We start from the raw sequence: 72,089 nt of genomic DNA on the forward strand, positions 1-72,089 counted from the left end.
AAGGACTGTGGGCTGGAGTGGCGTGGCACGTAAGACAGGACATAATCCTCCAGATGTTCAGGAACCCGCTGGCTCCGTCGGGGACGGGGACTATGCTGCTCTTGTTCCTCTTCGTAACCTCTGGAAGTTGCCATGAGTGCCTTAGTTGGGATCCGGCTCGAAGGACCACACATCTTCAATATCAGGAGGTGTATATGTGCTGGGGTCCATCTGAAACCACTCCAATTCTCTGTCAGAAGGATGATTAGGCAAGGATGAGAGGTTACTGAAATCCAGACTTTATTAAAACTTCACATGAACAGGGATATTTGTATTGGTGTGGTCTCTGTACAAAGGAACACAAAGGAATAGAGAAATTAAAACTCGTACATGCAAGTCCAATACTAGCAACCAGATGGCGTCTAGACCGTAACCAATTTGCTTTTCTGCCGAAGGCTGAATCGGCAAGGATCGCGTTACAAGAATTTTCTAGGACTAGTGCAGTCGCCATATTGGACAATTGTAATCGCTAGCTACAGAAGTTGCAGTTAGAATCTATACATTGGAACAAAAGTATAAAGCACCACAAACATGTTTACATACATGGATATTTGCACACAGATGTTACGGGGGAGGAATACACATTATATACAATACATTTTCAGATGTATTGTCAGAAGTTCTAACAGGCTAGTAACCACCATGCTACTCGCAGAGTTTGTATATTATCCACCAAACATATATATTTAACGGCATATAATATAAATGGGTTAACTGAACACAGAAATAATGATGAGACCTATACAAACATCACAAATGGAACTTTGCAAGGTTAACATACTACGTATTGCTGGTCTATGTATTGCCACATAGCTAACTTCCTCTTAATCCCTTTATTAGGATACAACTCGTAACAAGACACCTCTGTCACAATATACAACACAGAAATACAAAGTAGAATGAAGTTCTCTTACTTTGTATCTATGCGCACAAAAGTTGGCACAGAAGATGAACCAACAGCATAAATTGGCGTGCGAATCAGGACTTGGCAGCGGTGCAACTAAACTCTGAGGGATTCGTGATGACACAGCACACGTCATTGCCCCGACAGTTTTAATAAATCGGTCTGCCTACAGGGAGTTTTGCACAGCTTTGAAAAACACATAGCACATTTTTTCACTAGGGTTGTCAAAATAATGTGTTAATTTCGATGAATTAATTATAGAAAAAATAACGTGTCAAAAAATTAACACAGATTAATCTATGATGCCCCTTGACCCCATACGTCACTGTGCATTTGAGCATTTGTCATACCCAACTGCAGGCTAGCTAGGTTCTTCTATATCATACACGGAAACGTATCCACATTTGTGCTGTCGGTAAGTGCAAATTCAGTCCGCATTGGTGTAATCAACGATTGCATCAGAACATCTGTAAAGTGGAGTGATACATGTATAGTTAAAAGTCCCAGCGCTGTTATACTGAATATCAGCACTCATGGAATGCCTCTTGTCCAATCAAATTACTTGGTCAGAACTAACTGTTGTATAAAGCACAAATTGAACATAAAATTCTTCTCACAGCAAATGTTGATACATACGATTAATATAGACTAATTAATCACAAAGCATGTAATTAATTAGATTAATTTTTAACCGCTTGACAGCCCTAGTTTTCACTCTTTATCTTTGTAGCCATGTGTTTCCATCTACCACGTGGAAATAGCATAGTACTGTTGCTGTGATATCAACATTGAATAGATACGGGTGGCGTTTTTTCCCCCGGGAGCATTTGACATGGCCTCAGAAACCTGGAGGTGTGCTCCCGCATCAGGTATGACTAAAGGGAAAAAAACATACGGGAAGAAACCGTAAATTAGTTCAAATTATTACTTTTTTCTTTTTTTACTTATTTTATTGATGATTTTTACTTGCCATTGACTTTGAAGACCATGACACATGATCATAAACAGATAACATCATAAAGATAGCTCCATTTACCATCATTATGTCCAATTAGACTAGATGTTTCTCTTTACTGTTATTTACTCAACTGTATGGCAAAGAAGTCTGCTGCAGCAATTAGATGTGAACAAGTTGGTTATCTATGTTATGCACCTTGTGTTTGCTCTGACTTTGCATGTTCTGCACGGATGCAAAATGGTTTTTTGGCAGCCACCATGACCCCTCAGATCCTAGCTTCCCCATTTGGTCTGGAAAAATAGTACTGAATACATCATAATGACAAAGTGATCCAAATGTTTTCACTTGCTCAATGAACATAAACTGTCATTTGTGACATTAGCGTTTTTTGAAACCAGTGGTGAGAGGCTGGCGACTTGTCAGTTCTTTGTCCAAACAGAACTTTCAGAACCTTTAGCTCTGTGCTAAGGTGCTTTCTCACAGAGTCTCAGACATTCAGTTATTGCACATCCTCTGTTTCCCAACACTGGGGTCACTTCATCAGCATACACTACGACTTTAACAGGTAATGCTTCTGGGATCCCAGGAGCTACTACTGCAGGGGTTCCAGCACAAGGGAGCACAGGAAGCCAGAGAAGGCATACCACTGTCTGTTCCCCCATGTGATGAGGAAGGAGCAGAGAGAGTATTATTAAGCTTGCTAACATTTTGCCACATCATCTTGCATTCTGGTATGTGCTTACTTCTAAAAGGTGTGTGTGAATGGTTGTGTATGGGGGGGGGGGGGGGGGTTGCTGTCATGTAATAGGTATCTTTATAATTTTGTGCAAATGATGACTGACTCCATTGCTTGCTGAGAACACTGTTATACTCAGTATGTCTTCAATTCTACGTCACACGTCAGGTCATTAAAATACTTTTGCATGTTTTGGCATCATATTCCACACGAGGAGCACACCTAAGCCCTCATTTAATTCAGTCATAGGTTTTAGTGCCATGGTTCCAATGCTTATCCTCTATCTCCCTTTTCTCATCAGTTGTGGTCAAAAAAGGCAAAATGACTGAGTATTCTTCAAGCTTGATATTCAAAATTTGTAAATGTAAATCACAGATTTACCATAAGCTTGTTTATTTATGAAAAAGGATGAAGATGAAGGTTTCCATTAAATACAACACTGCAATGTAACTGGACTGAATGTCATAGACTGGACAAAAAAGGTCTCAAAAGCAATTAATTTGTTGCTAAACACTTCTTGCAGTGGGATATAGTTCCACCCCTTGTGCATTGTTGGTCCAGGAAGGGTTGAGCTATGAGAGAGGAGTTTTACATTTTAAGGTGGTCATTGGATAACACCCCATCAGACATTTGTGAGGAGTGAAACCACTTAGGATTATAACCTAGCCATTACATTGATTGCCATACACTAGTTAGGGTGCTCTTTCCTGGTCTACTTGTCTCCTTTCATCCTTGTCTTGTTTCATCCAATGTAAAAAGGACAGATCTGTGTTGTACTACATACCCTCTAGCAATCCTAGAAAATATTCTTACTTTTGAAGCACCAGCAATAATATAAATCAAGATAAATATGTACAGCGATTTAAATAGCTGTATTTATAGTCTAAGGATCTACCAATTGCAAAAACAATAAAAATTAAAAAAATGGAATAATATGGAGACTGAGAAAATAAGCTCTTGACAGATATAGAAGTGCAAAGGGAGATTTGACTTTGTCTGTTCTTGGCTTCAGTTCACAATTTCTCCTAAGAGGACTGGAGTTACTTGTTGTTTTTGCTCACATTTTTGTGATACATTAGAGCACCATAAATGGGACCTTAGACTTGCTCTCTAAATTAGCAGTGGCTTAATTTACCACAGTCATTAACATGCATATACAGTAACAATCAAATGTTTGGACACCTTATTAAGACAACGGGAAACATGCAAGCTTTAATTTTAAATAAAGTTTAAATAAATAAATACACTTAAAATATTTTGGGATATTTTGAAGATATCTATCTAAATATAAGATGGTTTTGATTTGTCTGTAGCACATTTTTGGTCACTGCATAATTCCATTTGTGTTATTTCATGGTTTTGATGTCTTTACTATTACTCTAAAATGTGGAAAATAGTAAAAAATAAAGAAAAAAATATGTCCAAACTTTTGACTGGCACTGCATGTGTATCTAACCAGAACTTGGTTAGATACACATGCACAGGTTTTTTGGTAGTTGTACATGGCAAGGACAGAACAACAGAATGACCTATATAAGACTAATACATAAATGCTTATTATAGCCAATCAAGTACACTGCTTGGAATTTATTTTCTAATTGTGCAATATTGTGTGCCTATAAAATAGTTTAGTAGTAGTTTTTTACTATGTAAATGCATTGTGAAATGTATAAATTCAGTGCAATCATCCGTTCACTGCTACAGAGAAGACTGATAGATCTTAAGTTAGAAAATACCTTGGGGAAAATACCTAGTGGCAATATATTACATACAATTTTGGTTTCCTTGTAGAGTCAAACAAATGGGTATTGTTCATCTATGCTCAGAATAACTCAAATGATCAACATCTGAATGAAGCCAGCATTGGTCAGTTAGTTGTGATAAAAAGGAGAGGGGGTGTGACAGAATGTGTGTATAAATCTCACACTCAGTTAACAGCTCATTAACTCAGTGAAACACTGCAGAGAGAAACTCATCATGAGAATTCTTCTCCTTCTCCCCTTGCTGGGGTTGGCTGGTAAGCCTTACTATATATATATAATATTTTGATATCTGAAATATCTGTGAAATAACTGTGAAATATAATGTATCTATTCTCTCCATTGAATATTTTCCTGAGATTAGCCCCAGCAGAATGTAGTAGTCTGGTTAAAGGTTTGTTAAAGCATTTAGTTAGCTGTTATATTTATGATAATGGGCATCATTGTTTTCAAGAGTCTTCCTCTTACTTTAAATGTAAAAAGCCAAAGAAATGGACACAGTTCATGTTCAGTTCAAAACAAAGATAGTATTGACATAAATGTGCATTTTATCCATGATACATGCATATATTTACAGTGACAGACAAATACATAACAAGCTATTCTACCTCAATTTACATTTATATTCAGTAATTTAACAGATGTTGTTATCAAGAGTGAGTTACAAAAAGCACGTTCACTGGGTTAGACATGTAGCCGTCTTGATACTAAATCATGAGTACCATAATTTACCGTAATTTAGCACCCCTGTCAGAAACATTGCCAAAACAAGTGCTGTCATAACGCACACAAATATCAACTACAATCAGCATTTTCTATTGCCACACTTGTACTACCACAAGCTTCACATGGCACAAACTTTTGTCCACCAAGCTTATTTCCATGGCAAAAGGCATATACAACCATCCAGCTCAGGTTTCACGTGACCACCTGAGAAACATGAGTATATATCAGTGCTTCGGAGGGGGGAAGGAGTTAGAGTCTGCAGATCTGAGATACAGTCTGAATAGGCAGGTCTCCAGTCTGGACTGGAAAATGACTAGACAGCCAGGGCAGAGGAGGGGAGTATTTTGGCAGAAATGTAGGGCTCAATATATAGTGCTGCTGTTGTTGCTGCTCAGCACATTAGAACCAGGGTTTTGCATTTTATCTGAGCTATGACAGATACAAGTAGCCAATGTCCCTACAGGAGAGATGTGACACGAAAGTATTTCAGCTGATTTAAAGTAGTTGAGCTGCCTGGGATGCTGACACAGTCACATTGTCAGTAGTGAAGGACTGGTCATTCAGTGGTGAGGACTTGTATAAAGCTCTCTGTATAAAAGGAAAAGAGGAGATGACCAAGGACACATCCCTGGGGGACTCCTGTGGAATGGTTTTTTAGACTGACCTTTTAGATTGAACCATGCCATATTACCTGGTAGGAATATTCAGAGATGTAAGATGGAAACCATTTGTGGGCAGTGCCTGAAATGGCCAATTCAACCAGAGTTGTCAAGAGGACCTGATATTCAACTGTGCTAAAGGCAGCATTATAACATCAGACTACTTAGAGGCAGATAGAGCAGAGATCAGTGTGTCGAATAAGGAGAGAAGACCACTGTCAGTTGAATGATGATCTTTGACACCAGATTTATCAAGATTACATCGGTCAGCATTTCCCAAACCTCTCCTGGAGGACCCCTTTGTCCTGCATGTTTTAGGTCTCTCTCTGCACCAACACAGCTGATTCAAATGATCAACTCGTTATGAACTCCTGAAGCTGCTTAATAACAAAATGATCATTTAAATCAGCTGTGTTGGAGCAGGGAGAGACCTAAAACATGCAGGACAAGGGGTTAAGGAAATTAGTTAGCTGGGTGGATACAACACATTCAAGAGTATTTGAGAGAAATGGGAGGAGAGAAACAATTCTAGACTAATGAAGGGTATATGAGTGGTTTCTTTATTAGTGGATTAATGAGGCTCTTAATCTCTGCTCCCAGAGACTACATATTCGCCCAGCAGTAGTTGCAGTTTCCACTTGATTTCCAGAGAAAGTTTGAGAGCGAGTCCACCCACCACTGGCTGGGTGAGAGGTGTATAATGCCCATGCTCAGGTGGGCATCATAGGTTCTCCCTATGAAGCAGAATGTGAAGATATGGACAGATAGATAACTATGAAGGGTAATCGATGAATAGACTCTTTATGGTCAGTTTGGTAAAATGAAGGCTTTAAATTAGTACATATATGAAAAATGTGATGTTGTGACAGGCATGCATAACAAAATAAGAACAGAACAGATTTTCCTGTGAAAGTTTAGTGTTCAGGTAAGGTTTTACAAAATTCTCTTTCTGTGTCAGTCTGGTCTATTGGAGCCACCCCAGGGGAACGTTACAAAAGGATTGCAAATGGGTGCCTATCCAATGAAGCAGGCTACCAGGTTTTTGTCACTAATAGTCAACAGTCTTCCAGATGTGGAGGCTCCCTGATCTCTTCCAAGTGGGTCCTCACTGCTAAACACTGCAATAAAGCGTAAGTACTGTTGTGTGGACACTGTTGTGATGCAGATGAAAAGATTTATAGTAAACCCAAAACAATGGTTTAAGTCAAAGTAAAATGAAGCAAAAGCCGTCATGTTGAAAGAAAACCATGTTGCTTTAGTGTAATGGAGTAACAGATATGGTACAATGATATTTTTACTGCAACATCAATCATAAGTTATATTATTAAAGACATATGTTTACAATATGATGTTGCATCAGTGACCCAAACCCAGCTGTTCAGGGTCTGGTTTATAACTCTACATGTGATCTGGACCCTTGATGAAGTTGATTTATATTGTCGCCTTTTTATTAAGAACTGTTCATATGATTGAAGTGGCAGGTACAGTATATCATCCAGCCAAGTTACAGACTAGCAAAGTGCCATAACTATACAGCACCATTTCCAGTAGAAATAACCTCTATGAGTCCTTACAATTATCTTTGTTCTGTAGAACCTCATTTAAAAATCCTGAATTTGGATTCACCTTCAAAAAGCCCAAAGCTGGAACTTTCTACTTCCTCTTGTACTTAATCTTCCTGCATATTAACTGCAACTCCAGCACTCTCAGTAATACAACTCCTCATTAGTCTGTCTTGTCTGACATCCTACATTTTAGATTTAATCTAAAGTAATGCACAGACATTAAAATAGACTACCTTCTTACAATAAAACAATACTTGTACTCAATACTTGTATTTACTTTTTTAATACTTCTTAAAATAAAACATAATTTGCATTAAAATTACTAACATGTAATTCATCCTAGTATCTGTGTGGCTAATGTTATTGCCACCACCCATATTATATACAACCATAAGATAACGTTGAACTACAACAGTTTCACGGCTCACAGATAAAGTGTATCATCACTGCATGTATGCATGTGCACATATATTTTCATTTTTTCATACTGAAAATGTCATTGTTCTGGAGAGGTTCATTGGAATAGCAAATCAGCTTGAGTAGGAAGCACTGTTCTACAGTGTGGAAGAAGGTTATTTTCTTAGGCAAAATAAGTGGTACCTTTTTCAATAAAAACATAATTATTTTCATTAATTGCTATCATTGTTGAACCAAATTGTGTTTTTGAAGAATGTGACATTACATTGCATTTACGTATGAGTCAATATATATGTTTATTGAAGTCCACAATAAAGAAATTCTAGTGATTAAATTAAGAGTAACATGATGTGAGTGTTATTATAACTGAATAAGTAGTCAGATCAATGTTATGTAAATCAAAATACAACATGTATATTTAATTCTCTGCTAAACCACTAGAAAAATCATGTAGGTTTCATAAATTGCAAAGCTTTGTAAAAATGTATGCATTGGTGTGTTTGTGCGTTCGCCTTTTCCAGTGATCTTACTGTGTACTTGGGCATCCGTGATCTTACCAAGCTGAATAAACTACATGCACGTACTGGTGATGCACATCCACACCCTGAACATGACATCATGCTCATCAAGCTGCATAAGGAAGCTCCCCGTATGGCCCCAACTGTCAGTCTCCCTAATAACTGCAAAGACAAAAGGCCCCCAAAAGACATTGAAAAAGAACAACTTCTTGTTGCTGGATGGGGACTTGACGGTAAGAAAACTACAGACATACATATTGCAATGTTATTGAGCAGTACTAACCTTGTATGTCTATCTTTTCCTCAGAAAAGGGAACTAAACCTGACATATTGCGATGTGTGAGAATTGAAAGGACTGCTTCATGTCCAGTGGAGGAAACATTTTGTGCTGGAACAGAACACACAGGAACTAGTCCTGTAAGTACTGACACTTTACACTGTTAAGAAAAGTTTAGCCCACTCAAGAACATAGTTGATGTTATGTGCAATAATAAAGGCAGGTTGTAGATCAGCATAAATAATTAGCTAAGTTGCTAGGTTGCTACGTTGTTATTTACACCAGTTGAAAAAACAAGTTTAACATTCAATTACTAATTTGTCTCAATATATCTGCTTACCTACCCCAGATGCTAGGCAGATGGTTACACAACTATAACTAGGTAAGCTAGCTATATTTATATAAACTGTTATAATATAATATAAAAGGAAATCACTGAGTGATTTCCTTGCTATATGCTGCCAAGGATTTACAATGCAGCAGACCCTACCGCATATAACATTTGCTACAAATCACTCCCTCTGGTGCAAAAATTAGGTCTATCCATTGGAGCTTTGGTGGTATTTAAAATATATTAGTTTTACAATGTTGGAGTAACATACTGTAGATCACCCAGGACATGGCCAATGTTAGCAAGCTAGCTAGCTCCACTGTGTAGTGGTTTCCACTAAAAAGCAACTATTTGCCCTTTCTATTTTGTTCTCCTCAGGGATTACCTATATCCTTTGAGGGAATAATGACATCTTATAAATGTAACATTACCAATGAAATACCTTTTTAAAATATGTAGCCATTTCACTGTGACAATATTCACAGTGAAATTTGAGTTTTAAGCGTAAAATCCAGTAAACCCCAATGTCATATTCAAACATGAAATACAATTTCAAACATTAAATTCCTCCCCCTAAGACGCTGAAATTCACATTCAGTCATTTTAATCTACAGGTTCAAACCAATTCATTTACAATTCAATTGTCTAATGCCATGGATCCAACTTTGTAGGTGGATGGTGAAATTTAATGATGGGGGAGTTCTTTGTGTAGCAGATGAGACTACTGTCTATAATTTCAAGTGAAAAAAGTAGAGTATACGTAACAGATAGGTATAAACATACAGATTGTGTTTTATGTTTTATATATTGTTTGTCTTGTTAAATGTGCTTTATCTACTGCCGAGATCTGCAGTAGGCAAGATTATGAAGCTGTTAACTGAATGTGACAGAAAATACTGACATTTCTTAAAATGATGACAGCATGAAAATTCTGCTTTCTGTTTCTCTCAAAGGGTGACTCTGGAGGAGGTCTTGTGTTTGAAAAGAAGAACATGGTGTATGGAGTGACACGTAGTGGCTGTCAGATTGGCTGTACCTCCTTCATGAATGTGTGTTACTTCCTGCAGTGGATCAAAGAGGAGATGAAAAAATAGCAACAGGAAATAAAAAGATCGGAGATCACCTTTAAAAACAAACCCAGCCTCAGGCTCTTCTATTCTCAATTTGAAGAATCATACTTGTGTTTGGTCAGCATGCATGTCTGTAATTTGCTCTCTGCCCCATTGCAGTTTTTTTAGAAATCAAAATGGGTGAAAGAAAGAGAGATTTTTTTCAGTTTAACAGATCAAGCGTTAAAATAAGTATATTTGGGAAAAAATGCAAAAGGACCACAGTTGAACTGTTTGCAAATAAGCTGGCCAATGCCTCTCACATGCCAAAAAAAAAAAAAACAGAAGGAAAATCTTACACAACTCCAAATAATCTATTTTAAAACACTCAACACAGAAACCAACCTCAAGCATACAGCCAGACATACTGCTGAGTCTCCCACATTCTAACAATGAACAAACAGTAACGATTAACATGAGCGGTTTTCTTTTTTTTTTTTTTGGTGGGGGTGGGGGGGGGGGTGGATGACAGAATACAGTGCAATTGTTCCAGACAATGTGGGGGGGGGGGGCAGATCTAAAGCCTGACATATTGCTCAATGTATACCCATTTGATTATCTATTGGGTATGCATCATGCTACAAAATGTAAATATAAAAAGTCTGAAAGTAGACAATGGACAATGGTGAGTCTTTTGGGCTCCAAAAGGAGGGAGCTTCACCTGCTGGCTATGGGTGAATGAATAGGCGAGTAATTCAATTGCCTTGTTAATAGGGAAATACTTGGGAAATATAATGATCCAGGGTCACCTTTAAGAGCAAACCATAAACTAATATCAACCTCCTTTGTTCTGACTTAAGTATTTACTTACATTTTTCACCATGCTTATTGTTAAGTGGTATCTAAAATCATTGTATTCTACACCACAGGTTTGGGGGGAGTATACTTCAATAATCTTTTGTTTTGCAGATCTTTTTGTCCAGGAAGACATGCAGAGCATTTGTAGACACAAGATAACCATTTTCCCTACTAAAATATTGATAGCAACGCTACTGTAGAAAAATAGCTTCAACACACAAAATACAAGCATCCAGCTGCAACCTTCTCTGTCTTGGGGTTACAAACAGTCACAAAATAGCCAGGCAGCTAGTTCTGAGCCAACCAACTAGTAAGTCAGTGTAAAGGAATGGACGAGAGGGCGCCACTGAGGGCTCCTGGGTCAGGCCAAAAACTCAGAGTGCGAGTGAATAAGATGGACAAAAAGTAATTTTTATTTTTGGCTTAATGTTAAAACTAATCAATAGGAGTCCACATTCAAAGTTCAAATAACACAAAACATCTCTGAACGCAAGTAAACTACAAAACAAAGTACAAAATCTGCTGGGTCTCTTTTTTAAATAAATAAAAAAAAAAAAAACAGAGAACAATATTACAGCAGCAGTACTCACAGTCCAACATCCAACACCCAACACTAGACTCCCTCCATGAGACTTGACAGACAGATATATCCCAGGTGACCAGCACCATTCACATAAAGGGGGGGGAACATAAAACAATCAATCAACACAAACAACAACATGACAAATCCTGATGCAGCATCATAACACCCTACAACATTTAAACAGCAGATTTTAGCAAAAGTACAATTCAACCAAATGACACATGAGGATTAAAACGGAGGCGGCTTGATCAGGGCCGTCTCTGTCACCCCTCATGGCCACAAGCAAGGTAAACTGGGCCAATCGTGGCCGGAACGAAATAAACACTACGCTGTTTCCCCACGGCACTCCTTTGCCACCGGAGAGACACTTGCCAACACCGAGGAGCAGCATTCAACACGGTATGACTATGCTACGTTGTTCCTTTTTTTAATGCACTCAAGTTTGCGCGCCTACTTAAGCACAATAAAGATGTTTTAAAGCATAATCACAAGCTTGTCTAGCGTTTTCATTCACCATTATAAAACGTCGATTTCGTGGGCGACAACATTAAGTCCGTCAATAGCGGCATCGCATTGACTCAAGCTTGATGGCTCTTATCGGCATCTGTCAGCGTGTGTGTGTTTGCGAGTGTCGCGGAGTTCACACAAAGGCAACTCGTGCCCAAGGAAGGCAGTGGACATGTGCGGTCTCTCCATGACCGTCACAGTCAGACTAGTGGGTAGATTGCTAGCTGTTTTCTTAGCTAACATACTTTTGATGAGTTTCATATGAGGGTTCAGGGAAATGAACTTTATCCCATACAATTACAAGTTGCTACCAGCGTGTGGGAAGAAATTTAGGAGATGACTTTTTAATCACAAAATGGTGACTAGGGCACACTTCACTTTGTCAACCTTATTTAACAAACAACCTTATTAAACCTTATTTAACAACCTATTTAACATGGAAGCAGGCTTTTCCATGATTTACGCCATCAGGAGACACCAGTGCAAAGGGAATTGTGGGAACACACACAGTGTATAGGGAGATGTTCAGAACAGTTCAAAACTGTTTTTATTTGGCATTTACATTTACATTTATTCATTTAGCAGACGCTTTTATCCAAAGCGATGTACAAAAGTGCATATAGTGGGCAAACAGACACAGGCACAAGGGCAAGATGTGTACAGGTCATACAATGCAGATAGTGCTGAAGCTGAGCACAAGGTCGGTGTAGCGAGCCAGAGCTAATCTGATCTAAGGTTACCTATATCAAATACAGTCACTGGGACAATATAGTACCGCTATACTACCTAGGCAAAAACGTGTTACAAATACAAGGTAAGAGATAGAGCGACAAGTACAAGCCAAGAATCTTAGATTTACAAGGTCAAAATGACAAGGGTGTCAGTCCAGGTAGAGTCTGAAGAGGTGTGTCTTCAGCCCATATCTGAAGGGTTGTAATGAAGGAGTTGTTCTCAGTGGGGTGGGGAGTTCATTCCACCATTGGGGGGCGATGATGGAAAAGTGACGTTGTGAGGAGAGTGGGCCTTTCGTTCTGATGGTGGGAGGAGCGAGGCGTCCGGATGTAGCAGAACAAAGTTGTCGAGCGGGTGTGTAGGGTTGGATGAGGTCCTGGAGGAAGGTCGGGGCAGTCTTTTTTGCAGCAGAAAAGGCCAGGTTTGGCTGGGATGAACAGCAGATTGGTCTTGTCCAGGTTAAGCTTGAGGTGGTTGGAGGCCATCCATCTGGGGATGTTGGCCAGGCAGGCAGAGATCTTTTCGTTGACCTGGGGGCTGGAGGGAGGAAAAGAGAAGATTAGTTGAGTGTCATCATTTTCCATATCATTAGCAAGTTGTGAAGATTTTTGGCATCTAATCTATTATCATAATCCAGAATCATTTGTGACAGTTGTACACCTTTTGGGTAATTTGCAAGCCAAAAATAAACACTATTAATGAAGACAAGAACAAAAAAATAAAAAAAACACTATTACAGAAGATGAAAGAATGGTAGATACAAAATAAAAATACAACAGTACCAGGCACAAATACCTCACATGCTGCAGTGACAATGTAACACCAGATGGGGGTAGTATCTGGCTGTGAAGTACTGTAGGTTTCTAATAAGACCATAAACAGTGTCTTGTTGGATTACTTTATGTAATATGGGTTTAATAAATAATGCCTTAGTATCATCAAGCAAAGGGAAGTGTTCAACTATATAATACATTCTTTTCTAAATAATCTTTTAAAATAACATTAGATCTGTATTGGCTGTCCCACAAGTAATGAGGAACATTTTGAAAACACAGCAGCCTAGATCTTAGATGATGGTATTGCTTACAGTATTTGGAAATAAATTAAAATCCAAAAGAAACATCATGAAAGGTACACTTTGTCTTATACCCAGCATTCATTCTGATGTTGTACGATTAAGGCCGTACTCAGTTGATATTCCTGTGAAACATTCAGCAAAGCTTTGAGATGAGGAGAGACAGGAATTCAGAACCAAAAAGGACACAGGGTTCTACAGTATTAAACAGTAGAAACCTTTTATAGATGTTACCTAGTAGATGCTAGCCAAGCTGCTTTCTCTGAGGTATTTATTGTTTTTATGCTAATGTTTTGCAGCAGTATCCAAAAATTTTACTATTCATGAGTGATTCATTAATATGGTGCCAAGTGTAGGTCTGCACACCACATATTCACCATCCCACACCAATTTAAAGTTATTCAAAGAGAGTTACACACTCACCATGGCCTCACATGGCTTAGCTGCATACCTTTCTCAGCCTGTATCTCCAAGTATACCACATTCACATTGGTCCATATGGGCTGAAATGAGACCAGTCAATATACAAGTTCACAGTTCTTTTTCCTATTGATATTTAGTTCAATATTGTATTGGGGATTTAGGAAATTTGATCATTTTTGTGGAATTGTCTAATTATTTTTGTCACCTGTAAGTCATACAGCATTTGAGAAAACATAGTAAATACCAGTTTCAGTTTTGGAGCTGGAAAATGAATATATAGGATTAATGAAAATGAAATGGTATCTCTCAAAATTAATTTAAGGAATGGGTATGAAGTGTGTGCTTCAGTTGAAATACACTTTGCATTTATGGTTAGCAGAAGAAGGGAATGTGATTTTATCAGGTAGCTGAATAAAGCCAGCATTGACGGTTGTGATAAGGGGTGGGAGAGGGTGTGTCTTCAACAGCTCAGACACTCAGTGACACACTTCCAGAGACAAAGTCATCATAAGAATTCTTCTCCTTCTACCCTTTGTGGGGTTAGCAGGTAAGCCTTTCTACATACAGTATTCTCCTAATTAACAAATGTGCTGTTTAATAATGATACTTGTATTAGTACTTGTGTGTATAGTAATGCTGTTAAGTATACAGTGTGTCTTCCTTCTCTGTTTTAATATTTTCCTGAGGTAAAGCCCGATAGGACGTGTTTAGTATGAGGGTATAGATTGTCATGTATCAAATTCTGAAGGCTATTTGAACTCAACCCTGGTGTTCAGAGTTCCTGCCCATGAAGTAGAGCTACCTAAAAGTGGCTGTTGTCTCACTGTTTTTCCACTGATTTGTGAAATTATGCCTCTACTGTTTGATTTATGCTACGGGGATTGTGGCATTTCGAATTGCAAATTTTTTAATTCAGGTTTTTATTCATCCTTGAACAATCCCTGTAAATATTGTTACCAGCCTGGTGTAAGAGATTATACTACTTATTTTTTTCTGGTTGTGTGCAAGGCGAGTTGATAGTTTTCATATTAATGTAACTCAACAAATGTTATTGTACTGAGTATTGTGCTTGAAAGCATAGTATACATCCATGTCATTCTTACTGAAATGTTGGAAGTATGCTACTGTATAGGTCACTACTCATGGATGACCAAACTAGGTTTATTCTTGATATTAAACTCCCTATAAACTATAAACATCCCACTTTCCTTTCTGCATCAGCTATTCACAGTATCTGCCTCCCCCTTTTTTACTCTGTTAGTAGTAAACAGGAGGGTCAACAGTCACAACCCATGGACAGGTGTGATCCCTTCATCAGACTCCAAGTCAAATAAATGTACCACTATAATCACATCAAATGCAATTGTCACACTTAGATTGTATGAATATTTGTATCAATTGAATCTTATTTATCGTGTGACACAACCATGTTAGGCACTGTGCATTGTAAAAATATTTAATTTAAGGAGAAGCTAACGAAGGAATGTTAAAAATAAGTTAAATGCTCGCAAGGTGTAATGGTTAACATAGCAATAAATAAATTATAAAAAAAATAAAATATAAACATATTATGAGCAGTCCACTCTTCTGTCTTTTGGCTCTGATTTTTATGTCTACAAGTTATATGAATTCCATTGGGAGTTCTCTTATTTTGTACACACTGAAAATATGCAGCAATGTTTATGTTCATTTTCCAGTGTTCTGCAGTGTCAGCGCTCAGAAAACAAAAGACAAAGTACAGTAAGGTACTTCAAATGAAAACCAGAGCATCATGGGCAAATGTTTAAGGCATAACTCTACCCTGTTCTTGGTGACACTGTTAGCAACTGACCATGAGCTATGTCTTATACCTAACAGGAAACCAGACTAAATCGTTCAATATTGGGTTTATTATTATATATGTGATGAGTGCCTTGTCTATGGCCCTTGATAAAATTAGCTGATGACATTACAGTTTTGAATTGAATGTCTCATCGAAACCTGCACTCTCCAAGTAGAGTGTGTGCTCGCACATTGGTGCTTTTTAAGCATGAGTAAGTCAAGCACAAATTGTGCCCTCAGCACAGAACAATAAAAAGAGAAATGGTAAAAGCTCAGTAATTTACTCTCATCACAAAAACCAAAATATGCAAAAAAAGTAGAAAAGCAAGGTTGGAGAGATATTGTGAGAGTGTTCAGTATAAATAAGTATGTTGTAAAGCATTGTGTTCATGAAAACTCAAGTGACCATTCTCAATTATCCATCTCCCATTATTCCACTGTCTGGTCAATAGGCACCTCCCCTTTGGAAATTAATAAAAGGATCATTGGAGGAAGGGCCTGCACACAAATTGAAGCCCAACACCAGGTTTGATGATGACACCTTCATATGTGGATGCTCCCTGCTCTCTCCCAAGAGGGTCCTCACTGCTGCACACTGCAATTCTCCGTGAGTACTGTTATGTGGACAGTGATGCTGGTGTGAATGCTGCTATGAATCCTAAACATACAGGTGTGTGAGAATCAGTCAAAATTGTCATAATGATATTAAGCACCACATCAAAGAGTTACAAAATGACAAAACAATAATGCTATCAGGCCTTTATTACTAATATCAGGAAACCAAAACCCACCGATCACCAGTGAACACTTTTGTGCTAGATAGGCAGAAAAGAAGACAGGATGCGTATCTACTGACAGTACCCACCTTGTGCGATTCATTTGAGCAAGCACTCCATATACAAAATTTATTATACATTAAAGTTCATTTCTGTGACAGCAAAAATCATACGTTTGTGTCAAACTTGTAAGAATGCTTAACATGGTCAACTAGATGTGTTACTCCAAGTTGCAGGGACTGACAGACTTGCACCTTAAAAGTACAGCTGTCTCTTTCTCTCACAGGGAGACTCTGGAGGAGGGCTGGTGTTTAACACCATTGCACAGAGAGAGGTGTACGGCGTTGTTCAGTCTGCCTGTGGCCCTTACACACTGAGCATATTCACAAGTGTGTGCCACCACTTGGCCTGGATTAAAGCAGTGACACACCTTCCATAAAAAGACCAATAAATGGATTACAGATCACCAGTAAAACTGAACAGAGAGTCAGTCTCGTCTGCTCTTCCTCATTCTACTCAGCATGTGAGTGAGCATCAGTGTGAAGACATGTCTGAAACTGTACAGGCAAAGATGGACCAAAAAGCGAGACAAAATTAGTAGGATTTTTCATGTCTAACAATGTTTTGTTGACAAGAGATAACAGTGAAAATCCTCTGTGTATCAACACTTCAACCTGGTAGGATGCAGCCGGATGTGAAAAAATAATAACGTTTGATTGTAAAAATGATTTTAAAAAAAGTCTGGCAGTTCTGCCTGTACCACCTAATTCAATAAGAACATACTAATGTACTAACTGCAGAAATCTCTAAATACAGTTTTGCCAACCTCCAGTGCATAAAAGCCTTAGAGCAGTGTTTCAGAAGGAGGAGTGATCTCTTTTCTATCAATAATGTTCATTTAATTATAATAATGGGCCAATATATAGTTTATATTTATTATTAAATTTGGTGCAGACAGATGAAGAAAACCCTTGAGGGTATGAGAAAAGTGCCAATAATGTGAACTTCTGAATATTGTTCCCTGAAGTATCCTCTTTCCCAAACTTATTAACTTCACTTACAATGGCACTTATGATTTGCGTGCAAACTCTGTGGCCATAGATAAAGTTAACAAATGGGCTGTGGGACTGAATCGGATATTAGATATCTCCCCACCCACCCCCTGCTGTCTGAGTTAATAGGAATGGAAATGTGTTGTCAATGGCAGAGCGGCCTGGAGCCTTGGTAATTGATAGAGGGATATCTCTACTGCATTAAGACAACGGCCAAAATGTGTTCGCTGTTCATTATGACTCCTGCTTGGTCTTGTGAAAGGCAGACTAATGGAGGCCTTGGATCTATGGAAATAGAGTAATGTAATTAATCTTATCTGCTGTAGCTGGGCCCTCGTTTTTATGAATGGCTCAAAATTCCATCTTTCCATTAGATCAGCTTGAACCCTGACACAGCTCAAATGGGCTGGTGTGAAGATCAGTTCCTTGGTCGATTTTGGCATGGGTCTTTGGGTTAGCTTTGGTTTTTTAGGGCTTTCAGGTATGCTGAATTATAAATGAGTAGAGATCTTACACTGCACATTATGGGTTAACATGGGAGAACATTAAGCATTCATTGTATGTACATTAATACTTTCAGAATTGCGGTCATTAAAGAGTACCAATTAATTTGAAAGCATTCATACTGTATAGAATTGGTACATTGTGCAATATCAAAAGACAAGATATAATTGGAATCGGGACTGCCAAGGGCCCTGTCAATCATCCCTGAAATGGGTTTGAATAGATAGACAAGCATACAGGCAGACAGACAGACAGATACATAGATAGAAAGATAGATAGATAGATAGATAGATAGATACTGTAGATAGATAGATAAGATAGATAACCAAAACAACTAAGCCACAGCATAGCTACTTGTACACTTCTTGCAATGGCAGTTGGAAGGCAAAGGTAAATCGCAGCGCTGTGGTACAGTCAGACAGGTGATCAATGCAGTGCTGCTCCTCCAAGGGATGGATCTGTTGGATCTGTTGGCACGGCATGCGCTGCAATGCGGCCCCAGTCTCAGATTAGGGATTCCTTAATTCAGAACATATACCGTAGCCAACCACACCTGACATGGCCAATGCAGTTTAATGAATTTCAGTGTGTTAGCTGAGGCACTGCTGCTGTACCCTTGGGCAAGGCACTTAACCCAGAATTGCCTCAGTAAATACCCAGCTGTATAAATGAATGTAAAAACTGTAACCTATGTGAGTCGCTCTGGATAAGAGCATCTGATAAATGACAATAATGAAATGTATTGTTTTCTTGGGGATCTGAGACATCCTGGCCTTGGCTCACCCATCAGTGCTGATCGCTGTGGAAGTATTAAACCAGACTATGGTTGTGTATCGCTGGCTCCAGTTCAGCAAAGAGTGCTGAATCGACAGCTGTAAGGAGATGAAGAAGCATATACTGCTCTGCTAGATTGTTCATAAAAATCCCAGCTATCCACTTCCATCAATATCAACATCAATAGCAGCACAACAGATCTATGGTAATAGATGACTTCTCAGTTTACTGCAACAGAAAGAGCGAACAATGTGGTGCACTGTAGGGACAAAATAAAAAGACTAAATAGATCCATGGTGCCCAGTGTCATACCTCATACCTCTTAAACCTTGTGATCAAGAGTGCAGTGGTGGTGCTAGTGTGCTTTGTGTGTGAGGAAAAATATATGTTTGTGTGTACATACATAAATACAAACACACACACACACACACACACACACACACATACATATACTATGTAGTTTTGCTTGTTTTTAATGTCTTGTCCTCATTAAAAGTGTTATAGAGGAAGAAAAACTACTTTAAGTGCATATCCAGTATTACACAATGCTATGCATAACATAAATTAGGCACTGATAATGCCAAATTGGCAGATATCTCTGGTGAATCACAATATGGAAGGTACAAATACAATGGCACAACTCATGATGACAGCCCCTTCATTTAAGGTGACAAACATCGTTTGATCAAATTTTAAGTCCCCAGGTAGACCTGCTAAGTCATTTTTATGTCATGCTCCCATTTCACCGCAAGAGAGAGCCCACAAAAAACAAAATGTAACCATTTTTCACTACAGACCATGCTGCAGGAAACATGAAATGATTAAATATCAGGTTCTGGGGTAATAATACTAATATAAAAATAAGACATTTCTTTAAGTAATTATTCAAGTGACTGCAGTGGGGTTGGTAAGGGAGCAGAGGGGGTTGTGTCTGTTTCTCTTGGCTACTGTCAATCATTTCTCGTAAAGAGAATATTGGGACCAGGGCCAGATGGGGCTCCACAGGTAGGGGAACAGTTCCAAACATACACTTGCATACTATGTACTCACATGCTGGATAATATGCACTTCCAAGTACACTACCAATTTTGTACCACCAAATAGGTTTGTAGCAATAAGTTGCAATATACATGGACACACACACACCTACAATGTACACAAAAGGTTACATTTGAAAGATACTTTGCAACATCTCCATGTTATGAACTTTCACCTTGTGTGTATATGGCATACACATTTTGAACCTCAATTCCAAAGGAGGTCAACAATCATAAGTGTATTCCTAATTACATAAGTTGATAAAGCAAAATTCATGTTGACAACAATACTTGCAGATAAAATTTGGTCATTACTGCCTTCGTCTTCATACAAACTGGAACAGACAGACTTAAATCACAACTAAAACAAGTATGAATATAGTAAGCATGTGACTGCATTCTTCAAATTTTTGGTCATCCAAAACACATGAGAACACATCTGGAGGATTTGGATGTCTAATTAATTTTGGAGCCATACCACTAACCTTTGCACTTCTGTGAGTGCTAGCTGTGAAAATGTGAAGCTTGGAAAACAGCCAGGCACATGCACAGCTGAGGCTGATCACTAATCAGCATAGGTGCTGCTCATGACCTCATCCAATGCCTTTCCAAGTAACACCAAATGAACGCTGCTTTTGAGTTGTCCAGTGCTCCATCACTCATATCTTGTCGATGCATTCCTGTCCAATCACCATCCCTGACACCCTGCCCCATGCATGATGAACACAACTTTTTGTGTTGAAAACACCACCACCATATGTTGTCAGCCGAAGCTGTTGCATTTGTCCCAGGGATTACAAATGAATGCTTTAGAGTAATCTGCACTCTCTCTCTCTCTTTCTGTCTCTCTGAACAATGATCATGCAAAACAAAGTGTCCAAAATTGATATAGAATCACATGTATGGACACATTTAAACACATAAGAGAAACAATAAAATATTCCTCCTCTCCCTTGTCTATTCTGGCCACTGTTACCTCCTCTTTTATCTCCTTAGTTGCAAGTGCACAGTGTGATTAACTATATTCCCTCTGGCTAGCAGCATAATCATATTCTGCTGCTACCTCTGTACATTGTCTGTTCTGAACCATTATCAAATCTCACTTTTCTTTTGTTCATGTGGAATAGTGTGATTTATTTTGTAACTTAATTTGGCAGAGCCAATGCCTTCATTATTTGTATCCCATTATAAAATATTCAGCTCTTGGGGATTACTTTTACTGTGTCCTGAATTAAACAGGTTGAAAATCAGGACTTGTTTGTACTGATGGCTCTCTTTCTCTTTCTCTCAGTTCAATTCCAAAATTCCATAGCAGAGCACCCAAAACATCAACAACAAAATAATAATGGACAAATAAATGAACAAGACAATGCTTTTTAAAAAGTATGTTATACATATTGGAACAATTTGGTGCATCTATCATACTCACTGTCCCTCAGGCTGTGACAATCAGCCATGTAACATGCAGCCAGTAGCACTGTGTGTTCTTCCCTCAGAGGCACTGCTGGTTTCGGGGTATCCCCCATGTTTTGAAAAATAAATAAATGTTAAAATGTTGTTTTAAATAATTTTTTTCTCAGTTTTTAAAACTTGTTACAGTGTAGGAGAAAGTGCACATCTCCATCTCCTCCTCAGCAGCCTCGCTGTCTCATAGTGACTACAGAATCTTCCCCTCTTTTGCAAACCATGTCTTTGTATATTTAGGAAGTGACAGTGGTCCAGTTTGCTTGTCTTTGTTTCAGTGTCCGAATGCTCCAATAGCATTTCACTTTAAAAAGTATTTTTCATTGGTTTAACTGGATTTGTTCCTATCTGGAATGATCATGATTATGGGGGTTATTTGGTTAGTGAGCTTCAAAGCCAGTCAACACATGGGAATGTTTTCAGGATTCACCGCCTTAATTTTAGAGCCTTAAATTGCTGTTCATCAGGAAGGATTTTAAATGCATCATGAATTTCAGATTTCTTTTTCTGTTCTTTAATACCTGAAGAAATCCAGTCTAATCATACCTTACGTGCATTATTCTGAGTTCTGTTCATGTTTACGATATTTCTGCATGTTGGGTGCTTCTATTAGATGTTTGTCCCATTTAACATCATTGCATGCCCTAAGTATTGCCCTAATCCCACTCCCATACAATGAAGTAATACTATTTTTGCAGCCCTTTTCTTCTATTATGTCCACCATGATGGTAAATCTTTTTTGTGCTCTTACTTCAAGACCAAGATTGTGGCGTGATGTATTTTCCTGACTCTTGGCCCTTGTTGGAAGATTGTCCTTTTTGTATTCTTTAAGATGCCTGACTGTACTTTTATATCAGACCCAAGTTTTCCTGTACAGCCCTTGTTCTGTTGGAGTGAGAAGGATCGGGTTTGTAGTTTAGTGTAGTGGGAGGTCTGGGGATGTAGACTGCTCTAACAACACAGCTACCTTGTTTGTGAAGATATTTTATTGGTAGATATTACAGCACACTTATTTTCTTTTTTTTGTGTGTGTGTGTGTGTGTGTGTGTGTGTGTACATGTGCCCACTCCAGTTGTAAATAAAGAATCATAAAATCAGCACAAACCACTTGAACATTTGTATTTGGCAACACCAGTTCAGCCCGTGTCTTTCTCGTTATCCTCCAGCACTTATTTAACTAAAGCTGAAAAGACTATGTGTTTCTGTCGGGAAAGAGCTTTACTCTGCCGGAGGACTCATTACGAAGAACGTGTGATCAAGTTGCCTATAATGGATGACCGCGTGCAGCAGCTTCCTTCGTTTTCAGTGGTCACTTTGGACATAGACTTATAAATTTGATGAACATTCAGTTGATGAACAACAGAAGACGTAACTGAAACACCTTTCATCAATGTAACGGCAGACCAGTTTAGTTCAGCACCACGGACAGCGTTCGATGCTGCCGCCAACCGCCCGCCACTCTCGGATCACGTGAAACTGCCTGAGCCTCATAAGGTTCTTTCAGTGAGTGATTTTAGAGAAAGCCACTACAGAATCCAAAATTATTTTCATTTCCGCTCCAGGAGCCATTGGCGAACCACAACAGCAAAAATTCCTGTTATCAAACATTACATCCGATGTGAGACAATGACACATATTTTCAAGCTTGATACATAATTTAAAAGTATTTACAAATGTGTGCAGTTTTCACAGTTTTTTCGAATTCAGTTTAAGATATAAAAATGCATGACTTAAACAGTACGATAAGAACATTATAAGGTCGACGATAAAGAAAGGGATAGTTTGAATTATTGCAGAAGAATGAATAGAGCATGGCGACCCAAAGTCAAACACATGAAATGTGCAAATTGAACCACTTGTATTATTCTTTTTATTTGGATATCCGTGAGCTTCTTTGCACAAACAAAACATGTATACACAGAAATGTGTAAAATGGGAATATAAAATTGGCTTTTTTTCCTTAAAGTAAGAGAAGTGACCACTGGACCAAGCAGGTTCGTTAAAAGTTTAGACTTTTTGTATTTATCATCTAAACCGGAACGAGAAAGCACTACCGAATGTCAGCCTCTCCCATTCATTGGAAAGCGCTAAAATTATGAATGAGTTCTGCGGAAGCGTGGGAATGCTGCGCAGCTCGTCGATTTTATCCATACTTGACAGAGAAGAGAGGCGCAGCGGGATCCGGAGGACTGACTATCAAACAGGACAAGCCATTCAAGGGAAAAACTTCGACTGCCTCGTTATTATGAGGAACAGATTAAGAGAGCTTTTTGAGAGGATTGTAAAACCGGCAATAACTGAATGAAGGACTTCAGCAAATTACATCCACGTTTTTTGGTCGTGGTTATCCCTGCTTTGCAAGATAAAGTACGGTTTGTTGTTAAAGGATGTTTCTTTGCTATTTCACCGCCAGTGTAAGACAAGTGGATAGCCAAAATGGGTTTTGTCATTTTTGTGGATTAGATGAATGACATTAAGGAGGGTATGGTAAATTCACAGTTGATAATAATTCTTTTCCCCTGACGTCGTTTGACTTGAGGGCTGCATTTGCGTGGAGGGAAGTGCGTCTCAGTTCTTTAAATGATACAGTGGGGCATGGAATTACACCTCTGGAAGAAGATCGTACAGAATTTTCTTCCCGTGTGCCGGTGCGTGTGGCTTTTCGACAACAAATACTTGTAAGGGAAAATCGCAAGGGAAGGAGGAAAAAACTGCCCTTTGTTTAATTGTCCAAACGCATTCTCATTTACGCGTGGATACTTTAACTGCCAACTTCTGAGAGCTGAATGTGGCAATCAGGACCGTTTTAATCGGAGCTGATACGTTTATATTAGACGTGATTGTTTTCTTTGTCATCGTCTATGCTTGAAAAATGGTTAAATTTGCCCATAATTGGATTTTATGATGTTTCATTCAGAGACGATCAAGTCTCAAATGTTCAGAGTATAAGTCTATGTTTGCGACGCCGCAATGTCATATTCTGACCATTTTAAAAGGCATTTGATATGAAACATGATATAAGGCGGAAACCTTCAAGAGTCCGCGGCACTCTCTGAAAATGTTGGTCCACTAAAGTAAATGCCATATAACTAATATAAATTGATTGAGTGTTGTCACGCCGTAGTGAAAGCACTTTTTCATGTATGATACATCATATAGAATGGTGATAAACGCCAATTCACAGTTATTACTGAACAGACATTTCTCTCTTGGAGAGACGGAGGAAATCGGAAACTGGCAGAGTTTGTCGCCATCCACTCCGGCGACAGAAACGTTTTTGTCCATGACGGTCCAGTTCACCGCTGCAAACCTCCTTCAGAGCAACGGGACTAACTCGACCCTTAACGGGAAGGAAATCCTCCTGTACGGGGACGTGGAGAAGATCATCATTGGAATCGTGTTGTCCATTATCACCCTTACTACAATTGGCGGTAACTCGCTGGTCATCATTTCCGTATGTATCGTGAAGAAGCTGCGCCAGCCTTCGAACTACTTAGTGGTGTCCCTCGCTGCAGCGGACCTATCAGTCGCCCTGGCAGTGATGCCTTTCGTCATCATCACAGACCTCGTTGGTGGCGAGTGGCTTTTTGGGAAGGTTTTCTGCAATGTCTTTATCGCCATGGACGTCATGTGCTGCACGGCCTCCATCATGAATCTTTGCCTCATCAGCGTGGACAGGTGAGGGTTACGTTTAAAATGGATTCTTACGAAATTAATGAAGCAATCTGCCTTAAGTACTTTGCTCAAAGGTAAGACAGTAATGGCCCACGTGGGCAATGATATAACCCAGCTCTTTAAAACTACTTCATCACTACAGCTACACATAAAGACTTAATAGTTACCAAAATGGTGAGATGCATTTTCACCAGTTTGATGTGCAAACTATGTGAAATGCAGTGAAGTGATTTTTGATGTAAACTCACTTCTAATATGCTCGTGTGTGCCTTAATGTTTGGCTTGTATAAGCTTTAGCATATGCTTTTTTGTGTTCTGGCCTACAAGGTCATGCTGATGTGGTGAAATGAGTGTGGCCCTAGTCATGTCATGACAACACAGTAAAAAAATCACTTGCTTATACTTTGCGACTTGAGTAAGACACCCTGTTTGTCTCCTGCTAAATATAATCACACATCTCTACGGCTCTATTGCTTCATAACATGCTCAACTTAAGAGTTGTAGCTCTTAATGAAAAAAAAATCTCGCATGTCACTACCACACACTAATTTGTCACATTTTTCATACATCATAAATTATAAACTTCAGATAAATTTAGACACACTCACAGGGTTTGAAGTTGACCCTCTAAAGATTGCATATCAGTTCCTTGGCTATTAAATCAGCCTGACTGTTGTAATCTTTACCTCAGCTCCTTCTGTTATATATCAGAGACCTGCCGCTTAGAATGAAAACATGGCTTTCAGCCCCTGTGATGCTGTCTTCCATATGTTGATGAAGGCCTTGTGCTCTATGCCTTCATGCATAATGATTGCTGGTGTTATAGGTGATTACCTCAGCCTGCTGAAATTCATTATCTCATGCTCCAAGTTGATGTTGCTCTCTACAGGATACAAAGAACATGTGGAGTACAGGAAACAAATTAATACACTTAATGAAATTCATACAGGAAGTTAGTGTACAGATATGACATCTTAAATATTACTGATTTAATAATCTGAATACTTAATAATCTGAATAATAATCTGAAGACACTTCCTAAAAACCTATGGCTATGTGTGTTTATGGTTGTTTTGAAGTAGTTCACCTTCTGTGCCTGGTGTTAGTAAGTGACAATATTGAGATTGTTTGCATTTTCATGTAAATCTTGGTTTCTGTTTAGGCTAGCTTTGTCCTCTGAATTGCCAAAAGGCAAGACAGGTTTCCTATTAAACGAGAAAACTAATTGCTATTGGGGAACTGAAGGAAGTGTGATTTTCTCCTTCACAGAAAATAATTTGACTAATCAGATGTTTATGCAAACTCAGATTTTTAAATGTTTTTTTTTAATCTTCTCAAGAGCCAAAATCATTGTGAGGCAAACCTTATATAAAGTTTGTATGCTATTTCTCCCAGAAACACAAAGTGGCCATTGTAGCTCTGGTTGTTGACAACTGAATTACACACTGACTGTTTCGAACAAGATGTTTGCTGAGCGCATAGATAGCTGTATCTTTTGGGGAAAGGCAGCTGGTGATAGTGGGGAATTCATAAATCAGTGGTATGGACAGTGGTGTGTACATGTAAAAGAGAGCACTATCATATCTTGAGTCTTATTGTGCGGTCACAGCTTCTAAGAGCCAAATCTTCAGTGAGCTAATGAGGGACACAAAAGCCTGGGCATTCAGGGAGTCAATGAATAAAAGACAAGTCCAGGGTATTCAGTGAGCCAGTTCCCCTTGTCTCCATTCATTGGATGAAAGAAAAAAGATGGCTTGGCAAATACTCGGTTCATTTGCATATTATCAATCAGTGAATGAATCAGTAAGTGAGCATACTCTTTACCAATTTTGATGCTGATAGGCTGGCTTGTTGGCAACTTGGCAGTTTTTCCCGCTTCTACAGGCTAGTTTATTTGTTGTTCAAAGCCGTTAAAAGAAGACACAGCTTTTATGGAATCTTGACTAGAATCCTTGTTGAATACTTGGGATTCACTGAAAAGGAGCCAGGATAGAAAGAAACATAAACCTCATACCACTAATAATAATAATCCTAAAACTGGCACAACTCACACAGAAGAGTTAAAGGGGCCAAGTGACCACAACATAATCACATTTTAGTAGATCTTTTAGGTAGTGGGTAAAGTTTAACCTTGACATGGATTAGTAAAATAGATGAGTGTGCTAACAACTTGAGAGTGAACTTGAGGGGGGAGCAAACATAAAATGTGAAGATTTTATGAAGAAGAAGGTAACTTGCAGGTATATGGCAAATAAAATTCAGTATTGTCAGTATTTTTTGCATATTGCTAATAATAATGTAATGTAAGAATATTTTATTTTAGCACAAAGATAAATCTCACACAACATGAAAATACCACACTTGTAGCATACTGTAACTGATAGACTTCTAATACTGTTAGACTTAGTACAAAAAGTGTTAGTACTGTTAATACAAAACGTACTGTATATCTGGAAGCTTCACTGCATATCTAGAGGAGAAAACAGTGAAGAGAAGGGCAACAAAGACAAACCTAAAGGAATTAATATCTTCAGTTGCAATAAACAGAACTTGGTGGTTGGTGGTAAAACTGTTGCTATTAGACTCTCATATTTTTAATAGTGCACATAAAATAATCCCTATTATATTTCATTTTCTTATCAAGGAGCCAATTACCACATCCCCTATGGCTTGTGTGAGTGGGGCACTCTGCTTCAATTGCAAAAGGCGATGGTTACACTTTGGTTACACTTTACAATAAGTTGCATTATTGTAGCAGCTTAGTGTTGCATATCAGTGTAGCATAATTATTTACACTATGTTAGTAACTTGTTTAAACCTATAAACATAAAACACAATGTACAGTGTATAATGTACAATGTAATGTGTTACCAAACTAGCAGTGTGGCATAGTGGTAAGGAGCAAGACTTGTTTCTGAAATGTTGCTGGTTCAATTCTCCACTGAGGCACTGCTACTGTACCCTTGGGAAAAGCACTTAACCCACAATTGCCTCAAAAAACATTCAGCTGTATAAATCAAATTGTAACCTATGTAAGTTGCTTTTGATAAGACTGTCCACTAAATGACAATAATTCCTATCATCTTTAGTTTTATTAACAGGGAACCAAGTACCACATATGTGAACACTCTGCTTCAATAAGGCATCTGGTAAAAGACAATAATGTAATGTAATGAATTATAGTGTAACTACACTGTATATATGCAACTTAATGTATGCATAATGGTAAGATAATGTATTACCATGTTTCTACAAACTGTTCTGAGTTTAGGGGTAGAGATTGCACCTGTTTGTTGTTGACCCAACATGCTAGAATAAGTATATGTACAAATGGTGAGTTGGAGGGAAGTTAGAAATGGATCATGCTGGCATGAGAGCAAAGGCACTTTGGATTTGCAACGGATGTAATCTTTTGTTCTGCAGTTATGGTGATTGAGCAAGGGATTATCTGAAACCTACTCTCTAAAAAACTACACCACCACAAACATTCTAAGCCACACTGTTCTCAGATTTTGAAAAACAAATGCTAGCAAGTTTACTTTTTTTTTCAAAGCATCGCGTTATTAATTAAATTAATGTTTAATCAATGTTTAATAATGTTTAATCAACCAAACAATGAAATTTTATTAAAATTGAATAAAAAATAAAAAGGTGAAACACATTATGGATAAGTGGAATAATGGTGCTGGTACCAGGTAAATTTGCAGTAAGATTTCACAGCACACCACTAAATCTCTATCTCCACTTAAAAAACATCATGGACACATTTATCAAGCTGTGCAACATCTTACATTAGAAATGCTAACTCTGAGCCCCCTGTGGAGCACTTGAGCACAAAGAGAAAAATTTGCTTTGACATTCCAACATAAAAAAATTCCAGGGTCAGTTCATCTCACCGCACACATTAGCTCGTCCCACTGGGTGCTGTAAACTGGGCTTTTTTCCCACAATATGGGGTCTCCCAGGCGGCCATGTTTAGCCCAGTGCCAACAGACAAGCTTTGAGCAGTGGACTCCTTCAAGGACAGTTGGCCAAATCAAGCTGTTTCCTGATAAATAATTTGTGTCAGTGTTTCAGCACTGTCCGAAGCTTTTTGAGCTCAGGAAACTATTTTTGAATATCAACTCCACTGTGGTCCTGTTGCATAATGGTAATCTGTCAGACATTGTACCTTCACCTTCTAATGCTGTGTGTGCTTTTATGCTATTTTAAAAGATGTGACATTTCAATAATTCACCATATACTGTATGTCTGAAGGAAAGACACTGGGCATCCTTTAAACTGAAGTTTTCATCCATCTGAGTAACATTTGAATTATAACTGGATGTTTCTCACGACTGTTCACTGAGCATATGGTTTAGAGAGATTCTTGTGGGAATGTGTTCCTGACCCTTTTGAATAGGCTGAAGAACTCTTTGTATGAGCTTGAGACAAATCTGGTGTTTATTAAAAAAAAAAAAAACAAGGAAAACAAAAGTAGATTTTCAATATATATTAAAGTACAAACACAGAAATAGCTTGGTAATCATCTGGGTTGGGACTGAACTGGTATTCAACTTCAAATGTTACTTCTTCAGCTATGATATAAGCAGCAGAAAAGTCTGATTTGGAATTTCCACAAAGCACTGCTCCCTTTTTCTTCTTTTTCTGTGCTTTGACAGGATATAGAATGAATTCAGAAGTAGTGAGTAAGCTGTAGTGGTAAGGAGCAGGGTTTGTAACTGAAAGGTTGTTTTCCCTGCCTGGGTACTACTGTTGTACCCTTGGCCAGCGTTTTTGATTCAGTAAATATCCAGCCTTATAAATGGATAACATGGTTGAAATTATAATTATGTAAGTCGCTCTGGATAATCGTGTCTACTAAAGAACTAAATGTTAATGTAACTTAGTAAGAGTAAGAAGCCTTCAGCAGCTATACCAGAGGAAGGCTGTGCTTTAACCATGGTGATCCATCTACTGTGACATAATTCCTTTGCAGAGAGGGAGCAACTGTTGCCCTACATAACACCCTTTCAACACTTCATTAACCTTATGAGAAGTTTGTTCAGCAGGTTGTGTGTCACCTTTTGCAATCTCTGGTTGTTCCTTACACATAGTAGAAAAGAAAAAGTAGAAAAGAGTATGGAGCTGCCGTAACAGGCTGCCACTCATGCGGTGCCGGAAGTAAAGTGGATGATAGTGTTTGCAATAAACTGTGACAATTTATGTAATTTATGACCAGAAAGTCACACCACAGACAATTCAGTCACACAAAGATGTCTTTTTCTGTTGGATATCCCTAGAGCAGCCCTGGAATTCTTGTCATCGTGCCACATAGGGAATATAGAAAAGCAGTCCAATAACTGGAGTACTGAAAAACCCCTAAAAGTATAGATGTAATGCATTCTACAGCATTCCAGGTAGTAAATGTAAATATTGTGTAGAGTAATGGAGACGTGTTTTACACTTTTGCGGTTTCACAGGGATACACATACCCTAAATTGGCACTATAGTTGAAGTTCCATTGGTATTAAAATACATTATTGTCATGTAGAATGATTGTCTTGCTCTTATCCAGAGTGACTTTCAATTTTGTCCATTTATATAGCTGGATATTTACTGAGGCAATTGTAGGTTGTGCCCAAAGGTACAGCAGTACCCCAGCAGGTAATAAAACCAGTGACCTTTTGGTTACAAGCCCTGTTCCTTACCACTACTCCACACTGGTCCACACAGGTGCACTGTTGTATTAATCCCTCTTTATGGTCTGACAACAGACGATGATGATGAACAGATGATGACCAGTTCTTGGTTAACTCTATCAGCTCATTACGCTGCCACAGATAAGACTTGACATCTGCACTTGGTTTTGTTCAGTCCTGATCAAATGTTATTGTGCTTGTTCAGTGCTTTGCCACTGCAGTAGAAAACGTACCATCTACCATAGACATCTTGCATTTAATTCCGACACATGGGACAAACAACATTAGTCATTTTCACCGCTGGCAAACCCGCTGACGGATTTAAGCGGATTCGTACAACGGTTGTGATCATCTCGGTCCCCAGCGCAGAAGAACTCACATCGGAGGCGGTTGTGCTTGCCTTCTGGGCTCTCAGTGTAGAGCGCCATCCATCACTGAGATGGAGATGTCAGCAGGGCGAGATTGTGGGGTGAGATTGTGGCCGTGGTTGGGCGGGAGGGAGGGCGGGCCGTCCAGATGGAGACTCAGCAGTGGTTTAGTTTACAGCCTTCTCGGAGGGTGCCTCCTTGCCTCCTGGCCCAGGGCGCTGCCCTCCATCATCCTGACCGCTAATTGAGGTGCATGGAGACAGACAAACCCAGCCTTCGTCTGGGGAGTGCCTTGTAGCCCTTGCATTTTGGAGCCCTCCCGCTCTATTCCTCCCAGCAGCTCCAGCCAATGCACTTTTCAGGCAGCTGGCAGTGAGCTCGGGACTATCAAAGGGGGCAATGACTGATGATATCTGTGCTGTGTACTGTTTTAACATGGCTGTGCGTGTCCCCATCTCTCACAGAGCCCTCCTGATCTGTCATGATTGTGAGCGACAGACAAAACTAAAGCTGTTTGCTGATTGGCAAATGCAGTGGCCTAACAGATACCTAACAGGCAATGTATTTCCCCAAGCTACGTTTGACGATGGGATGGTGCACTGATGTGACTCAGCTGTGTACATATCTCCTGGTGAACTCCCTCTCCGCCTGCTTTTCTCTTGCCACATATACATATACAACCAAGGAGTAAAAATACAAACCCTCCCCAAATTCTGCCCTTGCACAATGCATTCAAAAACACTCATGAATTTAGCAGAAAGGAATAAAAAGTGTCCATAGTGAAGGCTGTATCTTCACAAAATGTAAAAGGGGAATCAAAAGTCGCTAAATAACATACGCTACGTCATGGAGACTTTTTTTCTGTGGCTGTTCCTGCCTATTAGGACAGCAAATGGCCCACGGCAGGAACTGAGTGAGTGCGGGTCAGCAAAAAATGGAGATACTCGAAACTAAAAGCGACCTTTGGCGTAAAGGAGGCACCCGTTACACGCACCATCGTGAAAAATAGAATGCTGCCGCAGCCGCTTAGAGGCCTGTCGAGCAGGAAAACGTTTCATTATTAACTCATGGATGGTGGAAGAGGTCTCTGTCCTCATTTTAAAAATACTGAGTTATCTCAACCATGCATCCAATCTAAGGCCTTCCTGTCAGCTTTGATTTTATCCCCGAAATAACCCAGCACATCTATGATTTCCCCAATTCCCTAAAATACCACTTGGAGTAGAAAGAGGTGCCCTCTGGGAAATAAAAAAAAACTTGATTGTGTCAGAGGAGAAGGATAAGGAGAAGACATGTTTACGTATTCTGTTGATGTTGGAGACACAGTGGAACATGCGACAGAGTGAAAAGCTCCCTTTTGTAAAAAGAGGGGAACTTACATAGAATGTCGTGCCATACTATTCTCCCTTGTGTCTTCTGAGCTCTGATCTGAGCCTGTGTGAAAACAGGCCTTTAAATACTTGTGACACAAGAAACTGTTCTATAGGCCATTTCCTCACTGGCGTCAGATTGTCAGGGCTCAGGCACGGACTCAGGCGCAGACAGGGAGGCAGGATGCACAAGGTAGTTTAATCAAGCCAAAAACGCAGAGTCAAAAACAGGCGAGGTCACAATCCAGAAGAGCACAGCAAACAAAACCAAAAACAGATCCAAAGTCAAGTCAAGAAAACAGGCAGAAATTCAGCAAAACAGGCGGGCAAAACAGGACAAACGGCTTGTAGCGCAACAGATGAACTGAGATGAACTAGCGACGAGACATGAAACAAACGGGGACTATATAGGGCAAGGCAGATGATAAGATGGGGTTCAGGTGTGCAGGTAGGATGGATCCAGTCAGGTGACCAAGTGGGCAGAGACAGGGCGGAGAGCAAGGCAGGGATGGAACACAGGGAAAAATAAAAGCACATGGACAGGGAAAACAAAAACAAAAACAAACCCGGCTAAGGAGCCGCAGTCCTGACAGTAACCCCCCCCTATGGACGCCACCAGGCGTCCCGGCAGGCAGTCCAGGATGCCGCCGACGAAAGTCCGCGATGAGGGAAGGGTCGAGGATGTCACGGGCCGGGACCCAGCACCGTTCCTCTGGGCCGTAACCCTCCCAGTCCACCAGGTATTGCAATCCGCAGCCCCGACGCCAAACTCCCAGCAGGCAACGTACCATGTACGCCTCAGATCCATAGATCAGGCGGGGAGGCGGAGGAGTCCGCGGAGCTGGGCGGGCTGCGGACGACAGGCTTGACCCTGAAGACGTGGAAGGCTGGGTGGATGCGGCGGAGAGGGGGCGGCAGTTTGAGCCGGACTGCGGCGGGACTGATGATCTTGGTGATGGGGAAGCGACCGATGAAACGCGGAGCCAGCTTGCGAGACTCCACTCAGAGAGGAAGGTCATGTGTGGAAAGCCACACCCGCTGCCCCTGGACGTAGTGGGGAGACTTGGACTGATGCCGGTCAGCTGCCCACTTGATCCGAGCAGTTGCACGCAGAAGCACTGTCCGGGTGCGCTTCCAGGTCCGCCGACAGCGGTTAACAAACACCTCCGCTGAAGGAACACCAACCTCCTCCTCCTGAGCCAGGAACAGCGGGGGCTGGTAGCCGAGGCAGCACTGGAACGGGGACACGCCGGTGGAAGAAGATGGCAGGGAGTTGATGGAGTATTCCACCCAGGGCAACAGCCGACTCCAGGAGCTGGGGTCTTGCGAGGCCAGGCAATGCAACACCATTTCCGATTGCTGGTTAGCCCGCTCGGTCTTGCTGTTAGTCTGTGGGTGGAAGCCTGAGGACAGACTCACAGATGCCCCCAAAAATTTACAGAATGCTCTCCAAAAGTGTGAAGTGAACTTGGACCCCCTGTCCGACACCACATTAACTGGTAGCCCGTGCAGCCTGAACACATGGGTGATCATAAGCTCGGCAGTCTCTTTGGCTGTGGGCAGCTTCGGCAGTGCTACGAAGTGCATGGACATAGGGAACCGATCAACAACTGTGAGGATGACAGTGTTACCGTCCGATGGGGGCAGACCAGTGACAAAGTCCAAGGCGATGTGGGACCAGGGTCTCTTGGGCACCGGCAGCGGACTCAGCAACCCTGCAGGAGGGTGATTGGAGGGCTTGTTCTGGGCACAGACCGAGCAGGCGGAGACAAAGCTGCATACGTCCTTCTCCATAGTGGGCCACCAGAAGCGTTGCTCGATGAGGGCAGCGGTGCATCTGACCCCTGGGTGACAGGCCAGCCTAGAGGAGTGACCCCACTGCAGAACCTGGGAACGAACAGACTCGGGAACAAACAGATGGTTAGCAGGACATGCACTGGGACCGGCCTCACCCTGCTGGGCTGAGCGCACCAGGGACTCGATATCCCACGATGCCGCGGCTAGTAAGCAGCGAGTGCGCAGTATGGTGCTGGGTTCAGGCGGCTCCTCAGGTGGAGAGGACTGACGAGAGAGAGCATTGGGCTTGCCATTCTTAGAACCTGGGCGGTAGGAGAGGACAAAGTCAAACCTGGCAAAGAACAGAGACCAGCAAGCCTGACGGGGGTTAAGGCGTTTAGCTGTATAGAGATACTCCAGGTTCTTGTGGTCCATCCACACCAGAAACAGGACACTAGCTCCCTCCAGCCAGTGCCCCCACTCCTCCAACGCCAACTTGACTGCCAGCAGCTCACGATCGCTGATGTCGTAGTTGCGCTCCGACGCAGAGAGCCAGTGGCAAAAGAAGGCGCAGGGATGAAGCTTGTTGTCCTGCACCGACACCTGGGAGAGCACAGCCCCCACACCCACCTCAGAGGTGTCCACCTCCACCATGAACTGTCGGGCAGGATCAGGCTGGATGAGCACAGGCGAGGTGGTGAAACGCTTCTTGAGCTTCTGGAATGCTTCAGTGGAGTCCAGGAGAAATGTCTGGCAGGGGAAGTCAGGGAGGTGAGTGGAGCGGCGACAGAGCTGTAATTGCGGATGAACCGCCGATAAAAATTCGCAAACCCCAGGAACCTCTGGAGCTCACGACGGGAAATCAGTGGTGGCCACTCCTCAACTGCCTGAACCTTGCGTCGGTCCATCTGGACCCCCTCAGCAGAGAGAACACACCCCAAGAAGGAAACAGAGTCCCGGTGAAATTCATGCTTCTCCGTCTTGACAAACAGGTGGTTCTCCAATAGCCTCTGCAGCACTTGACGGACATGACGTGAGTGTTGGGCAGGCGACCGGGAGAAGACGAGAATGTCGTCCAAGTAAACAAACACGAACCGACCAAGCATGTCCCGGAGAACATCATTAACCAGGGCCTGAAAGATGGACGGGGCATTAGTTAGACCGAAGGGCATGACCAGATATTTGTAGTGCCCCTACAAAGCTTTCGAACCAGGGAAAGGGACACGCTGGGTGCGTACTTCCTCTGCCCTTCACACTATGAAAGTGTGAGGGCATCTATTGAGCTTCAGACTGTGATAATGTGAACTGTCACTCTCTTAAATAATAGTAGTAATAAAAATAATAATGATAAAACATAATTGATACATCCCAGGGGTGTAATGGCATCCAGGGGTATGGGTGAGGGACGCAACACAAAGGAAAACAACCAACCACCGCTGGCTTGGAAGGTGCAGAGACAGAGAAACACACAGACACGGGAGCAAAGTATAAGGGTGTACAATATATTTACAGTAGCTATTTACAACATTTATAGCAACAAGCAAACACGGGACAAGGGCTGCCAACGGAAAGAAATTAAACAAAACAGAAACAACCCTAAATGCCTTCACCCAACACATACAACTGAATACAAAACAAAAGCGTGGCAGAGCCAAACAATTTAGGTTTATCTACACTAACTTCCTTAACAAAAATATACAGAAGTGGCACCCGCCTCTAACCTCACCCTATACAAAAGGAAAAACTAACGCGGGGATCCCCTACCTTACCTGCCCTCCTCCCACGACAACTGAATGCAACCAAACAGAGACAAAATCCATAATCAAAGTCAGAAGACGAAGCAAAATCAAATACAATATAGACAAGTTTGTAAATGAACGAAGGATCAAAGTAGCGAGATCCACTCTAAGAAACCATCTTTAAATGGGGCAGCGGGATACCTGCGTCAGGAGTGTAGCGAGAGAGAAGAGGGAGGAAAATCAAGATGCAGGCGGCCCAGACTCCACTCTCACAGTGCGCCACACGTAACACCGCACCCATAAGAACAAACTTGCCCCACAACAAATAGAACACACCAGGTCAGGGCACGACATAAAACAACTTGTTTAGGTTTGAGAAAAGGTGTCCACCAAAACATTTTCACAACTTTTCTTGTAGTGGATCTCGAGACTAGTTCTGCACGATTAGTGACCAGCGCATAAGGCGCTGATTCTGGTTCTGCATGTGGGCTAAGAACACAATCGGGTTATGGTCGGTGTACTCTACAACCGGGAGGGAACTAGAGCCTACATAAACCTCAAAATGCTGCAAAGCTAACAAGAGGGCCAAACATTCCTTCTCAATGGTGGAATAGTTACACTGATGTCTATAAAATTTCCTGGAGAAATAGCAATTGTGAACTTTTTATGCCAGAGAAACAGAGTCTCTTGCAGCAAAGCGTTTATGTAGAGTGGAGAGTGGGAACCATCTGTGAGCGTGAAAAGGCTGAGGGCAGCTTTGGCGTGAGGCCACCTCCACTGCGCGCTACACTGTTACTCATGAGTGTGACAAACGCGTGTGGGAGCTATTTCTTACTGCATTAAATTAATTCATTTTCCCATCGTCATTCAGCTTGTATTACCATATTTATCGTTTTGAATTACTGTGTCCATAGACATTGAAACGGGCACTTAATGGATACAGTGACTTCGTGGATGTAGCAACTATATTAGCTCGGGTCTGCTGTATCCACAGAAAATGTCCCTCATAGGAGTGGATGGACAAAATGGCAGTGTTCTGTTGGATCTCACTGGTGCTAAACTCCTACTGTAGATGTTTGCAGTTGCTCTGAACTGGACTTCACCAACAATATAAATCAGGTCCAATTTCAGGTGGAGCATCTTGTAAATTCCAACAGACCAAAGCAACTGTGTAAGAAATAATTAACCTATACTTACCATACAATTATTGTTGTCACACACTAACAAATTTCATAACACACACATGCACCTATGCTCACACACACACTTACAGTACTTGCATATTCACTCTTCAGGACCATAAACTCATAAACTTCTCACAAATTCCTAAAAAAAAATTCAGTCATATCATATGATTCTGACCCAGCTGTGTGGACAACACTTCAGAAGGGGTTATGATATTTTGACATTTGGGCTTCATGCTGTGACTTTATGCATGTTATATATAAAGTTTTCCTTTCCTCTCCTCCTACTCTGGCTGTGGTGTGATATAGTAAGCCTCAGTGGAAAGCAAGCCAAGCTGAAACTTTTACTTCTCCTGGCTGCTGGAGTGATCATTGCAGCACTCAAGGAACTGAAGTAACTCTTTGGATAAGAAGCAGAATCTAGATCATGCTCAGCCGCTGCAGAAGGTCAGCATCATTGTGAGAGTAGCTTCACCCCCCCCCCCCCCCCCCCCCCACCGGTGTCATGCTGCCAAGGCTGCCAGATGGCTGGGTGGTCTCGGATGAAGTTGAACGGAAAGGATATCTCCCCCTCTCTTTCTAAATCCAGTTAAATTCAGTTGTGTTTTTTGTCAAGAAAACCAAAAACAGTTATGCTAAAGTCATAATGAAAAAAAATGCAGGGACATATTTATTCAATGTAAAAGACATATACATATACATATGCACACACACACACTTTCTGTATCTTGGTCTCGGTTTCTTATCCTATCTCTGTCTGTCTGTCTCTCTCTTTCTGTGTCTCTCCCTCTCTCTCTCTCTCTCATACACACACACACAGATACACACACTCATGTTCTCTTTTCTCATGACAGTGAGAGATGATTAAACTCCATGTCTGGTACAGTGAGATTTCCCAGGTGTCCAATCGCCCTGGACTTGTCTGTGCTTCCTGTCCAGGTCTGAGTCATTCCCTTTATTGACAACGTCTAAAAATATCTTTTTGCAAATCAAATTCTTTTTAACTGGCCTGAGATGGAATTGGTCACATACCGCTGTTTGGTTAACCTGTTCACCTTCACCTGTTAGTTGCCAGAAAGACAACACAAGGCGATTCATAATGACCTTTCCTGCTCATTATAAAAGAATGTAATGTGTCCTAGCTCTGGTTTTCTATTATCCTGGCTGTCGCTGATCCAGAAAATGGATGGTTTATGTTTTCTTTTTGTTTACTGTGAAATCTGCTCATCTCCACAGGCACTCAGTCACCAGTGGGTTTTCACCTTTCTGGAGGAATGTGAGGATTCGCTCTCTCAGAACTTGCCTTTGGGGACCATGAATGGACAATTAATGAGGGAGTGTGTTATGCAAGCATTTCAGGAGCTGGTTTGCGGACATGGTTTAAAAGCAAATGTGATAAAACCATTTTATCAATTTATCATTTAGGCTATTTTATTGCCTTCAAATGATGCATTGTTTTCTCCATTTCTCTGCACAGGCCAGACCGAACAATCCATATTGAAATGCTGGAAAACAGCAAAAGCTGCTTTGTCTGTAATGTCCTCCAGGTGTTCAGGCAGCTCAGGAGGGATTGATGAACTGGCCGGTGGAACTGTGGCCAAGTCTCAGGCAGTGGCAGAGAAAACAGATGTCAGAAGCTACAAAGCTACAAGTGTTACAACTGTGTGACCCCCCCCGCATAATCACATTACTGCATGCCTTTTTCCAAAACCCAACGGTATCTTTCTAGAGGTTTTTGCTGCCTCTGAGGATCCAAATGGAAGCAGTACCATTTTGGATCAGTCACCAAAGTCAGGGACTATGGCTACCTTATTTCAGGACACTTATAGATGGTTGTAAATTCTTGCAATGCTCAGCTTCCATTTTTCCAGCCCTGAGGGGCAGGGTATACTTCTCAGCATCTTCTCTCTGACGAATCGTAACAGCCAATAATAGACGCAGCTGCTTCAAAAACTTTACTGAGTAGTGAATTGTTGCTTTCAGCTATTATGAATAATAATCTGAGAGTCTGGAGCTCTTTTCACAGGTATACATTGGCTAGGATTTGGGTCCCTGATGCTGAGAAGGCCAACAGGTGCAGACCACTAGAACTCGCTCCATCTGAACACTGTCTGAATTTGAAAGCTTGATCATGATTCATGAATAAGTTTTAAAGTAAGTGTCATAAATATTTATGAGGAAAGTTATGCCTATTATGTAAAGCAGTCAATTAGTTTTCCCTTCATTTGCATTATTTGCCAAAACTCAAAATTGTTTGCACGGAAATATCATTACATTACACTAATTCATCTGAGTAAGTATACACAATATTGAAAGTTTTATTCATTCTGGAGCAGTTTTCGTAGTTTCGTAGTTATATTCAGTATTCAGTTCAGTATTATCAAGATTATTCATTATCTTTTGCTCCAGCTGAGTGAAAAATCACAGCTTAGAGTAAAAGAATGGTTAATACAATCTTGATTATGATGATGATGATGATGATTATTATTATTATTATTATTATTATTATTATTATTATTACTGCATTCCTGAATGACACTGTTTCATTACAATATACCACTCCAACAAAATATTCTCAGTCAGTATCCTATAAATATGGTGAAAACACCTGAAAGATATGACTGGCTTTGATCACAGCAAGTCTTCCTATTTAGTTGCTGTTACTCTTCCTCAGGACAATCATATCATAGTCCAAAACAACTCAGATGCAATACAAGCTTACAGTTTATCAGTTAATGCATTACAAGGAAAACATGAGTAGAAGTTAACATATATGGTGTAAGACAAAAGACTCATAAGACCTCCTCATCATGCACACACCCACACAGAGACACACACTTCTCTCCAGACTCCCTGTTCTCTTTATTAATAATTGACTGACAGCTCATTCTGCCCTCTGCTTGGACACCACAGAAACTGACGTTGTGTGAACAGAGGCCCACAGACCTCCAACCTTGCTCTTATAAAGAAATCAATCATGCACAGTTTATGAACTCAATTCATTGACAGAAAGCTAAATTAGATTTGGGAAAATTAGGTACGTGAAATATTTATGAGGAACAGTGTTAAAAAAAACAGGTCTAATATGCAGAGATAGATTTTTCAATTAATCTGAAAAGTATAACACAGAACACAGCCCACCTATACATTATGTGTATAGGTGGGCACAAGTGTCATGGTTTAATATAGTTACAAGGCAGTAATTTCCACCAATGCATGTGGGGGAGGAGGATGTACTAAATTAAATTAAAATAAATAGATTGTTTTGCTATAGTGGTCCAGCAAATTATAAAAAAAAAAAGTCTTTTTTTTTTTTTTAAAAAAAAGGATTGGGGTGCTGAAAATTATATTAATAACCACAGGGGGAGTTGTTGCGAGTACAGATGAGAATCCATGTTTCTGGGCATCGCTGTGATTAAGGTGTACTTTGTTCTTTCTGGTCTGGTAAACACAATTAGAATGGATTTGCTTAAATTGCATGTATTGGCCTTGCAGCACTGGTGCATCACGGACTATTCGCCATCAAGTTAGGCTTATCGAATTAGTGAATCCTGAAACAACCACAAAACAAGGGGCATAATTCGATGTGATGGGCAGATCTGTCAAGAGAGTGGAGGGTGTTCAGCTGCAATTCAAAATGAATTGTATTAAGCTTCACTTATAAGATTACCACTGAGATTCGGACTGGCTGACGTTGGTGTGGGAGCAAATGTCAGCCTGTAGATTGCTCTGGATACAGGTTGAAGCCATGAATATAGATTAAGTACACCATGATTACTAATGAGGCTCTTGTTATTGCTTGTTTCTTTTTTGCCATTTGCTCAGTCTCATTACTCCTGGATCTGTAGGATGGGATTTTTATGAATGCAGCTGTCTCTGATTCATTCTTTTTGAAACGCCTATATTCTTTCATGCTGATGGCTAATATTTCCATAAGACATGTACTGATTTTCAACACTGCTTATCACTGGTCACTTCCTCTTTCTGTAAAAAAAGAAATATGGGCAAGACTCACTTCAAACCTTTCACTGCCTTCACAATGAAGGAGATGAGCGTTATCCTCCACGCTGCATTGCAAATGATGACGAATGGCTTTGCTCAGAAATATCATTGTGGAAGGAACCCATTAATTATTAGCCTCCTGTTGAAAAAAAAAAAGAATTGAAAGGCCTGTCGGCTTTTGAAGTCAACTGTGAAGAGGAAACAATCTGTGAATCCTGTTAGCGTTCGCCCTCCTCACTACATCTCACCACAGGAAGTGGAGCAGTGACAGATTTCCACTTGCTTAACTCAAAATCCAGAGGTGGAATCCTGGTATTGGGGAGTCCTAATTTGTGGTTTTTTATTCAAAATACAGCTGGTTATTACAGCTGAAGGTCAGCAGTTCTTTTTATGCATGCTTGGAAGAGGCTGCCTTAAGCTTCAGTGTGACATTACATTACGTCATTTAGCAGACGCTCTTACCCAGAGCGACTTCCAAATAAGTGCATTGCAGCATGTGCATGTGCCAAATAATGTGGGGGCATACGTGAGGAGTGTGTGTGTTTTTTATTCAAAATACAGCTGGTTATTACAGCTGAAGTGAGTTGGTTTGATCACCAATCGAGCTTGTGTGCTCTGTGTTCGCTCGATTTTCCAGACCAGCAGGTGTAGTTCCTTCTCTCTGTCTGCTCAATTTCCCTCTCTGAATTGGAGGGGGAGGGGTGTAGGGTGGAGTGGGATAAAATTAAGGGCCCTGTTCCTTGTGCTGGCATTATATGAGACACAAGCTCCCCATCACGTCCAGTGATTTAACTACACCCCTGCCTTCAATTCCCATCTCATTTAATTCATGTTTTTGCACAGTGTGTATCAAGAGAAAATGCTGCATGCTCAATGCAACTTTGCTGTTTCCATCAAGTCTCAATGTATTTCTCATTTCAGTAAATCATTAGAGCAGAAAGCTTGAGGAGGTTAAAAATAACTGTCAATGATGTACTATGGGGCTGAGACAAATGCAGAAAACCATACAAAAAATGCAAAAAGCCCATCAAAACAGTCTTGGTTGCAAGCCTTTCCCTTTTATCTGCAGGTGCCCTCCTCTCATGTTCTGCCAGTGAGGGCTTGGATGATGTAGGCTGTCCATAGTGTCAAAAACCTTTCAGCAAAGCCATTAAACAGGGAACAGCAGAGAGGTGGATGTGTATCCAGGCTATGTCCTGGTAATGACTATGATCTAGCCTCCCTTACATCAAAAATAACTGGTGAAAATGGCAATGAATGGATGTAAAAGAATGTGGCAGGTATAACCTGATTGTGTGTTGTGTGAATGTACAGAAAAGAAAAAAACAAAACAAATCCAAACCCAAAGAGTGGCATAAGGCAGATCTCCCAGTCAAAGGCAGCAAAGGTCAACTTACCAATTCTGGGGATATCCTCATGAGCCAACTGCTTCTGGGCTCCACAGCCAACAGAGCCACAGTGGTGATTTGTTGAGTTTAGTTTTTTAATTAAAAACAATAGCAGAATGGAAAAAGTCCAACATCTGACTTCATGGAACAGCAGGAGAATAGGTCACTCTAAAAATGCTGACTTGTGAGTCCCAGGAAAACAAACAACACATCAAACGACCAGCACTTTGATCGTGGTAGGCCCCAAAGGAAACACCAACTACTGGTATCTGGTTGAAAAGAAACAGTGTTTATCAAACAATCGAAATTGTGTAAGCCCCCAACAAATACTGAATAGTGGCCTCCCCATCCAGACTGCATCAAACTAGCCAACAGTGTTCAAGGTTGCAATCATAATATTTTATCTCCTCCATCTCTCGGTCAGCAGTTCTTTTTATGCATGCTTGGAAGAGGCTGCCTTAAGCTTCAGTGTGACATTACATTACGTCATTTAGCAGACGCTCTTACCCAGAGCGACTTCCAAATAAGTGCATTGCAGCATGTGCATGTGCCAAAAAATGTGGGGGCATACGTGAGGAGTGTGTGTAGCCCTAATCCTAACATACTGTAACTAACAATGGAGGTGGGCCAGCCTAAAACCCCTTTTGTCTGGTCATGCTCAGGTCAGCAAAGTGCTTCTACCTGCCATAAAATTTCTAGTAAATATTCAGTCTCCAGAAAGCACCAGTTCTTTTTACTGGCAGGGCATAAAACCCCATTTCAGTGAATAAATGCCAGTCTCTAATAGTAGGTGGGTATCCACTTTTAATGTTATTTTTTATGGAAGGTTTCAACTTTTTTTCATTTAACTGTTGGAATTAAAACTGTTCATTCGTACGCCTATATTCTCATTCAACAACAGCCCATAGAACATGTATCGGTAGCGATTATTAATCTGCAGATGTTAGGGTAGATCTTTCTTAACCCACTTGTGCTCACGGTGGAAGTTTTGAAATTCCTTTGCTATAGTTGTTCCCGAAGTACAAATATGAAAAAAAAAATGAAATCGACCAAAGTGTTTGCCTGCAATATTCATTTTTCTTATTGTACTTTTTAAGTCTCTGAGCACAAGGGGTTAGTTTTTTCTGTAAATTTTACACATTTTATTTCATAACCAATGTTTGACTGATCAGATTTTAAATTGTTTCTGTTAACTGATGAAATGGACCAAAATCTCTCAGAAACCAAACATATTTTAATCATCAGACTCACACACATGGATACACACACCTCAGAATAGAGGAATTCAATGTATTTCAATGCATTTCAATGTAACGTAATATTTCATGAGAACAGTTGCACAATTCAGTTAAAACTTATAGTGAAGCAAGTAACACACACAAGGAAACGCCTCCTTGCAATTTATCAAACTACCATAAACAGTTAAGTGTATCAACTAAAATGCACAGACAAACATGCACACACAAACACTCAAAGAGTATTGAACAGTCCAGTCAAAACTTAACTAATTGAAACTCAACACTTACACTTTACTAACTAACTAACTAATACCGCACCCAGGCCATTGCTCACATCTCATGATATCTTTCAAAGCAATCAATGTCCAAAAGGATCTGGCATTTATAACAGATCACCTTCGCTCTCCTGCGGCAGGAAGCACATCGCAGCTGGTGTGAAATTCTCTTAGGGTAGTGGCCTCCTTGGTCATACCGCACAGTTGCAGGGACGCACCGGCTTCTTCGGTGATACCATGCCACTGTTTGTTGAAGCATAGCAATGGCTTGTCGTGTGGAATACATGAGATGGTACACTCTCACAACTTCCCTTCTGAATGCCAGCTGATCCGGTGGCATTTCTCTGCCACTCCTCGACCTCCTGTATAGAAGCCATGCGTTCTGCATAGCTACGTCAGGCATGAACATGAAGAATGGGGTCCACCACTTTTTTGAAAGGATGTTGATCCTGTAGCGGCCAATGTTCTGATCCATTCTGTCAACACCACCCATGTTCTTGTTATAGTAATTTACAATATGCGGCTGGTCAATTGCCACTTTCTTGCCTTCAGGTCGGGAGTATCTCATGGCTTTCCCAATGGGGTTGTTAGGCTGACAGTTGGAAGCCAATATGACAACACTGTTGTCTTGCCATTGTGTCACTACTACCTTGCTGGTAGGGGAGTAATAGTGGTTATATGTACCCCTTGGTGTCTTACTCATATCTTTGAGTGGTTGTAGAAGGCAGTTTTGGACCCTGTTGGCTCTCAGAGTCCCAGTGGCACCTATTCCCTGTTCACCAAGCGCCTGCAGGAGTGGAATTGAGGTGAAAAAGTTGTCAAATGTCACCTGGTATGGCTCATTTGTTTGTAGTGAGTAAACTAGGTCTATAACCACTGCACCCCCAAGATCAAGCCCAGGCTTCTTGTCAGCCATTCCTGTATATGGCTGACACCGCACCAGGTAGCCGTGTGGTGTGTTGAGGCACCACATTTTGTATCCAAATCGGATGGGCTTGCCCTTCATGAATTGCTTGGAAGAGTGTCTCCCACAGTATGGTATCATAGCCTCATCTACACAGAGGTGTTGCTGCCTTGGGAAAGCTTTGATGAACTTCTTGTTCATTAATTCAACCAGGGGCCTAACTTTTCCAAGTTCATCTCCTAGGGGGACTTAGTGTTGTCGGCAAGATGGAGATATCGTAGAATCTCTTCAAAGCGTCTCCTTGTCAACAACTGACAGACCAAGGGGTTGTTAACATCTTCACTCTCCTCCCACATCATCCGTCTTCATGGTACTGTACTGTAGCCACTGGTAAGGAGCACGGTGATAAATGTTCGCATTTCTAAAGGGGACACACGGTGGTCATGTTTGCCTTTGAATGAGGCATACAATTAGCTTTGATCACAAAGGAATTGTACAACCTCATTGTCAAAAAAAGTTCAAACCACAAATGTGGCTTCTAGTCATTGTCAGTATGCCCCTCTGTAGCTGTCCACTGAAACTGGCTTTGCCGGTACCTGGGAATATCTTTCCCCCTTATCCACTGTCTTTCAGTTTTGCTGTCATGTGTGGTGGTGGGCAATTCTTCATTCTCCTCTTCTTCCTCAGACTCAGAGCATAGTCTCTCCTCTTCACCATTTCTGTAGACAGTGGCATCTGCTATGTGGTCCAACTGACGAGCTAACAAATTGTCTATGGTTCCACCCATTTCATCATCCCCACTGTCCTCAGCACTGTCTTCACTTTCACCGGGTGGCATAATAAAAATATCTGCCCTGTCAATTTCTTCAGATTGAACTATGTCAATCACTTCTTGAACAGTGAATCTTTTCTTGCTCTGTGCCATTTTGCAGTTTCTCTGCCCTTTGCCTGTATATTAGATGCATCCAAATGCTGCAGTGGCATTTAGTACTATGTGAGGTCACTTCTCCCTAAAATTAAACAAAGCATGAAGTTCAAGAGTACACTATTTGTAAACACAATTTATTGAGAAGTGGTAAGAGGGGTGTGTTAGAGCCCATGTCCCTGCAGACAAAACAAGAAACATCAAAGCTAACCATTTGTAAATACTACAAGTTCAATTGGAAGTCATTTGATGTGGAAGGTGTGAAAGGGGTATCAAGAATGAATGAGGTTGTAATTGTGTGGGGAAGAAACAGAATTTAGATGATCGATGAAATTTTCATTGAAATACATTGAAATCTCACATGTTCAATAAGTTGTGTAAGTAGGAGACAAGTGAACAGTTATCATGATTTCCTCATGATATTAGTCTGTTCTATTAGGAAAGAGAAGATCATCCAAATCAATTAAGTATAAATGGATTTATTCAGAAAAATATAAGAAGTACAAAAACAGTAACCTCTTGTGACCAGAGACTTTAAAAAGTACAAAAAAAGCTCTAGCATAAAACTTAGAATGAGCTGAATGAAGTAAATGGCACATTTCCACTCAGAACAAGTCAAATAACAAAAATATGTGGTATACGTGTGTCTACTTCTGGTATTTTTGGTTGAAAATATACTGTAAAGTCAAATTTGTCATTTTTTGGCAATTTCAGAAAATCTGAACTTTGAATAACAAAAGAGGTATGAAAGATGAGAGTTACCACAATTTTCAAATTTCGGATGCATAGCAATGTGGACAGACTACACGGACACCAAATTTCATCAGATTTGAATGAATTGAAAAAAAAAGCCGTATTAATTTTTCTTATTGTAATTTTTATATTCTGAGTTTAAATGGGTTAAAGCCACCGTCCTCTGTGAAGCGATTTTGCTCTGAATTCTCTGACACCCTGTTGCGGAAAAAAAACAGCGGACACGCCGATTGCCTTGTAAAGTGTAAAATTGTATCAGGCTTGAAGTCTCTTAAAAGTAAAGGAAATAATTGACAAAGAGTGTGTTGCGCCACCTTATCTGTAAAACATCAAATTATGGGAAACTGGAAAAATATTGGGTCCACACGCTCTCTTTCTCTCGACAGAAAAAAATACACAACAGTGAAAATCTTTATTTGTCCAATCGGACAATCGGTGTTGGGTTAATTGTGCTAAAACAACTGAAGTATGGTGACGTATTGAACAAAAGGATACAAGGAAAATCGCAGCACTTGCATTGAAGAGAAACGTCATGCTTTCTTTTCGATAAAATATAGCCACCATGTAACCACCATGATTTCTATTTTCTATTTATGATTCCTTCCCCGTTTTTAACATGAGACATTTAAACGCCTGTCTCCAACATTAGCTCTGACAGTCTCTGACAGACGCCAGGGCTAATTTGGATTCTAGGCAAATAAACGCATGGGCTGCTAATATTTTTACTGAATGTACCCCAATCCCTTAGAATTAGCGCACTAACAGTGATCACAATACATTAATTTAGCTGCATTATACATCCACAGTTTAAAGCATGTTCATGATTGACCTACATATTCTGCAGTCTCCGGGACATTTCCCTGCTAGGGCTACCAACGTTCACACATCTATGTCACTGTCTAATATGGTGCAGACCATAGAAAATAGGCTTCTGGTCTGGTCTGTTGTCTGTATGTACAATTGTACCTGTGACTTTCTTTCTTTGTAAATCACTCTGGATAAGAACATCGGCTAAGTGAAAACAAAACGCAGATGTATACTTTATCGCCATGTCGACATCAACGACTTTGTCCAGCAGCTTCACAGCACCCTCTCAAATCAGATACTGCTGGTTAACAACGCAATGCTAATTTACAAACGTTTAAGTCCTCTACGAGCAACCTCTTTCTCTTACATTAGCTCAGTAAGGAGAGCATAGTCCATTTACCTGAATTTCATTCGTATCAAAGCAGGCTGTCAACAGAAATTGTCACTTGGTGAAACAAGACGGCATATACTTTCTACTTTATCGAAATGCACGCAGAAAAGCATTTTTAACTAAAAATGTGTTGTCACTGTCATAGATAAGTTATTATGTCCACCATTTATAACCATTGTGAACATCTTGCCATGTAATCATAACGCATTGCTGATCACATAATGTTCCCTAATAGCGCCAAACCCTCAATTACAATTATCTCTCAAAATCCAGCGTTAGAGTAAGGTGAGAGTTTAGTCTGTTCCATTGACAGCAGGAGCCCCAACAGAGCCTGTGGTGAAAAGCGAGTCCATGTTTAATCCGTGAATACCACTCAGTGCCCTCTGATCCGTTATCATATTTAAATTCTCGCTGCAGACTGCGGGGTGGACCTTATGTGCGCAATTGAGTGTAGGCAATGTCTAATTGTCTGTTTCCCTTCAGAGTTAATTGCCAGTATGCAGTTTAGTTAAGCTCCGTGTTTTGTTTGCATGTCAAAAGGTTCCTCTTTTCTCACTCTTTATTGTTACCATTTTTTAGCTCATTGTTTGTCAGCTACCTGTCGGTAGTTCTGTTTCTAAATATACACGACGCACGTCTCCGTTTTTCGAGCGTATGTGAGAGAAATAATGAGTCTGAGCTCATAGGCAAGATCGGACCCAGAATTGCTGTTGTCTTGTACGTCTCAGTGATTTAGCGTCTGCCTTGTTTCATTATAAAGCTTTAAACAAGCTAACGGGGTAATTCTTTCCACAGTCTTTGAAGACTACTTTATTTTACTAGCGAGCTTTCATGCAAACTACTCAGCAAGTTCCGCTCGTTTGTTTGCTAGTTACAGCGGCATAGCATACAGTAAATCATTAGCTACTTGACACGTCACGTTTCATTTAAGAAAACTATAGAGTTTGGAACAAAGCGCACAGTTGCAGTAATTAGGATGACAATGGAGAGACAAATTTTGATGCCATAGCAACATAAAACGCGTAAAACTGAAGAGACAGAATCAATAAATGACCTTAACTTTTGGTTTATATCACCTGAGCTAAAAAGACCTGCAGTAGTTGTAGTACGTTGTAGTACAAAATACACTATTACATGTAGCAGCGTGATGTAGTGGTAAGAAGCAGAGCTCATTACCCGAAAGGCTGCCAGTTCAGTTCCCTACTGCAACGCTGTTGTTGTACCCTTGGGCAAGCTGAGTAATTCAGAAATGCCTCAGTAAATATCCAGCTGTGTGAATGGATAACATGTCAGAATTCTAACGAATGTAAGTCATTGTAGATAAAAGCATCTGCTAAGCAGCTAAATGTGTTGTAAATGTAGTGGCAATGCCCCTCTTTGTCATTAAATGGAACATTACTACTAATTTCAGCTATATCAGTGTTTGGTTCTGACGTTTGGCCATTAAAGCCAACATGTCATAAAAAGGCAGAAACAGCGGGGAAACTAAAGCACTTGTGTTCAGACAGTACAGCATGTGGATTTCACCCATCCCTGACACTGTTGTGGAACAGGTGCTTGCACAAAATAATTCAAAATTGGTCTAGTTTTAATAGGTCCATCTCAAAAACATAACTCACACCACTGTCATGGACAGAACATGTTTGTTTTACATGTAACATTAGTATTAACACTTTCCAGATAACATGTGTCTGTTGATTGGGATATGGGTCTGGATTGTGTCCTGTTTGGCCTTGGATCAATCTGAACATAGCTGTGTTCTTCTTTCTCTTATTATTATTATTATTATTATATTGATATTGATATTAATTTAAATTCTACAAATAGTCCTACCCAGGTTCCTTTCCTGTTTGAAGACACAAAAGACAATTAAATGAAACAATTGGCTGACTTACACTAATGCAACCACAAACTAGTCCTAACCAACATTACACACTCTCTTCTGACTGTCACCCAACAATCTGTCAGGTTCTCCAACATTGTGATGTTCTCCCTGCAGGTATTTGGGGATCATGCGCCCTCTCACTTACCCAGTGCGGCAGAACGGCAAGCTCATGGCTAAGATGGTGCTGACGGTGTGGCTGCTATCAGCCTCCATCACGCTGCCGCCCTTGTTTGGCTGGGCCACCAATGTGACGGAGGACGTGTGCCTGATCAGCCAGGACCTGGGCTACACCGTCTACTCCACCGCCGTGGCCTTCTACATTCCCACCGCTGTCATGCTGCTCATGTACTACCGCATCTACCGAGCCGCCCAGGTCAGCGCCGCCCGGCACAAGTTTATCAGCTTCCCACGGCAGAGCGGTCGTCTGAGCTCCCACGGCGGCAGTGCTGGCGCCAGCGGTGGTCCCGGGGAGCAGGGGCCAGACCGTCGCCCGCCGCGCCGTGAGCGGCTGCTGGAGGAGTGCGCCGCCCTCTCCCGGCTGCTCCGGCCCGACCGTCGGCACGCCTCTGTGTTCAAGCGCGAGCAGAAGGCGGCGCGCACGCTGGGTGTCATCGTGGGTGCCTTCACCTTTTGCTGGCTGCCTTTCTTCCTGCTGTCGGCGGCAAGGCCGTTTGTCTGCGGCGCCACTCGCAGCTGCGTGCCACTGCGGCTGGAGCGCACGCTGCTCTGGCTGGGCTACGCCAACTCGCTGCTCAACCCGCTCATCTACGCCGCCTTCAACCGCGACCTGCGCGCCACCTACTGGAACCTGCTGCGCTGCCGTTACCGCGACATCAACCGCCGGCTCTCTGCTGCCAGCATGCATGAGGCCCTGAAGGCCAAGGAGAGGCCGGAGTGCATCCTGTGAGGCCATTCTGGGGGGACCACAGTGGGAGGAGTCACATGAGGGGTGGAGTAATGGGAGGAGTGACAAGCTGGTGTTAACATGTAGGTGGAACCACACAAGGGGTGGGTCGATGGGGAGGAGCCACTTGAGGGAGGGAATGGATGGGGGAGGTTTGATGTGGCTGCAAAGATCAATCAAAGAGATATTTTGTTGAGATTTCTGACATTTGTTGTTATGACAGAGCAGATTTGTCCTGTTTCGTCTTGTTCTTGATGGAAATCCATTTTGCATTTTATGTGGACTTGGCTGAGTCAGAACAGACAAAAATGATTGAAGGGGAACTACCAAGAACAAGGATGGCATCAAAGAAAGTTCTCAATTTTGGACTAAATTTTCCCTAGCAAGACTAAATATAAATGACTTCACTTGTAGAATTGCTGAACATTGTTATGATTTTCAAATTTATGAAAGTGACACAGTGGTAATTTTTAATTAAATGTGTTAAATTGTAAACTCAGTAAATGTCTATTCTGTTTATACTGTATAGTAATTTGAATGTAAGTATTATTTAAATAATTCATACCACCCACAGTTTCATGATGAAATGTAAACGAAGAATGGCAAAACATGTCTACACAGACCCTTTGAAAACAATGGAATATATCACAGTATTTAATGCTTATATCAGATATTACTTAATGTGTGAACTTTATAACACATATTAAATATTGTCAACACTAGTGATATTTTCATTTGAGTATTTAGTTGGCTCTCATTTGACCTACCTCTGTGCTCTCTTCTTGGACTGTTTGAAGTTTGGTGTTGGGCAAGAGACACAATCCAATCCTTTTTGTCACAGATGCTGTTCTGTTAACAAAGTCCAAAAATCACAGATTATACTCCCTCAAGCCTCTAGCTTGTTTTGAGTTGCCCAGTGTCTGCTGTGGTTCACTTAAGTCTCTGAATACAGTGCTGTTTGCATTACGCAATATCTTGTACTGCGTGTTTTTCCCATTGTGTCTGAAGATAAGCTCTGCCTTGCATTTATCTATTTATTGTTTATTTGCATATTTATCAGTGAGCCTGTTGCAAAGGTTTCCAGCTGTCTGTCAGAGATGCCCTGGCTCCACCCTGTTTTTTTTCATTTTCACAATCACAACAATTCTCCTAATAAAGGGTTATGATGTCATTCAGTCTGTGGTTAATTCATGGGAAATGGCTCTGGATGAGAGTGATTATGATGGCTGTCTGGAAGCAATATCTGCTGGGCTTCCCAATGGTTGTTTGAAAACAACTTTGGTGTGCAACCACAGAGAGGGAACAAATCAATGAAGTATGGCCTATCCACACAAGTAGCTCTTCTTGTCCAATGTTAATAAGGCATTTTGATGTTTATCAGCAATTGCTGATGAAATTAAATGGTGCCATAAATGTCCCATGATGAAAAGTAGGGAATTGTCTTGAGAGCACAAAGGTTGTGTGCCGTGGGTAGAGTAACTGAGGTGTTATAACACTTTGTGAACATTGTTACCGGACAAACACTGTGGTAAATTCGACGATGTACTCAAATGGGAACGCTTGTTTGAATTATCTCTTTGGTGCTATACAAAAAATGTAGAAATTTTAGAGAATATATTTAGTAGGTCAATCAATATATATAAAATATGTCAATTATTGCCATTTTGGTATATTGCAATATATTTCTGCCTTGCATTAATATATTTTAAATGTATTTGTGATATATTGTTGGGCTGAACAACATATTTATCATTATATTACAATATATTTCTTTTCCGTATGGGATACTATCCACTGTAGGAATTTTGGCAAAATAACATTCTTGCCTTTCATTGTGACAGTACCCTACCCTCTCATCACAGACTTCTGGTCAGGGTGCTTAGATAATTGCACAAATAAGTGCTTAAATGTTTTTATCCTCAATTTGTAAATATATCCATGCAATTATTACAACAGGGTATCTCCATATATTGACCCAAGTAAGGAAATTCCACACACAAAAAATGTTTTATGTTTTAGGAGATATATAAATATTATTTCAGAGGAAAGAAAACACAATAATTCTAAATGTACCAAGTGGAATTATTTGATGAATAAGCTTTAATTAGTTAATAAGTTAATGTACACATAGTAAGACGTTTATTGCGGTTCTCACATAGTAGTATGTATATAGTGCAGCACTGAGAAGGCCACGCTGTTTGCCATGAGATGGCCACACCCACTGCCTGCAGTAACATGTAGTTGACAGCCCCAGCCAGTCACATGTGGACGGAGTGAGGTAAGTCCCGCCTGCATGCAGAGCCAGTGACTGATGCTGGGTCATCAGTGAGGGGCTGACAAATTGCTCAGGGGCAGATTTGTCATGGTCCATCAACCCTTTCAGCTGTCTGTGTGTGTGCTGGGAGCTGACTGCAGCTGTCAGACTGAGAGCCAACACAGTTTGCTTGCTTCTGTTGATGTCAGTCTGAGTAGTCCAAAGGTGCATTTCCCCTGCCATCGTAGCAATAGGTCAGTTATACCTGAGCCATTTCCACTGACACACCTTAGCCATTATTCAGTTATACCTGAGGCATTTCTACTGACACACCATAGCTACAGGTCAGCTTTACCTGAATGTGCACTCAAATACAATAGTGGGTCACCCAGCCCAGGTGAATTCAATATCTATATGTCATTATAGATATGATACCTCTGTAAAATACCACAATCAGCAGGTGTCTTTAACAAATGCTTACTCTTAGCTTGACAGCATGATGTTGTCCTCACATCACCATTAGCTAAATGCAGACAATCAGCATAATTATTACAATATTCACAGATACACAAATATCATCATTTTATTGATATATTTTTGTTGTGATATCTCAGGAACATGAATACCAAATACTGTTGTACAAGCACATGTATTTGTTCTTCTATTACACAGTACTCTAGAGAGAAAACAAAACATTTAGCGAAAAACCAGTGAATGCAGCAAGATGCAGAATGTGTAGGCGGTGCCAAAAAAGAAAAAGAACGACTCATTCTCTATCACAGCCTTTTCCATATAAGTCTTTGAATTTGTTAAAGTTATATTTCAAGAACGATGAAGTAAAAGGTTTTTTCTTTTTTACAAACCTGAGCCCATATTTCACTTCAAGTTGACATTTGTGCTTAGTATACGTCACATGAGATTTGTGAATCTTTGAAGTGTAACACGGGCCAAAATGGTATTTTTTTCCCTCTAGGGTTGGCTGGATAGATTTGTAAAGCCAGTTCAGGCTGCCAAATATTCTTGGCTTTAGGATGATGTTTTAAATGATCTATCTTGCAGTTCTTTCATGAAAATATGCGCTGAATTTCTCAGGATGTGAGCGGGGGAACGGGAACAACCGACCCTGGATGCTGCCGAAAAGAGACAAGAACAATGTATCCAGGGACATCGAAGAGCGCTGCTTCTCAAACGCGTTCGGCTTGTTACAGCATCGCAGTCCTCGCTACCCTTTCCCTGTATGATGGCTCCGTCTCTCCTTGGCCTGGCAGCAAGAGAAGCTGGGGGCAACGCGACAGATTCTCCGTTGCCTCTCTGCCACGCGTCTCCATTTTTAGATCGCGATCTTGAGCTCGTCCCCATCGGCGCAAAATCAGCTAATGCCACACGAGCGGTCCCAGATGGAGCGGGACGTCTCTGTCACCGAGAGGTCACCTGATAGCGCAGACATGATAAGCAGTAACTAGTCACTTTAAAGGCGCGTTCTTTTAACTGGGGACTGTCGCAAGGCGAATCGCATCGCATGGTTGAACGTTTTGATGGAGTACTTAACTGAGGTAATCAGAGTAACTTGCGTAATTTATGAGTGCATGTCAGAGTAGCCTACTACGTATGGTTTCTGTAGAATTTTATTGGCAAGCATGGTTATTGTGATACTGTTTCATACAATGACACCTCTCTCAAACATGTCGCTGACGTTCTTCGAATCTGCGCTGTTGTTCACGTGGCCTTATTACATGCACTGAAGTACCTTGGCTTTGTAAGTCGCCCTTCATAAAAGCGTCTACTGAATTAATTAATGTCAGCATAATGTAGTGTGGTGTTCTATAGACGTCTCAACCAAGGAACAAAGCAACAAGCGCATGGCCCACACAGCACAAAACGTCTAATAGAAAATGAATAAATAAATAAGTAAAATAATTAATTAATTTCACGTGGGGCAATGATCTTCTGTGAAATCTATTTAGTGTTTTAATTATAGTCAGTCTCAGTGATGATTATGCATTGATTTTTATTGTACTGACCAGTCTACTGACTATAACATTCTTTTGTTTCATCGAGGCAAGGGATGTGCAACATCTAAAAGTCAAGTTTTGTCTTGGTACAGTATCATAATCACATTTTCACATAACAAGGGAATTATTCCTAAAGTGGATAATGCTTTGTCATTGCTGGTGTGGAAGTAATATTTTGAATGCTTATATTACAGTATCACTCAATTGTTGCCTAGCATAAAAATATAGTCTAAAAATAAAAGTAAACTATGAAAAACTAAAAATATACTACAGTTACTCCACTACACACTACAAAAACAGTCTACTACACACAAAGGTAGTCAAATACACACTAGAGGGGTAGTCAACTACATGCCTCAAGGTAGTTGACTACATGCTACAAAGGCAGTCATCTACAGTTTGTATTTATCTTCCAAATGAATGAACCTAATAGAAGTGTTAGGCCTGATGAAAAACTATCCATTGGCAGACTGTTCTGTAGGGTGACAATCAACCACCTGTGTGTGGCGGAAAGTGCGAAAAGTGTAGTGCCCACTTCTCATTCTGTCCTGCCTCCTGAGCCTCCTCCATTTTCACAGCAGAAGAAGGCCGCTTTAGCTTGACCCTACCTGCCCGCTCTACATACCTGCACCAGTCATGCAATCAGCTTCCTCTGGATGTACAGGTCTGTGCCCTTCCTGCTAGTTTCACAGAGCTAGTCTGGTCTAAATCCATCTCTCTCCCTCCACAGGTGCACTGTAATATTCTGTCACCTCCTCATTCAATCTCTTTACTGTCAGAGTGTCTGGCAGATCGTGGACTGAGATGTATGCATAATGTCTGGTTCAAGGCAAAAGTGCACTTGGAAAGCATCAGGCTAGTGCCATCACACTCGAGAACCATGAGCCATTTGTTTAATTGGCTGGAACGGCATCATTGTGTTTGTGCATTTGAACATATGCCTTTGTTACTGAGAACATGTTTTTTTCTTGAAGTAATAAAAGAAACTCACACTAATGCTGTATAATAAGATTACTGTGAGAGGCACAAACTCTGCAATCTCAGTGAACATTTCACTATAATTCAAAATATAAATATAACACAAATGCATTTGAGATTTGTCACAGCTTTTGCCTTTCTTCATTTTCAGACCCACTAGCCTGGAGATAGACATTTATCATTTTCATTCATTTCAGCTCTGGATAATTGTGACACTAAAACTGCTGCAAATGAAAGACACTTTAGCACTTTAGTTAGAAAGTATGTCCCTGGTTGCTAGTTCATTAAAGCAGCAAAGTAAAACATTTTCACCCCCTTCCCATCTGTTTTGTTAAATAATATTCAATACGGAGACAAAGTGGTAAGAAAGACAATCTACATAATTCATAGCCCTGAGCAGGGCAGACTGTACTCAGTACTCAAGAAACATTTAGTTCTTTAATTAAGGAGGGATCTATTCTCTTCGCCTTGGTGTTTGTGCTTTAACTCAATAATACTTTAAAAAGAAAAGTTACTTTTTCATCCTTTACACAGCATTTTCCTTTCATTTTGAGCTAAAATATTAACTTTTGGTCAAGACAAAAATATATTCTGGACATATCTGTTAAAAAAGTAAGGTCCAAATGCCAGTGCTGGCAAATTTAATTCCACCCACAATTTGGTAAAAAAGAAACCTCTTGGGGCTTCTCCACATTTAGAAAAGTTACTTTTTTCGAGTTACAAAATAACTGTGTTGAACTGCTCTAAAAACATTAGTCATCTCTGGCATTTTTTTCTCCATTGCATTTCTCTTTTAGTGTAATATTGCAAGTAAGCTCTAAAATTAAAGGGCAATTTAGATTTTTAAAGCTTAGAATCCAGCTTTATCGTGACAGGTTTTCACAGTTTTTGGCAGTTATGGTCCACTGAGTATTCATGAATATTACACAGGGATTACAGAGAAGACGGTGGTGTTATGTGTTTAAGAATGAACGATGTGCTGAAAGAACCCAGGGACTGTGGCGTGGTGCCATGCGGGCCAAGCCATCTGTGCAGTGGAGTTCGTTCCTCTGTGACTGTGTGGCGCTTAACGGGGGTTGGGGTGGGGAAAGAGACAGACGCGATAACGGTCATCTCTCTCGTCTGGCAGAATTCGGCAGAACAACCTTGAAGCGCTTTCGGATGTTCATCAGACTGGCGGGGCTTGCATTCACCGATGCAGAAAAATTCGACAATGACAGGAGTGGGGCGAGCGAAGGTTACCCTGAGTCAGCTGTTCTTACAATACCCTCTGCCGCTGTACATGTGACTGCAATTCACGCCTCCTGTGATTACACTTTCAGCCGGTGATCAGCGTGAATTTTAATTGACGTCAATGCACCAATGTTGTGCCATTGTGATCTATATTTGCTATCTGTCAAAGTGAGTAATTGTCCCGAATTAGTCATGTAGCGTTGACAAGTTATGCAAAGATTTAATGTGTTAGTTATTCAGTAACACACTCAACAGAAAATTATCACATAGGTATTCAGAACAGCACAGCACAGTATGGAAGAATAGTGTGTTTTATCATAGGTTGCAAATTATTACATGGTGTAAGTAAATCATTAATCAAATTGATCTAACGGCATTTGATGTAGTGCCTTCTGCATTGTAGAGCACTTCAAAGAAAGTGGTTAGTATAGGGCATGGTTACATTTTAACATACATATCAGAATGAAATTTATTCCTTAGAAGCCTTTCAAACCACAAATAGCACTCTGTTTAAAACTATAGAAATGATAGTTCCTGCAGTTTCATAGAGAAACCTTTGAGCACTGAAGGAAATATTATAAATTCTATGGAAATACTATAAATTCAATGGAAGAGCACAGCCTGGACATCATGTATTCTGTTTTTTTGTGTATTTAATCATATGAAATGATTATAGAAATTCTGCCTTTTTAATTTTTTGATAAGGAAGTACTACTGGCACTATATCTTTTTTACTTCTTGTCTGAATTATATATTTGGATATTTTTTGGTCCATTGGACAGTGAATCAGCAGACTAACATGCCAGGAGACCCCTGGCATGTTAGTCTGCTGATTCACTGTCCAATGGAATCTGTCGACTTTCCCCACCATCATTGCTTCAGTGTTGAGCTCATCCCGCGGCACTCTATTGTCTTATGCAAGTACACAGCTTACTTGAGTTTCCATGGTTACCAGGTAAAGGCAGATCCCGCTTGATTAACCATTTGAACTGGCACTGCAAGGATGATGCGTGCCATCCTACACAGACAAGGCTTGCATTACTTGAGCTGAGCAGATGAGAGCAGTCTGGCCCTTTTAGTGTTGTGGTATCAGATTCACTGCCCTCCATGATGGAACCGGCTGCCAAAGGGTAAGTCAGGCGTTCCAAATGTGATGCTGTTGTAGATTGGGTAAGAGTGCTTTCTTAGTGGTATAAAAAAGCACTGCTGCTACACCACCCCTCTTTTTCTTGCTCACTGGTGTGCCAACTTTCCTCTCCTTCCATGACTCCTTTTTTGTTACTATCTCCTTAGATGTGAAATTAGCCACTTAATTTTAAGCAGCTAAGGGGTCAAGGTAAGGCAAATATACATTTGGCAATATAAAATTTGTTAGCATTGTTTAATTTTTTTTAAGTTTGTCCCCTGACACTACCAATACCAGTTCAAAGGATTGCAGGTAGATTGAACATAGAATGGATGACGATGTGACCAAGCCTACTAGAGCCTTTGGTGACTAGGTAGCTACGCCACCTTGGGAATTTCACCTAAGGAAACAGGTCTAATACTTTGTAACACCATAGGCAATTCCACACAGGTACATTTGTAAATAAAAGAACAGAGACACTTCAAGTTCAAAAAAAGATAAAAAAAAAAAACAATTCATTTATCATTCGCAGAAAGCCTTGAGAGGGAAGGAACACAGTTGGATTCCACAGTTTATTATAGAATAAAAAGAATATAATACAAATTTACAGTTAGTATTAAAAATAGCAGGATTGAATAAAATACATATGAGTTAGTGGCACACACTACTTATCACAAACACACACATGTGCTCATGCCTCCACACACACTGCAAGTAAGAAATGTGAAATTAGGTGTGGTGCCAAACTCATGTGCAGGAAAACCTGGGGAGGCCGGTGCTGCCCCCCCCCCGCCCCCCTCCCTCCCCCCCGAGTACAACCACACTCTGTTCCCAAGGGTATCTAAAAAGGTGGGGAATATAAGAACATAAGAAGAACATAAGAACATATGATGACGAGAACAGGCCATTCGACCCAACTAAGCTCACCATTTCTTAATTAAAGACTATCCAAAACTGCATCAAGTCTAGACTTGAACACAGCAAGGGTCTCTGCCTCAACTACATGACCTGGCAACCTATTCCATGTATTGATAACTCTTTGTGCAAAATAATATTTCCTTGTATCAGTGTGGAACTTACTCTTAACTAGTTTCCATTTATGTCCTCTTGTTTTACAGACTGAACTCACCCTAAAGAATCTATTATAGTTAACCTTATTGATTCCTTTTATAAATTTAAATACCTCAATTAAATCTAAATTAAATTAAAGCCTCCTCTCGTTTAGTCTAAATAGGTTTAGTAACTTGAGTCTTTCCTCGTAGCTTTTATATTTCATGCCAGAAACTAATTCGGTTGCCCTTCTTTGAACCTTTTCTAGAGCTTCGATATCTTTTTTATAGTGCGGTGCCCAACTGCAAACAGTATGATTAAAATAAATATAAAATCCAAATACATAGTTTTCCAAATACACAGGCTTGTCCAAGTAATAAGAAACTAAATAAACAATACACAAATACAACTAGATTAATTTAGCAAAGCCAAAATAATTAAACATGTTTGAGCCAATAGGGTGCCAGGGAGCCACGCCTCACACATCCAATGGGCCACGGGCGGAAATGTATCACAATACAAGTACCAACAGTAAAACCAGCAAAAAAATCCCGAAACAATTCACTTAAATAAAGCAGGGCAAAAACAGCAGCGATTCTTCCTGCAAATGACAATTTGCTTAATACAAGCAGTTCCAAGAATATAATATTAATAGAAACCTGAACTACTATGGCTGCCAACTGACGCACAGTGGTGCACAAATTATACCAGGCTAACACCGTAGCCTTACTCACTGTTTGTCCACTAGCAGCACACTGTAGGAACCAGCTCAGTACCTGCATAAGTTGAGACAACACAACAAGTCTCAGTAAATGAATCTGAAATGTCTGAAATAGTAATCAGCACGCAGTCTACACATTTTCTGAAAGCATTAGACTTAGAGCGAAGGCTTGCTGTGATACAGCGATGAACAAAATAAAATCAGCAGTGTATACTTCAGGTAGGACACTGTTAAGTAAATTACTGGTCATAAGGCACAGGAAAACCAACACCTATCCACACGCCAGAGTCAGGGAAGGCAGACAGACAGCACATCATAATTCAATTAAAACACACCCCATGACTACCACACCTATATATACTAATTGGCGCAGGTGAGTAGATTAGCGTGGAACATCTCACTTGTAGCAACCCACAATAATATGCCAGTTAGAAGGGATGTAAACATGGACATTTAGTTAGCTGGAGCCTGGTCACAACAACAAAAGAGATCCAAAGAGAACTGTACAAAAATGGAGGTGTGGCTTGGCAGAAGTTCTTTTTAACACTGCAAGAGCAATTTTTTTCATTTGTATCATAGTTACGAATATGTCTGGAGGCTGGTGTTGACTGTCTTAGGGTCGCCCTCATGACTATGCCGGTCCCTTGCCTCCCGTCCCCTAGGTATGCTGCCATAATGTTAGCCTGCCGGGGTCTTTCCTTGTTGCACACCTTTTTCTCTGCCCCTCCTCTCCTGCCTCTCTGTTCTACATCCCTGCCATTCTTATCATCCACTAACCACTGTTTTCTGTTTGCTTCCTATTCCCTGCTCCGGGCTCCTGTCCGGAGCTGTAGCCCAAGCGTCTCATCCCGTTTTCCAGTCCTGCTACCTCGCTGCCCTGCCCATCAAAGCCAACTGCATTCCAAGACCCGGACATCCTAGGAGACATTTTTATAATTACTCTACTGTTAACTACTATTGTTCTATCTGCCCAGTGCCGGCCAGAAGCAGATGGGCCCCACCATGAGCCCGGTTCTGCTCAAGGTTTCTTCCTGATAGGGAGTTTTTCCTTGCCACTGCTGCCTTAGGCTTGCTCTCAGGGGGTCTCAGGCCTGGGAACAATGTAAAGCTGCTTTGTGACAACTTGTGTTGTAAAAAGCGCTATACAAATAAAAATGAATTGAATTGAATTGAATTGATTTGATCATGGAGGACTGGGATGAGGTGGGTCAGTCCAGACTTAAGTGAACTCATGTGATCTGACATTCTCGGACTGCGTCTGGTCGTTACTAGTTTGTGTGTGCAGAGAAGGAGGAGCCGTGTCTGTGGACAGAAGTGGGGAAAAAAGACTGAGCCAAGGATCGACACAGAGTGTGAGAGAAACAGAAAGCCTGTCACCTGTGTGTGGAGAGAGGAGTGGTCAGCCGGCAGATACACATGAAAATGGCAGTGGTAGCAGCGGCGGTGTAGCATAGTCGTTAAGAAGTAGGACTTGTAACCGAAAGGTTGCCAGTTCAATTCCCCTCTGGGGCACTGCTGCTGTGCCTTTGGGCAAGGTGTTTAACCCAGAATTGCCTCAGTAAATATCCAGCTGTATAAATGGATGACACTGTGAAAGGAAAAAAATACTGTAACTGATGTAAGTCACTCTGGATAAGAGCATCTACTATGCCAATAATGTAATGTTTGAGGCCTTGAATCAAAAAGCAGGTAGGAAGAACAATAATGTAATGTAAAAAACATTAATACCAAAAACTATTTACGTCACTTTGCATGGCCTCAACCTCATATTCAGACATGGTTGGAATTTTCACTCTGAAATTGAACTGTACCTTTTGTCGGGGATATGGACACATATTTGCAACAAAAAACAAGTTATCACAATGCTTATTCTCGGCATCTTCAAAATGTATATGGCCCTGGTCATGTGGTGAGGAGAAGATTGGGCACAGCATGACCCATCACCCTCATTAGGCCATACAGTCCTTCACTATTTATAAATGAATTTTGTGACACTTCTCTTGATTGAAGACAAACACAAACAACCTAGCACAGCCTGCATGTACCTCCTCTGAGTTGCCAGGCAATTCAGAGGACACCTCTGACAGGGGTAACCCAGAGTTTACCAGAGATTCTCAGGTCTTTGTAATTTACAATTTAAAAATTGTACATTTACTCATTTAGCAGATGCTTTTATCCAAAGTGACTTACATAGGTTACAAATTCTTTACAATGTTATCCATTTATACAGCTGGATATTTACTGAGGCTATTGTGGGTTAAGTACCTTGCCCAAGGGTACAGCAGCAGTGTCCCAGCGGGGATCGAACTGGCAACCTTTCGGTTATGAGGCCTGACCACTATGCTACACTGCCGCCCACTGTACATTTCACTGTAATGTCTACTTGGGCTCCTATTGTCCAATCAGACTGTGTGGCAATTAGAGGCTTGAGTTTTCTACCAGTGACCAAATTGCATGAGCATGTGGAGTAAACTTTTGAAGTGGCCATATTTATGTGCGGCCAAAGCGTCCCCAAAGCGTCAATTCAATTCATAAAAATGAATTGAATTGAATTGAATTGATTTGATCATGGAGGACTGGGATGAGGTGGGTCAGTCCAGACTTAAGTGAACTCATGTGATCTGACATTCTCGGACTGCGTCTGGTCGTTACTAGTTTGTGTGTGCAGAGAAGGAGGAGCCGTGTCTGTGGACAGAAGTGGGGAAAAAAGACTGAGCCAAGGATCGACACAGAGTGTGAGAGAAACAGAAAGCCTGTCACCTGTGTGTGGAGAGAGGAGTGGTCAGCCGGCAGATACACATGAAAATGGCAGTGGTAGCAGCGGCGGTGTAGCATAGTCGTTAAGAAGTAGGACTTGTAACCGAAAGGTTGCCAGTTCAATTCCCCTCTGGGGCACTGCTGCTGTGCCTTTGGGCAAGGTGTTTAACCCAGAATTGCCTCAGTAAATATCCAGCTGTATAAATGGATGACACTGTGAAAGGAAAAAAATACTGTAACTGATGTAAGTCACTCTGGATAAGAGCATCTACTATGCCAATAATGTAATGTTTGAGGCCTTGAATCAAAAAGCAGGTAGGAAGAACAATAATGTAATGTAAAAAACATTAATACCAAAAACTATTTACGTCACTTTGCATGGCCTCAACCTCATATTCAGACATGGTTGGAATTTTCACTCTGAAATTGAACTGTACCTTTTGTCGGGGATATGGACACATATTTGCAACAAAAAACAAGTTATCACAATGCTTATTCTCGGCATCTTCAAAATGTATATGGCCCTGGTCATGTGGTGAGGAGAAGATTGGGCACAGCATGACCCATCACCCTCATTAGGCCATACAGTCCTTCACTATTTATAAATGAATTTTGTGACACTTCTCTTGATTGAAGACAAACACAAACAACCTAGCACAGCCTGCATGTACCTCCTCTGAGTTGCCAGGCAATTCAGAGGACACCTCTGACAGGGGTAACCCAGAGTTTACCAGAGATTCTCAGGTCTTTGTAATTTACAATTTAAAAATTGTACATTTACTCATTTAGCAGATGCTTTTATCCAAAGTGACTTACATAGGTTACAAATTCTTTACAATGTTATCCATTTATACAGCTGGATATTTACTGAGGCTATTGTGGGTTAAGTACCTTGCCCAAGGGTACAGCAGCAGTGTCCCAGCGGGGATCGAACTGGCAACCTTTCGGTTATGAGGCCTGACCACTATGCTACACTGCCGCCCACTGTACATTTCACTGTAATGTCTACTTGGGCTCCTATTGTCCAATCAGACTGTGTGGCAATTAGAGGCTTGAGTTTTCTACCAGTGACCAAATTGCATGAGCATGTGGAGTAAACTTTTGAAGTGGCCATATTTATGTGCGGCCAAAGCGTCCCCGCTAGGTTCCCTCCCTGTTGGCTCCATACCTCAGCTAGCCCTACCAAGGGACTCCTCCTTGCTCTGGGAGGGGAGGGAGTTCTTCCCTTCTAAAACAGATGCATTCTATCTTTAGCAATCTTTAGCTCTAGATGGCCAAGCTCTTTTCAACACGCTGTTATGAACCCACAACCAGCTCTGGAATCACGACCCTCCACAATAAACGACTGTCCCCTAGAGGTTGATATGCTCCAACACAATATTGTAGGCTGTCAGAAAAGAAAGCTATCTCACTAAAAGCGAAGACAACCTCTTTTTCATTCCCCTGTGTTGATGACAATTCTACCTGCCAGGGAAGCGAGAAGACCTGGGTAATATGTAGATGACCAGATCCCCACTATGTCAACAATGTGTGTCTGGCAAGGAAACCAGAAGAAGGAGACCTCCAGTGATGGATCTGGATGCTGTGTTTGTTTCCCCAATAACAGTCGGTAAACAGATCTCCCCTGCGCACCTCTCTGCCTCCTGCGACAAGCCCAGGACCCTCCTGTAGAAAACAGACTGTGGCCTCCAAGTAGACCTACAACAAATGGCCTGCCATCCCCTCTGATCTAATGGACTGGCTCTCCTCAATAACTCAATGATTATTACTTTTTAATACTGGCATCGTGAGTAGTCTAGCTGATTTGATCTTGTAGGAAAAATGTTTGGATATATTCATGATTTGTACAAGGATAATTTATCCCTTTTTACAATATCTTATGAAAATGATTATATTAACTTTCAAGTAGTTAATCTTATGTCAAAATAAGATAACTGTCACAATTAGATAAACGTCTAATGAATGTTTTGCCAGCACACGTCAAAATACAGTTATCACTTCATGATCTCCTGTGGTTTGACTCAGCTGCTTAAAGTCCAATCTAACACGTACACTTAGCATTATCTTTACATTCCCCTTTTTGTATTGTTTTGTCCAGCAAAAACTATGCATTCATGAATTCATTTTTGTTCATTATTGTTCATTTTGCCAGTGTTTGTCTGTGTTGTGTTAATAACCTTGTTTTATTAATTACATTGTTACCTCGTCTGTATTTTGTATTGATAAACTGGTCTCTAACAGGCTTAGAAGACCTCATTTTAGTCATTTTTATATTTGCTGAGGAATGTTAACTATCCTTGCCAAATGACCGGTGCCTCTATGGGGAGAGCGATATTCCCCGCATAATTGGTGGTCTGCGTGAGGTAGTCCAACACCCCTACACTATTGGTCACAACTGGAGCTGATCCAGAAACCAGCTAGTACTGTGAAGACACTGGAGGGCTATTAAATATTCTCTAGGGTGTCACAACCAGGTTAACGGGGAGGCAGTGTTAGCTGGCTAAATAGCTAAAATGATACGCTAATCCCCAAACTTATATTAACTCTTTTTAGCTGGCTGCTATTCCAGTCAGCGTCTATATATTTACTGAAATGTGTGATTCACAAGGCAATATGTGTGAAACTCACAAAAATGTGTGAGATTTGATAGATCTGCATATGGCCAATATGCATTCAGCTGCCATTTTCTCTCATAGTGATTCACATCAATTATCAAGCAAGCCACAATATTATTATATTATTAGATGTACTGCTCAAGTAAGTATACTGAAGAGCAGGTTTCATAACCTAAAGGTTGACAGTTAGATTCCCGAGAACCCTTGAACCCTCTGGAAAGATACCTAACCCAAATTGCCTCAGTAAATATCTAGCTGTATATATAGACAACACATAAAATAATATAAATTATGTAAGATGCTTTGGGTAAGACTGTCCACCAGTCAGCCAGAGTAGGATATTTGTACTTGCTGGTTTTAGAGCTCACTGAGGTGATCTGCTCAGTTCCAGCTCATCCACAGCATCTTGATTGGTTTACCTTCACTCCCCTCCCACCAGCTCCTCTTCTTGAACAGAAAGACCTGCCAGCCTGCCAATTCATGCATGCTATATTTCAATAAATATGATCATGAGTGCATGTTTCAAATGGATAAATGTGAAAAAGTCCTGACAGAGCCATGACTGCTACAATACAGAGGGAAAGTAATGAAGTGTGTGTGGAGTGTTACAGCAATCTTAACAGAATGTGTGCCACCCACTTCAAGATGGTTGAATTTGTATAAAAGAGAACCTGTAGTCTACCAGCAAGACCAGCAATTTGTCAGTGAAGTTTTGTGTCAGAGGTTTTGCTGGGTTACATTGGAAAATTATGAAGAGAATTATCACACCTTCAGATGCTGCAAGTCAAGTTCTGCTCTGTTACACAGTCTGTCTGTTGCTTTGCTATAAATACCTCCTTTTTCAGGGCGAAAATATTCGGGGCTAGGCTTAAAATATTGGGGGCTATAGCCCCAAATGATCAGACCTAACAACGCCACTGGTGACAGAACAATCAGTACATTTTAGAATAGAGACTCTAGTTCTTACGGGAACATGGAGAATGACAGCTAACATCCTAGTTAGAAAATATGTTTTACTCAAGTTCAAATTATCCTAACTTGTACTACCATTTTTGTAGCAGATTTGGTCATTGTGAACAGTATTTTAATGCTAGATTCTCATAAGGGGAGTGTTCACACACAGCAGTGCCTCATTAAATTCTGAATATTTTCGTGTTGGCATGTTGCACTTATTTAAATCAAACATTTCTTGTGTAAAGGATTGCAGATCTGTTGCTTTGCATCGTTAAATGTCTGAGCAGGGGGTAGAGAGTGTTCATATGATATGAATTCATTCATGTTCTTCAATGTTGTTCTAACATAACAACATTAAAAAGGGAACAGTTTTACTGAAAATTAATCTACTGGGTTAATATTTTTTCCTGTAGTGACAGGCTAATTAGAATGACAATTAATATTTTAGTTGCATAGTTCAAATCATATGGCCATGACTGCTGAGGAATCATGATTGTAAAAATGTCATTTTCCATATTCTTATTCTGGATTAAAATGCATTATATTACCATTCCCTATTGCTGAATTTACAGTATGTATCAAAATGTGTTCTAAAAATAAAATTTAATTAAAACTACTTGAGCACATGACTTTTCAATTTTCAAAAGTAACTATGTCACAATAAAAAGGGGTCTACACACATATTTTAACATTAATGTTTCTGCTATAAAAGATGTCATAAAATTAACATTTATATGGGTGAGGAACCCAGCAAATGTTGATAGAGGTCAAATATTTTGCACTTGAATACAAAGACATTTTAGGCAACCGGGTGCAACTCTATGGTGCAATTGCATGGACGGATTATGAAATCAAGGGCCCCCCCAACCCCCGGGCGCGCGCACACAGCAAGAAGCGACTCACAGTCCCACCACCTTGTGCTTACGCAACATATTTAATACCTGTAGATAGCCTACAGGATTTACACCACATCAACACGTGATGCAATAAGCTACAGTATATTAATGAATTTGAATTACCAACAAATAACACATTAATCGACAAAATAAAAAGACACCTGTATAGCCCATCATACAAGATTTACGAGACTAATACCACAGGCAGTAGCATTGGCCTAATCACTAACGACCCACGTTGTTAACTTAATACATCTAGGCCATGCCAACAGAAGACACAAAAACATGATCTCATACCTGTTACTGAAATCGACTCTGCCCGATCCGAAGCAACAGCATCACTGGTCCCAGTCACTGCGGCGCTAGCTAGCCCTTACACCACATTGTTGTTCGCGTCGTTAGTTGTAGCAGCCAGCTGAACTAGCCAGTTCTCCGCTGACATTAGTTTTGTCTGGATTAGCATTTTTGCTAAAGAAGTAAGCGACACTTGGCACACTTTCTAATAATGCTAGTTCTTTCTTTCTCTTTTCTTTCTTAATCTGACGCTTGGCACCCCCACTTAAATGCTGATCCATGTTTGTAAACTAGCTCCCTCTGTTTGTCTGTCTGTCTGTTTGTCTTGTTCCCGTCCAGCATGCCTTGCCACTGACCCAGCCTGACCTTTCACAACCAATCAAACAAGGCAGGATGCTTTTAATTGGGATTAAAATCTCTTTTACAAGAGAGACCTGGCCAAGAAAAAGCAGCACATCTAGTTTCAGACAAAACAAGACAACATAAGCATAAAAAATACACAAAAAGACAAAGGACAACTAGAAAGTGCAAAATGCAATCAATTTCCAGCTAACAAACATTTGCAATTCCCAATAGACTCTATTTCCAAACTCTTAACAATAGCTTTAAATTCACTAAGCGTGACCAAGTCCTGAAGTTTTAACTCTTTTTGCAGGCTATTCAATGCAAAGGGTGCAGAATACATGAAGGCCTTCTTGCCAAACTCAGTGTGAACTTTAGGAATAGCCAAAGGCAAAGAAGCCTGAGACCTTCACCTATAAGTGCCTCCAAATTTTTGTGACATATAACTGCATAAATAAGAGGGAAGTTTTCCTAAAATGGCCTTATAGATAAAAACATGCCAGTGACTTCATATAGACAGAGCAGGCCAATTGACTTTGGAATATAATGTACAATGATGAGTGAGGGGTCTACAATTAATAATGAACCTCAAAGCCCCATGATAAACAGTATCCAACATATGAAGACGTTGACTTGAGGCATTCATATATAAAAAATCACCATAATCAAGAATGGGCATAAAAGTTGTAGCAACCAATCTCTGCCTGGCAACAAAAGAGCGATTTGTTCCTAAAATAAAACCCAAGTTTTAACTTAAGCTTTTGAACCAGGTGTTGAATATGAGGCTTAAAAGAGAGGGGATCATCAATTAAAATTTCCAAATATTTGTAAGTGGTAACAGCTTCAATTTATTTACCTAATTTCTTTCACCTGCTGTCTGCCTCCACAATCAAGTTTTAAACCTCATTGAACATTTATGGGAGTTCTGGAATGTAGTGTGTGTAGTAGATTTCTGCCTCATTCATCTCTCAAGGAACTTGAGACTTTACTTCTTGATTAATGGTCCAATACCACAATACCAATTATCACATTCAAGACTAGTATAACAGCATTCCTAAAAGAGTTGAAGCTTTTCTGAAGGCAAAGGACAGCCCAACTCAATATTAGCTAATAAATATTCATATATTGTTTGGTGATTCCGTTATTTTGTCTACCCTCCATACCTTGTCCACTTATTATGCCTTATACACAGGGTTGGGAGGGTTACTTTTAATATGTATTCCACTACAGATCGCAGAATACTTGCCCAAAAATGTCATTTGTAACGTATTCTATTAGATTACTCGAGGTAAGTAACGTAATCTAAATACTTTGGGTTACTTTCTGAACACTGTGTTTTTAATTATTAAAAGAATGTAAGTAAAAGTGTGAATGTGGCATATACTTTCTCAAGTGGACATTTTCATAATTTTTCTGTGCTTTTCTATTCAACTGTCTTGCCACTTGAAAGAAAGTGTCTGTGTCACTCTGCACTTAAATAAACACTTGCTTTTAGAGCATCCCAAGTGGATGACCTTCAAAGCCATCTGAGGCCCACCATCTTCTTATTACTTTGTCTTAAGAGAATATGTAACACAAGAAGTTTATTTTAACTGATGCTTTGTCCTCGAAAGAGCAAGATGGAATCCAAAGAACGTTCTTAACGGTGTTTTAAAGAATGTTCATCCTGTTGTAGCTAACATTTTGACACCCCCATGTTAAGTCTATGGGCATTTCACGGCAGTTTCTTCAGAACTGTAAATGTACGTTATACGAAAACACGAGTTAGAAAAGGCACGAGCCACCCTAAATACATTGTGAGTGAGAAAGGAGTAGCTTAACAACTTAATGTATAATATGTGTAGTGTAAAATTGTTGGAGTAATCACAGTTTTGAACATGTGAAATTTCATTTGTTTTGTCACTGTCTCTACTCGTTAGCTAGTTAGCTTTCATACTATACCTACTAGGCTACTAGCCTACTAGCTAGCTGAATAGCTAATCCAGTGCAGCCAAACTATGTAAGACAGCTAGCTAGCGATCAATATTAGCTTAAATTATGAAAAAGAGAACTTACATCAAGATGCTTCTTCAGTTAGAGGTTGACTCTTTTGAAGCGGATAGCAGTTTGGTTGCTGGCAAACACAGCTTGCATTGTACTGTTATGTTGCGACCTTTGCCAAATTTGAAAGTAAAATGGTACCGATATTTCCATGACATAAACGCGTTGCGCTGATTGCTTTCTGTCTCACTCTCCATTCTACTGTCTTTCGTGAGGGTCATATGGGAGATATACCCTGGAGTTGCCTATCATTGGATAGATTTTCCAACTGAATAAACATTAAATGAAAAAAAAATAAATGAAATTAAATGAAAAAAAAATTCAATGTAATCCCTTCAGTAATCTAAATATTTTTAAAATGTAACTGTAATTTGATTACCATTAATATAAGTGGTAACTGTAACGGAATACAGTTACTCATATGTTGTATTTTAAATACGTAACGCCGTACATGTATTGTGCTACTCTCCAACCCTGCTTACACCTTTCTACCTATTAAGGTATACAACATGTGTTCTTAATCATCAGCGTTTAATAAAATGGTACCTCACAGAAAACAGGAGTCAGTGTTATGCCCCTGCAAATTAGCATACTCAGTGCAAGTACAAGGAACACAGTGGAGCCCCTGCAGGAGCTGTGGGTATAAGGTTTGTGAAATGTTGGTCTCCCAGGTGCATGCATTAAATCTTCTGTCGTGCATCACTTTATGTTTTTGATATTTAAATCAGTTAATTTATTTACATACTTCTTTTGTAAATATGCCGCAGAAGGAAAATACCTTGCACATGTTGGCATGGAAAAATCTCTTTGGTCGTGCAAGACTTGGATTGGGGACAACTATATAAAATTCCCCTCCAGGGTGCCAGCACAATTTTAGATGGAATTTTGATACACTGAGGAACCAAGAAAGGAAGGATCAAATGGCTATTGGAATAGGGACATTGATTACACAATTGTAAGGTTTGGAGACACATGTGGCTTTGATTGAGATCATTCATTGCAGCATGAATGTATTGCATGGCACTTTTGTCTGCTTGGATATAGAGAAACAGTGGTCATAGCAGAAGTGCACTTTAGGTTCTTGATAAGCAGAGCTTGATTTATTACATGCCTTTGTGAGAATGTATTGCAATGTGTAGTGTCCACCATATTTATTCGTATCCCTAAATAAACAGGAACAAAACACATGCAAAAGAAAAATGAGCATGTTCAATCATTTTCCTGTTTAAAAATGTCAAATCTTGTAATATAACCTTAATAGCTTTGCACAGAGCAAATTCAGATTGGCCAAAATGTTGGGGTTCATTTGTCAGAGATTTCGGACTGTTGCCTTTGTATTTAAATGACATGATATGACAAATATACATCCTCTGCTCGGTAAGGGTGATGCTGATCTTAAATTTCTTAATAGTGGAATTACTGTAGAGAATGGCCAATCCAGCTTTTTGTGAATTCTTTCATAGCAATCTTCCAACTTGTGTAGGTTAATCAACAGGAATACAATTGCTAATGATAATACTTGCACGTGAAGGTAATCTGCTCTATTTAAATTCCAGTTAGTTTGTTAGTTTCAGTTTCCCTCTCCCAGTTGGCTGCATAAAGACAATGAAGCCCCCCCCCACTTCTGCCTGCTGTCTTTCCCTCCATTTTTTTCCCTGTTGATTACTGTTGAATATGGGACTCTGTCCCATGCTTAATAGACAGTAGAGCAGACAATTGTACAATACATATAATGCACAATATATTTTATCATTTAAGACTTGCAGATGCTTAGGGCATTGCATAAGCAATGCCCATGTACAATTTATAAATCTGAGGATCGGGACACCTCACCTTGATCGTATGCATGGAAACCTTTAAAAAGACTTGAGGGAACCTACAGATGTCCATGTAATCTTCATAACGATTACTCATCGGAGCTGTCTGGCTACCTAGCTATGCTAGCTAGGTCTGGCGCATTGGTTGGGGCAGTGGGTGCCATAGCAGCAGCGCAAAAGAAACATTCCT

At 40.5% G+C, this 72,089-nt stretch overlaps 2 protein-coding genes across 2 annotated transcripts; both read left to right on the forward strand.

The window, feature by feature from the left end:
• Window positions 1-1,334: 1,334 nt before the first annotated feature.
• Window positions 1,335-9,985, forward strand: LOC118769353 (cationic trypsin-like). The gene is made up of 7 exons (XM_036516385.1): window positions 1,335-1,358; window positions 1,768-1,812; window positions 2,467-2,632; window positions 6,741-6,912; window positions 8,286-8,515; window positions 8,590-8,699; window positions 9,844-9,985. The coding sequence occupies exons 3-7, from the start codon at window positions 2,470-2,472 to the stop codon at window positions 9,982-9,984; spliced, it is 816 nt and encodes a 271-aa protein (XP_036372278.1). The 5' UTR covers window positions 1,335-1,358; window positions 1,768-1,812; window positions 2,467-2,469; the 3' UTR covers window position 9,985.
• Window positions 9,986-24,828: 14,843 nt separating this feature from the next.
• LOC118770016 (5-hydroxytryptamine receptor 7-like) lies at window positions 24,829-50,813 on the forward strand. The gene is made up of 2 exons (XM_036517453.1): window positions 24,829-25,223; window positions 50,021-50,813. Exons 1-2 carry the CDS (start codon window positions 24,829-24,831, stop codon window positions 50,811-50,813), a joined length of 1,188 nt encoding a protein of 395 aa, XP_036373346.1.
• Window positions 50,814-72,089: the final 21,276 nt, after the last annotated feature.

Source organism: Megalops cyprinoides, chromosome 22 (genome assembly GCF_013368585.1).
Source record: "Megalops cyprinoides isolate fMegCyp1 chromosome 22, fMegCyp1.pri, whole genome shotgun sequence".
In the NCBI taxonomy this organism is placed as follows: Eukaryota; Metazoa; Chordata; class Actinopteri; order Elopiformes; family Megalopidae; genus Megalops; species Megalops cyprinoides.

What these genes read in the sequence shown, in the direction of transcription:
- LOC118769353 (XM_036516385.1), top strand. Translation starts at nt 2,470, where the DNA reads ATGCTTCTGGGATCCCAGGAGCTACTACTGCAGGGGTTCCAGCACAAG. An exon ending in TGCTGGATGGGGACTTGACG is followed by an intron (nt 8,516 to 8,589) that starts GTAAGAAAACTA and finishes TCTTTTCCTCAG; the next exon opens with AAAAGGGAACTAAACCTGAC. An exon ending in AACACACAGGAACTAGTCCT is followed by an intron (nt 8,700 to 9,843) that starts GTAAGTACTGAC and finishes TTTCTCTCAAAG; the next exon opens with GGTGACTCTGGAGGAGGTCT.
- LOC118770016 (XM_036517453.1), top strand. Translation starts at nt 24,829, where the DNA reads ATGACGGTCCAGTTCACCGCTGCAAACCTCCTTCAGAGCAACGGGACT. An exon ending in TGCCTCATCAGCGTGGACAG is followed by an intron (nt 25,224 to 50,020) that starts GTGAGGGTTACG and finishes TTCTCCCTGCAG; the next exon opens with GTATTTGGGGATCATGCGCC.